At 43.4% G+C, this 65,566-nt stretch overlaps 2 protein-coding genes across 2 annotated transcripts; one reads left to right on the forward strand and one right to left on the reverse strand.

Moving 5' to 3' along the window:
- The first annotated feature begins 1,347 nt into the window (after positions 1 to 1,347).
- LOC139548595 (mitochondrial intermediate peptidase-like) lies at positions 1,348 to 34,834 on the forward strand. Its single transcript, XM_071358380.1, has 19 exons — positions 1,348 to 1,801; positions 2,069 to 2,242; positions 3,783 to 3,871; positions 3,960 to 4,046; positions 4,141 to 4,204; positions 4,309 to 4,491; positions 4,786 to 4,942; positions 5,310 to 5,358; positions 5,771 to 5,831; positions 5,997 to 6,049; positions 10,461 to 10,614; positions 10,750 to 10,827; positions 11,063 to 11,270; positions 11,926 to 12,035; positions 12,136 to 12,210; positions 12,671 to 12,787; positions 15,607 to 15,728; positions 16,559 to 16,632; positions 34,107 to 34,834. Exons 1-19 carry the CDS (start codon positions 1,652 to 1,654, stop codon positions 34,205 to 34,207), a joined length of 2,106 nt encoding a protein of 701 aa, XP_071214481.1. The 5' UTR covers positions 1,348 to 1,651; the 3' UTR covers positions 34,208 to 34,834.
- Positions 34,835 to 35,501: 667 nt separating this feature from the next.
- On the reverse strand, positions 35,502 to 58,597 carry LOC139548596 (tumor necrosis factor receptor superfamily member 19-like). Its single transcript, XM_071358381.1, has 10 exons — positions 58,043 to 58,597; positions 57,498 to 57,588; positions 57,038 to 57,151; positions 50,077 to 50,255; positions 49,823 to 49,908; positions 39,538 to 39,702; positions 39,286 to 39,396; positions 38,976 to 39,078; positions 38,168 to 38,475; positions 35,502 to 37,385 (listed from the first exon to the last, which is right to left on the reverse strand). The coding sequence occupies exons 2-10, from the start codon at positions 57,561 to 57,563 to the stop codon at positions 37,381 to 37,383; spliced, it is 1,137 nt and encodes a 378-aa protein (XP_071214482.1). The 5' UTR covers positions 57,564 to 57,588; positions 58,043 to 58,597; the 3' UTR covers positions 35,502 to 37,380.
- Positions 58,598 to 65,566: the final 6,969 nt, after the last annotated feature.

Below are 65,566 nucleotides of genomic sequence, written 5' to 3' on the forward strand. Positions count from 1 at the left end.
TGGTGCCACAAAAGAGAGAAGTTGATGATGTGCAGGTTGGCAGAAAAAAATGGGTGCTGTTTTTGGACAGGCCTATTGATTAGTGATTGTCAAGGATGCACAGAAATTCCTAAATATGAGTTTTTAGTTCAGATTATTTGTTTACAATATGTGATCTTTAGGCTAAGAAAGCTGCATAAACTGTTTATTCGATTGTAGGGTTTGAATAGTGTGAGAAGACACCAGCATATTTGGTGAGAATCACAACAGAGTACAAATCAATTATAGCTCTTAAAGAGGCAGTAGCCTACATGGAGTGTACAATTTTCAATGACAGCATTATTTATTTATTTATTTTACCCCCTTTTTCAATCTTGTCTCATCGCTGCAACCCTTTACAGCATTATTTAATCTGCAGTTATTCTTCTGTTATTTATTATTTTACCAATAATATTTAAATGTTAATAGTATCTTCTGATTACAATTATTTATCATATTTTAATTTATTTGCAATCTATTAGTTTCCAAAATGTAAGTAGTGGCCATGTACTCTTATAATCTCCACCAGACACAGCCAAAAGAGGACTGGCCACCCCTCAGAGCCTGGTTCCTCTCTAGGTTTCTTCCTAGGTTCCTGCCTTTCTAAGAAGTTGTTCCTAGCCACCGTGCTTCTACATCTGCATTGCTTGCTATTTTGGGGTTTTAGGCTGGGTTTCTGTATAAGCACTTTGTGACATCTGCTGATGTAAAAGGGGCTTTATAGATACATTTGATTTTATTTAGTTATATCTAGCTGTCCAATAACGCATTCTGATGGAATGGCTTGTCCTGCACTTTGACTGAATGTCCTTTCTTAACATACAGTACCAATGTGAATGCAAAGAGGACTCAGACCACAAAATAGGTGAAGTGAACTGGCAAAAGACTTGAGTCCTCATTCAAAGGCAAGGGCAGTGTGAATACAAAGATAACAGAGTTATTTTGCTTATTTTTTTACACCAGAATTCACAGTAAAGAGTACTGAGATCGTTTATTTTAAAGAGGACTATATGTGAAAACACCTTCAGAATTAACCAATAGGAAGCTCTACGCAAATAAACTACGTTCATTTTAACTCGGAGATCCCAAGTTTCCGACAGGACATGAACAAGGCATAACCCATTTTATAAATCTTTCAGCACTTTCGGTATAAATTATGCTATCTGTTACAGGGAAAACAATTATTTATAGTTATGCCTACCATTCCGCACCATTAAGACATATTTTGGAATATTAATGTAGTGCCAAGTTGATCAAGTAAATGTGGCAATATATATTTTGATCAATTTATAGTATTCTTTAGCACAAAAATGCATTTCCCAATCATTAGCTAACATGTGGAAGCTGTTCGCTTGACTGTCAAATTCTACCAAATGCTTGCTAAAAACATATCTTACGTTTATCACTGGACAGTTAGCTATCAACCCATCTGAAGATATCTGGATTTTTCGTGTACAATACTTAACTTTATTCTTCAACCTAATCACTGAAAGTGGATTGGTAGCTAAATTATTGGTTAACGTTAGCTAGCATGTCCTCGAAGTCTTTTCTCCATTGTTTACACTACTAGCCGAGTCAGTGGGTTAGTCAGTCAAGTCATCTGTAGATCGCTAATTAACGTAAGTGCATTATCATGTCAGCTTGCAAGCGTTTGCTTTACATTGTAAAACACAGAGGGATATGGCCATCGATATGGAGGAGAAATGTCACCACTTGGTCACCTGTAGGAGCTGCCTTCAATGCCAAACCTCACAGAAGACTTGAGTTGTTTGAAAAAAATGTGGTATGTTGATCAAGTCATGAAACTACAGTATCCCCAAATGTATCTTAGCCTATGTGATGTCGCTAGTTGTTGTTTTATCTAACACGACTGTATTTGATTTGCACTTGTCACTATACTGTTTTTACAAACACTGCTTTTTCCTTCAGTCAAGAAATGTAGCTAATAGTCAGAATTTTCTGTTCACATAGCTTTTGGTCGAGACTAGTAACAGTATTTTAAATTCCTACCCACATAATGTAGTCAAACGGTATCCTAAAACCTTCACAGGGCTTGTTTGGAGTCCCAGAGCTGAGCTCCCCTGCTGGCTTCGAGGTGACCACTAAAAGGGCTCTGAAGGACACACAGGAGCTGGTGGATAAAGTCTGCAGCAGCCCTCCTGGAGCTGTTACTGTGGAGACTTTTGACCAACTCTCAGACGGCTTGTGCAAAGTAGCAGACCTGGTAAGATGTATACAGTACCAGTCAAAAGTTTGGACACACCAACTCATTCAAGGGTTTTTCTTTATTTGATAAATTTTCTAAAGTGTAGAATAATAGTGAAGACATCAAAATGATGAAATAACGCATATGGAATCATGTAGTAACCAAAAGTGTTAAGCAAATATAAATATATTTTAGATTCTTCAATGGAGCCACCCTTTGCCTTGATGACAGCTTTGTACACTCTTGGCATTCTCTCAACCAGCTTCACCTGGAATGCTTTTCCAACAGTCTTGAAGGAGTTCCCACATATGCTGAGCACTTGTTGGCTGCTTTTCCTTCACTTTGCGGTCAGACTCATCCCAAACCATCTCAATTGGTTTGAGGTTGGGTGATTGTGGAGGCCAGGTCATCTGATGCAGTACTCCATCACTCTCCTTCTTGGTCAAATAGCCCTTACACAGCCTGAAGGTGTGTTGGGTCATTGCCCTGTTGAAAAACAAATAATAGTCCCACTAAGAGCAAACCAGATGGGGTGGGATATCGCTGCAGAATGCTGTGGTAGGCATGCTGGTTAAGTGTGCCTTGAATTCTAAAAAAAATCCCTGACAGTGTCACCAGCAAAGCACCATCACACCACCTCCTCCATACTTCACGGTGGGAACCACACATGTGGAGATCATCCGTTCACCTACTCTGCGACACAGCGGTTGGAACCAAAAATCTAAGGACAGCCCAAAGGACAGATTTACACTGGTCTAATGTCCGTTGCTTGTGTTTCTTGGCCCAAGCAAGTCTCTTCTGCTTATTGGTGTCCTTTAGTAGTGGTTTCTTTGCAGCAATTCGACCATGAAGGCCTGATTCACGCATTCTCTTCAGAACAGTTGATGTTGAAATGTGTCTGTCACTTGAACTGTGTGAAGCATTTATTTGGGCTGCAATTCTTCACCCCTTAGAGGCTAATGAATGTATCCTCTGCAGCAGAGGTAACTCTGGGTCTTCCTTTCCTGTGGCGGTCCTCATGATAGACAGTTTCATCATCAGGGATGCAAACTAGTCACCTTTCGGCAAAATCCGCAGTTTTTAATCCAAAATAGGTGACCTACGTGGTTCGTGTAGATCCGACAAGAAAAGTTTGGGAGTTTGGCCTGTGTTGGCTGTCATTTAAATAAGAATTTGTTCTTAACTGACTTGCCTAGTTAAATATATATTAAATACCTTATGAAGCTGCTTGAGAGAATGCCAAGAGTGTGCAAAGCTGTCATCAAGGCAAAGAGTGGTTACTTTGAAGAATCTCAAATATAAAATATATTTTGATTTGTTTAACACTTTTTTTTGTTTACTACCTGATTCCTTATGTGTTATTTCATTGTTTTGATGTCTTCACTATTATTCTATAATGTAGAATGTAAAAATAAAGAAAAACCCTGGAATGAGTAGGTGTGTCCAAACTTTTAAATGTACTGTATATATTTATTATTATTAATATAGAAAGCACAGGATAGAGTCAAAAAACAATCAATTTAAGTTGACAGGTACACTTATTTTCTCCTCAAACCAGGCTGATTTTGTGAAAGTGGCACACCCGGACCCGTCCTTCCGTGAGGCAGCAGAGAAGACATGTATAGAGATCGGCACAGTTGTAGAAAAGTAAGTGCCATTGAACTAGGTCTAGTAGAATATATGTTACTGAGTGGCATATTACATAATGATTATTCACTGTTTGTTTATCTCACAGACTCAACACCAATGTTGACCTTTGTAGAAGTTTAAAGAATTTGTTGGATAACAAAGAAGTTTTAGCTCAGTTGGACCCAGAAACAAGGTATGCTCTCCAACCTAAATCCTTTTACCGGTATTTAATTTGGCGTAGACTTGACAGTTTCATTCAGATAATGTAAATGTTTCTGTCTACCTAGGAAAGTGGCTGAGCTGTTCATGTTTGACTTTGCGATCAGTGGAATTCATCTGGATGAAAAACTGGTAAGGTACCCCTTTTAATTGGTTTTTAGTGTGTTGATAACCACCCCTGTCACATGTTTCTTTCATCTCCTTACTGTCTCTTTTCTGACTTTTACATTTTGCAGCGGAAAGAGGCTGTCAAGCTTCACGTCAAGCTCTTGGATCTAAACAATGAGTTTCTTATGGGCTCTCACCTCCCAAACAGAATAGCAAAGTCAGCTATACCTGAGCACATTCATTGCCACTTTGCAACGGAGGGCAGTTTCATTCAGATTGGGGGTCTACACGCTGAGTCCTCTAATGACCTGGTATGTTTTCATTTGCAAATGTTTCTCTCTTTCCCCACCTGGTAGCGCCAATCTCACATGATATCCAGTTGTACTGCTAGCGCTGCAGTCTATCTGGAGAAATGCCTACTTAATGCTGTGAGAGATTGCACATGTGAAATGCTATTGTTGAGTAATAGTCAGACTCTCTCTGTCCTGCATTTTCCTGATTTGTCCTGATTTTATTTGATGCTCCATGCCCGGGAGGGTTTCTCTGTGATAGGGATGGCTAAGGGGTGAAGAACCTGAAACACAGGCTTTTTACATTCTTTTCAGGTTCGGGAGGTTGCCTATAGGATTTTCCTCTACCCAAATGCAGATCTGATGGAGTGTCTGGAAGAGCTGTTGAAATGCAGGAACAAACTGGCCAAACTGGTGGGCTATGAGTCTTACGCACACAGAGCTTTACAGGGGACCATGGCCAAAACCCCAGGTAATATGCTTCCGCCCCTGTCCCCAACAATGACTTTCCCTTCAATTAGTAAACCTTTGGCCTTTTTTGGAATCATATGTAGAAGCATTGGTAGTGCTTCAGTGTATGATTAGGAGGGATATTTAGCAATGACTACCATTTCAGCCAGATACCGCCAAGTTAGTAAACATACTTGTTCAACCAGGTTTACCAGCAGTTTACATGAATGAATGATTCAACCAATTATATACAAAAAAATGACCCAGGCAAAAACTGTGTCACCCAGTTAGAATATTACACTACAACTGTGCTATACTGTTGATGTTGGGAATGATAAAGCCTTTGTGTGTGACTGATATAACATGGCCCTCCTTTCTTCTGCCCACAGAGACTGTGATGAACTTCCTACAGCTACTGACGGACAAACTCTCCGAAAGGTACAGCACTTAATACAAGTAAAATAAAAAATTAGCTATGCCAAAATCAACACAATTTGTTCACCTTATATACAGTATATAGCTATAAGGAAATATATAATCCACCTTGTCTTGAAAAGCTGACATGTATCCTCTCTACCACAAGGTGACGATATAACCTTGAAAGAGTGAAAGAGCTTTATAGGTTTAGTGAAGTGAAGGTTTGAAAAAAAGTATAATGTTTGAATTCCAATTTATATGCTGGAGCTTTCAGAGATCCAGTTATTTGGATACAGAATTGACTATAAAGCAGAAATAATAGTTTGTTAAATAGATGAATACACTTTTCACATATTTAGTTGAATTTGAATTAGGCCTGACAGTGAAGTCAGCAATCACATCAGCCACTCATTTTAAATCTCTTCCCATACAGAACCGCAATAGACTTTGAGATGATTAAAGACATGAAGACAAAACTCAACCCCCGTAATGCGGTAAATACTGCTTTGTTGTCGTTTATAAATATTTATATTCCAGCTGATGTAGCAATGTACATGTAAAGATATGAGTCCATAGTGAGATTAAAAAAGGTGAATACAAATGGTGGTGTGTTATTTATTCTTGTCACAAGCTATTAGTAATATGTTTCTCTTCCATAGGAGCTCATGCCATGGGATCCTCCATACTTCAGTGGTGTGTTGCGTGCTGAAAGGTGAGTATTACAGTCCTAGATCTATTATTCAAACAAAGCAACTGATCCAGTTATTCTCTGCCAACTGTCAATTAGATAAATCTGTTTGATTTCTATCTACCTGTCTGTATTTGGGGTGGGTGGCAACTTCATATTTCAGTGTAGCGCATCATTTTTTATTTTTTTTTACCTGGTCTTCCTCGGGTATCAATTGTTAGTGTTAGGAGAGGAGCATGGGAGCTCCCGAGTGGCGCAGCGGTCTAAGGCACTGCATCTTAGTGCTAGAGGCGTCACTACAGACACCCTGGTTCGAATCCAGGCTGTATCAGGCCGTGATTGGGAGTCCCATAGGGCGACGCACAATTGGCCCAACGTCGTCCGGGTTTGGCAAGTGTAGGCCGTCATTGTAAATAAGAATTTGTTCTTAACTACTTGCCTGGTTAAATAAATGGGAGCTACGTAGGTCTTTGTTTATTCTTTTCAATATAATCAAGCCGGATCAACTTCCTTTGCTAAGTTGCGCTGTCACCTCATTTTACCTGAAGATTTTCCCCTCTCCGTTTATATAATTTAACTAATTATCCTTGCGTAATACATGTTCCCTGTCATTTTTATTTATGTGATGGAAGATATCCAAAACAATGGATTAGAATATGCAACCTGAATCACTGTTGCCATGCTACAGTATAGAAAGACAGAGTTTGAATGTGTTAGGCAGATGAGAACCATCCAGAATACAGTGAGGACCCAGACAGCATTCAACTCAACCTGAACTCATTGCAGGAGTAAATCCCATTTTAGTCTGTCGGGAAAGGATATCTCCAATAGCATATACAATATTATGTATTATCTGTTGAGACCCTATACATTTGTTCTAGTGTGCGTAATATATTCTGCAGTTTTAATGCTGATTAATGGGCTTTGGGTGGTTAAGAAAGCGTATTATCTTTATTGTCAAGGGTAATTCATAAATGTCATGATTCACAGATGGAGAAGTGGAATGGCCTAATCTGCTGTGAACATTTGAGTGAATGGGAGATGTGGTTGGTCACATCTAGCATCTCCAGTTTTGCGCCGGTCTCACGTCGTCCTTTTATGGACATTATTAATGAACTGCTTTTCCACTCAGGCGCTCACCAGAGTCCAATAAGTCTAACGGTTTATTAAAGCTTTAATGCAGACATTCCAGGTCCTGGGGGATGGACTCAATGGCTGTTTCCACAATGGGGTTTGGCACAACCTCTGTCTGAGGGGGAGATATGTTGGAGAGTTGTTTTTTTTCTTCTTTTAACTGAGGAAAATCTGTTTCCGAATCACTTTACCCTCAGCCCTCTTCTTGGTGTGCTATGCTGTGCTGTGTTGGTTGTTAGGAGTTGGGTTTAGAATGCGGTCGGTTCCCAGGGATGGCTGGTTGCCCAGAGTTACCACCACCGCTAAGTGGCTCCTGTTGCCCTTTTCTCTTAGAGTCAGCAGCATTAGTGGTTTGCAGTTCCTACTGAAGTCAGTTGGAGAATGTTCATGTCCTACTGAAAGGAGTTTCAGATTATGTGTGGTAAATGAAGGCCCAGTAGCACATCATGTGCAAGATAGTATAAATTACTCCCTTTAGTAGTCTTTAGGAAAGATCATATGATTACTGCTATTATTCCATTAGCAGTCGGTGAAAAAGCTTATTGTTGCCAGACTTTGTCCCATATACAGTGCATTCGGAAAGTATTCAGACCCCTTGACTTTTTCCACATTTTGTTACGTTACAGCCTTATTCTAAAATTGATTACATATTTTATCCTCCCTCAACCTACACACAATACCCCATAATGAGAAAGCAAAAACAGGTTTTTAGAAATCTTTGCAAGTGTATTTTTTTTTAAATGAAATAGATTTACATAAGTATTCAGACCCTTTACTCAGTACTTTATTGAAGCACCTTTGGCAGTGATTACAGCCTGAGTGTTCTTGGGTATGACGCTACATGCCTGGCACACCTGTATTTGGGGAGTTTCTCCCACATTTCTCTGCAGATCTTCTCAAACTCTGTCAGGTTGGATGGGGAGCGTCGCTGCACAGCTATTTTCAGGTATCTCCAGAGATGTTCGATCGGGTTCAAGTCCAGGCTCTGGCTGGGCCACTCAAGGACATTCAGAGACTTGTCCTGAAGTCACTCCTGCATTGTCTTGGCTGTGTGGGTTGTTGGGGGTTGTTGTCCTGTTGGAAAGTGAACCTTATCCCCAGTCTGAGGTCCTGAGCGCTCTGGAGCAGGTTTTCATCAAGGATCTCTCTGACACTGTCTAGTATATAGGTTCTGGATGGCTGGAAGTTTGGCCCCAGTGATGTACTGGGCCGTACACACTACCATCTGTAGCGCCTTACGATCAGATGCCGAGCAGTTGCCATACCAGGCAGTGATGCAACTGGTCAGGATGCTCTCGATGGTGCAGGTGTATAACATTTTGAGGATCTGGGGACCCATGCCAAATCTTTTCATTCTCCTGAGGGGGAAAATGTGTTGTTGTGCCCTCTTCCAGACTGTCTTGGTGTGTTTTGACCATGATAGTTTGTTGGTGATGTGGACATCAAGGAACTTGAAACTCTCGACCCACTCCACTACAGCCCCGTTGATGTGAATGGGGGCGTGTTCGGCTCTCCTTTTCCTGTAGTCCACGATAAGCTCCTTTGTCTTGCTCACATATTTGCACATTTATTACAAGTAAAAAAAAAAATGGAAATATCACATTTACATATGTATTCAGACCCTTTACTCAGTACTTTGTTGAAGTACCATTGGCAGCAATTACAGCATCGAGTCTTCTTGGGTATGACTCTACAAGCTTGGCACACCTGTATTTGGGGAGTTTCTCCCATTCTTCTCTGCAGATCCTCTCAAGCTCTGTCAGGTTGGATGGGGAGCGTTGCTGCACAGCTATTTTCAGGTCTCTCCAGAGATATTTGATTGGGTTCAAGTCCGGGCTCTGGCTGGGCCACTCAAGGACATTCAGAGACTTGTCCCGAAGCCATTCCTGCGTTGTACCTTGTTCATTTCATCTTTGCCTCGATCCTGACAATTCTCCCAGTCCCTGCCGCTGAAAAACATCCCCACAGCATAATACTGCCACCACCATGCTTCACTGTAGGGATGGTGCCAGTTTTGCTCCAGACGTGACGCTTGGCATTCAGGCCAAAGAGTTCAATCTTGGTTTCATCAGACCAGAGAATATTGTTTCTTTTTGGCGAAGTTAGTTGCCTTTTGGCGAACTCCAAGCGGGCTGTCGTGTGCCTTTTACTGAGGAGTGGCTTCCGTCTGGCCAATATACCATAAAGGCCTGATTGGTGGAGTGCTGTAGAGATGGTTGGCCTTCTGGAAAGTTCTCCCATCTCCACAGATGAACTTTGGAGCTCTGCCAGAGTGACCATCAGGTTCTTGGTCACCTCCCTGACCAAGTCCCTTCTCCCCGATTGCTCAGCTTGGCCAGGCGGCCAGTTCTAGGAAGATTCTTAGTGGTTCCAAACTTCTTCAATACTGCAGAAATGTTTTGGTACCCATACCCAGATCTCTGCCTCGACACAATCCTGTCTCGGAGCGCTACGGACAATTCCTTCGACCTCATTGCTTGGTTTTTGCTCTGACATGCACTGTCAACTGTGGGACCTTATATAGACAGGTGTTTGCCTTTCCAAATCACGTCCAATCAAATAAATTTACCACAGGTGGATTCCAATCAAGTTTTCAAAACATCTCAAGGATGATCAATGGAAACAGGATGCACCTGAGCTCAATTTCGAGTCTCATAGCAAAGGGTCTAAATTCTTATGTAAATAAGGTATTTCAGTTTTTTATTAAAAAAAAATAAAAAAAATGTTTTCACTTTGTCATTATGGGGTATTGTGTGTAGATTGAGGATTGTTATTTATTTAATCCATTTTAGAATAAGGCTGTAACGTAACAAAATGTGGAAAATTCAAGGGGTCTGAATACTTTCCGAATGCACTGTACAACAAGCAAGGAGGCCACATCATGGTAATCATGTCTAAAGCTGGGCGTAGGAAATGGGCTTCTCACTGGTTTTAATTAAATCCAAATTACGTTTGGATATGCCTCCAGGGCAGGCATTGCTTGCTTCAAATGGCTTGCTTTGTCCACACAAGAAGTGAGTAATTGTGCATGCTCCCCAAGATTTCCCCTTTTATGTCTACTAGTCTGAGAGCGTTAGTCCAAAGAGTCTGCATGACAAGTGTTAATCAGAGCATCAAGTGGCTTTAGGGGAGAAATAAGAGGAATCTGTAAAACACCATAATTAACTACGGACCCTTGCTAATAGATGCCCATTTGGTTTTAGCATGAGATTCCTGCAATCGTCTACAGTAGCTTGTCACAGTCACACAACTGAGATTATGCTGAAGTGTTTGTCATATTGTGGTTGTGTTTTGGTTACAGGTACAACATTGAGCCCAGCCTCTACAGCCCCTACTTCTCCCTGGGGTCTTGTATGGAGGGACTGAACAGCCTCTTCACCCAGCTCTATGGAGTCTCTATCATGTCCGAACATCCAAGTGCAGGAGAGGTGTGGAATGATGATGTCCGCAAACTGGTAAAAAAAACTTGTATAACTATTCAAATGTTCCTAGTGTTGAAGCTTTAATTTGTTTGCTGTGATTACATAGTCTAAATTGTGTTTTCTATGGTGTGATTTCCTAAGTTTACTGTTTTGTCACTTCCTGTCCAGGCTGTAGTTCATGAGACAGAGGGGTTGCTGGGATACATCTACTGTGACTTCTTTCACAGAGCAAATAAACCTCACCAGGTAGACATCGCCTCACACGCCACGCCCGCAACGCAACCGGCTTTCTTTAAAGATGACATGAGTTTCAGTAGATCAAAAAAAGTTTCTGAATTTCAAAATGCCGTCATGGCTGCTGTTTCTAGCGTGTTCAAAAGAAAAAAGTCTCTGGCCCTGTGGCACTGATCTTGAAACCAGCAGTACATAGAATGTATTCAAGGCAGGGCCTCAATGTTCTCTTTGTCTCTCCCTTCCTCAGGACTGCCACTTCACCATCCGCGGTGGGCGGCAGTGCCAAGAGAGCGGACAGTACCAGCTGCCTGTAGTGGTGCTGATGCTGAGCCTGCCCCTCCCCACCAAGAGCGCCCCCACCCTGCTCACGCCGAGCATGATGGAGAACCTGTTCCACGAGATGGGTCATGCCATGCACTCCATGCTAGGGCGCACACGCTACCAACACATCACAGGTCAGCCATGCTCATCTGACATTCTCAGAGTTGAACCGTTAACTTTAGCAGCTTTAGCCTGGCATTGTGCTTATGGGTAATTCCGAAGTGATGCTGAAACATCCAAGTCGTCCTTGTCCATAGAGTTGTATGGTTTGTTTAACTTTGCAATCATTGGTTTTTGTTTGACATACATTTTAAAGTGAAAAATCGGATACTTAGCATCACTCTTACCGTGGTATTGTCCCTATGTATTTGTACTGTTAATGTGAATAATAATATGGGAATGACTGTATGTAAAGCTCTCTCAAGTCAATAGTCCTAATAGTGAGGAGGATTGATTTCAGTATCAATGGTTTCATCCTCTGCTAGTGTAGTGGGTGGTGTTGTGAATGACATCTTATAATGATGGTCACAGGTTAGAATGGCATGCGTAGAGGCTGTGTTCAGTCATGGTGTGGAGACTTGAAAAGGCCTGTTAAATACAATTCAGAATGATACGGCTTGGTGAGGAAATCCACACTGGTTATCATTGGATTGATTGCATGCTCCTTTACTTGTTAGATAAAGACTAAGGATACGCCTTAGCAAGTAACTCAAGATGCTATAAAATGTCATCCACTTAGATAACATAAATCAGTAATGGAGCAACTTGAGACTGCTTTTGTCTTCTCAGGAACCAGATGTGCCACTGACTTTGCTGAGGTCCCCTCTATTCTCATGGAGTACTTTGCCACTGATTATCGTGTAGTGAACCAATTTGCCCGCCATTATCAAACAGGACAGGTACACAAACTCACCATTTTTTTTGTGTTACTAGATGGGTGACTGTAAAGATATTGTGCTGTAGTCCTGCTGAGAAATGAATGTCTTTGTGTTTTTGCAGCCTCTGCCTCAGAGCATGGTGGCTCGTCTGTGTGAGTCCAAAAAGGTGTGTGGTGCGGCAGACACTCAACTACAGGTAAATCCCCCTGACATACAACAACAATGAACAAAATGGGTCACAGCTTTTCCTTGAATGGGATACATTAACACTCATGGGTTACGTTGACACTGAACTCTCATGCAAATGCACATTACAAGGGCAAAACATTTTGCTCTCAAACTGTTTAAAATGTACTGGCACGGCAGCAAACACTGACAACTGTTATCTGCTAATCTTTATAGTAGTTTTTTAACAAGGTATCCTATATTGTTAGCGTTGTTTTAAAAACTCACTTAAACACAATAGACATAACACATATCCTGTAGGTGCTTTGCCTGAGTGATTGATGGTAGATAAGTGTAGAGACATAACAGATATCAGCCTTTTTCAGGCAACAGACAATTACTTAACTCTAAGTGGGATATTTGGGAACGTTTCAAAGGTTTAACATGTAACTACATGAATGATTCAGCATGTTTATTTTTTATGTGGACAGATTTTCTACTCTGCTCTGGATCAAATGTATCATGGAAAACCCCAAAACCGATCAACGACTGATATCTTAAAGGACATGCAGCAGAAATTCTACGGCCTACCGTACACTCCAAACACGGTGGGTACCTCGGTGTCAAAATGCTCTTTGCCTTCACTGAGTTGGTCTATAGAACTTTGATTAAGAGCTCAATTACAGCCTTTACAGTTAATGAATGTTTGAGGGGACATTCTTTGCTTAATCCCCAAATCTTTACCACAGTGTCTGCCTTCTCCCGTGCAACAGAGGGACAAAAACAGAGCAGAGAGAGGGAGTTATTTTTTGGATATTCTTCTCTGGCTTTGTGGTTTTATATCTTTTACCCAGGCGCAGCACCGTTTAAGGGATTAAAGCTTTTTTGGAGGCCCTGCTCAAATAACAAAGCAGAGGTATACTTTGAATGAGCACTCCCTGGGGGAAATATTTGAAACTCTTCTTTCTGTGGTCCTTTTAATGAAAATAGTCAGGAGGGAATAGAGAATGTAAAACACAGCCATCATTTAACAGGAATGGTCATCATAAGGCATTTATCCTCATCTGTAATTATGTGGGCCATCAGGAATAGATGGCACTCAGTCAGAACTATATTCCACCTTCTTTAATTGAGCTTACAAGCCATAGTTGCTTTACCCTCGCTAAAAGTCCTACTTCCACTTTTATCCATGCAGCTAACGACCTCCCAGGGGAGTGTGGTTAATGTTATATACTTTCCTTTCTGTCTGAGTAATTTTTCTTTAACTATAGAACCATGCCGAAACTCAACATTTCACTCAAATTACATATGTTATGATGGGATGAGTAGTTTTCCTCCTTTTAGCCCCACTTACAAAATTCCTAATTGTTCTGTTAAAGGATCTGTCATGGGATTGGAGCAAGTGGAAACAGATTTGTTTATATTCTGCTAAAAGGACCATATTTTTTATTCTCTTCTCGCAAAAAAGCAGTGAAGCCAAACTTTCCACACTAAACTGAACATTTGAATGGCTAATAGGTTACAAGAGAGACCAAAATGATAAACACTGGGGTGATTGTGACATGTGTATGGTTTATAGACCAGGGGTATCAGTTCTGACTGGAGAGAAAGACTATCAGCTGTTGTTGAGTACATGGACCAAATGGTTATCCCATGCTGCTCTGACTTTCCGGGTCTTTGTCTGTGTGGATCAAAAGGGATCTTTCGCTGAGATGTTGACTGGACTATGACCTTCTCAAGTTGGACGGCTCAAAAATAAAGCAGAGCAATGGTGTCTGAACTGATTAGTTTGAATGTTCACTGTCCATCTCTAAGTTTCAGCCATTCTTTGTCATACCTGTAATTACGTTTCATGTTCTAAGGTCTTGTGCGGTTGGGGATATCTTGCCACAGCAAGATGAGGGTGAGTTCAAACCGGGTGACCTGATATATGCTATAGGCCTCTGGTACTGCCGTCCGGGCGGCTGGTGAACTCTCCTCATGATTTGTGCTCAGTTTCCCAATATTTTGGTTTCCCCAATGTACTGCCTCTGTCAGGAGTACTGTTTACCCTTATTAAAGTCATTAGGGCCCAGATGGGACCCGTCATGCAGACACTTTGCGGCTTAAGCCTGTTTCACGCTAGAGGATCATCCACCCAGCCTGGAGAACTCTTTCACACTGCCCGCTGTTTAAATAAGCAGCACCTCTCTCAAAGGCAGAGTACATTAGCCCCTTTAAACTCATCTATCGCACCTATCCAAGACGGTACTGTAAAGAGCACAGTCGGGGAAAAACCTTCTCCTAAGAGCTAAAGTCACTCATTAATTTATAAAGATCTGGGCCCACATTTTGATGTTAGTTAGGGCAACTTCATTTGGTGATATCTATGTGACTCTAGCAAGGTTCGTAAGGTTCCTAATGCATTACAGGCTCAATGCTCTGATACAATACTTACAGTACTTAGCTTTTCATTTGTGTTTTACAACCACCGTGGAGAATAGGGTATAATTTAGTTTTGTTCCACTGCTGCTTTCTGACTGAATGACTGAGTGTTTGCCAGGTGAATTTCCCCGGAGTCCAAAATCAGGCCTGATCATAGAGCATGTTGTCTTTACAGATAGGAAGTTGGACCCTCTAGGCAACAAGGGGAAAAGGAAATGTATGCACTCTGCCATTTAGGAATTTCCAAGTTTTGTTCCTTTTAAAAGCAAAGTAAAAGGTTTAAAGTAAAATGTATACAGTTAAATCAAAGTCCATATTTGACTTAATCATGGGCCAATTGAACTGTAGCATGAATTTTGAAGCAGAAAAAATCAGTGACCAGACAGTAACTAGAACAAACTGCAATAGACTTTCTTTAATGGCCCAAATAATATTGGGTATTTTCCTGAGGGGGAAGTAGATGATGACAGAAGAATGTCTCTGCTTGTCTTTTCCTTTAGCAACCTTTATGAGCGGGAACAGTTAAGTCTTCAAAGCTGAATTAGCCTTTCTCTCCAAACTACACTCTGCATTTAAAAAAATAAATAATGTTGTACCTTTATTTAACTAGGCAAGTCAGTTAAGAACACATTCTTATTTTCAATGACGGCCTAGGAACAGTGGGGTAACTGCCTTGTTCAGGGGCAGAACGACAGATTTTTACCTTGTCAGCTCGGGGGATTCGATCTTGCAACCTTCCGGTTACTAGTCCAACTCTCTAACCACTAGGCTACCTGCCGCCATGCGTAAGCTATTTTAATTGCATTCAATCTGTCTGTTTTTGTTATTGTTTTTTTATGTGAGATAAAAAAATTATTTGTCAGTATACATACAGTGGTGGTCTTTCTGAAATCATGGTATTCAGTGGAATCTGTTGAAAGCCAGTTTAATTTGGGTTATTTATTGGGTATGGTGTTGTTAATGATGTTGTGATCTTGTGAAATGCTTTTATTTTCTTTCGCAGGCATGGCAGCTGAGATTCAGCCACCTCATTGGCTACGGGGCCAAGTACTACTCCTATCTCATGTCCCGCGCTGTGGCCTCCATGGTGTGGAAACAGTGTTTTGTTCAGGATCCTTTAAACAGGTGAGCCTGTGAGCCATTCAGCGTGTCCTCACATAAACTCTTGATCAGGAAATACACACAATATCAAGGCATGGCTGTCTGCTGCACTTAACTTTTATAGGTGTGACTAAATGCAGGGTCCCTACGGAAGAAAAAAACTGTTTACTGTAGCAATACAATGAACTTCCTCCGAGGCAGTCATAAATCAGTGAAACATGACTTTATTAATAATGTAAAAATATATCAGGACCATTTGGTGATGTATTTTTGTGTGTCCCTTAAGATTTTTTGCCATGTGTAATCACACACCGGGAACTTGTTATGCTACATTCAATGATAGTACAGTGTGTCTGTTGTTATATCACTGAAAGTTACAGTACATTTGACTGCAAGGTATAAACTTGTTTGCATTTCCAAGAAGACCGAGACAAATGCTCTCTGACAAGCAACCTTCCCTGAGTAGTGTTAAGTCTCTCAGCTTGACATTGAACATGACATTAATATGAAATCCACACCAGCAGGTGTGGTACTGTAATCCAGTTAGAGCCACCAGCGTCCACATTACACAGCCCCACAGTCCTCCCTATCAGCTCTGCTCTGACTTTGACTTCACAGAGGCTTTGTTTAGAGATTCACCTCAGAGATTCGAGCCCCGCAGCCCTTTTTTCTCCGTCTTACTTTCTCTCCTTTCCCTTTGACATTTTTTATGTTCCACCTGTGGTTGTCGAACCTCTGTTTCCTATCATCAGCCCTGTGAGGAGAGAGCTGAGACTTTGCTCAGGGAAGGGAAGAGGAGCCGCTGGAGGAGAATGCATGTGGCTGTAATCTTATCTTTCCTCTCTCTCCCCCAGGGACATGGGAGAGCGCTACCGTAGGGAGATGCTGGCCCATGGGGGAGGGAAGGAGCCCATGCTCATGGTGGAAGGTATGTCATGGTCTTGACCAATGTGCCCTCTAAGCTGCGCACTTGCGTGGCCGAGCACCTCCTCCAGGAATGCCGCGAAGAAGAAATGCCAGGCCTCGCAGAGACACAAGAGATTGAACTACACCGAGTTTGCCCCATTAGTTTGCGCTATATAGATTAATGTTTTTTCTGTGGTCAAATCAACATTATATTAGCCCCTTTTCAATGCAACAAAACAAATCTAACTTTGCAAGATTGAGTCTGTGATTTTGTTGTAGGCAGAGCCAGAGCGCAAAGGAGTAGAATTCTATTGGTGGGGGTAGCTGACGAGCATTCTTTCAATCACCCATGAGTAAATCCGCTTTTCAGATCAAAGCGCATAGCTGTGCGTGTGCACATTTGTTTATATTCTTTGCTAGTTAGCAAGTTGTTAGCGAGTTATTAGCTCAGTTACAAAGAAGTATAACTTCAGCAATGGGGAGTTACTGCTTCCTACAAGAGCACAATACGTGTAGGCTTAGGCTATATTTCAAGCTGTCTTTGAAAAGCCAGTAAGGTAAAAAGCTTTGTCTTAATTAAAGGGGCAGTGTTATATTTTGAGACAGGCTTGAATATGCAAATAAGCCAAAAGGCAGAGGGGTAGCCTACATTGTCTAATTCTCTGTATGGTAGTAATAATTAATTGTATTTTATAAAGTGGTTTCTTGCATCATAAAACACCTTAGCAATTTACAGTCACCTATTTGGCCCATGGTGTTACAGACTAAGTAAAAAATCATAAATTAATGTCTGGCCCTTCATAATGTAAAAACGTTTTTAAAAGTCTTGTGCAATGTTGGCCTGCATTGAACACCACAGCTATATCATAGAAATCAAAAGCTTTTTTCATGTTAAAATAATATGGGATTTGGTCCATTGATTTTGTTGGTATGGTCAAATAGCCACAATAGCCTATTGGCCACTGTTTAAAACTGTAAGGGTACAAACGTGCCCCGGAAGTTGCAAAAAGTTGTCACAACGTACATGTTTCCGCACACAAGACCTAAAATTTGCTCAGTGCCCCAAAACATTTGAGGGAATATTGGACTTGACCTGAGCCTCTGGACAGGTCATGTAGTGGCCCACTTCAGGCTGATTTACTTTATACAAATATTTTATTGAAATTAGACCCCCTGTTTCTTGCCAATTTCGTGATATCCAATTGCGATCCAATTACGATCTTGTCTCATCGCTGCAACTCCACAACTGGCTCGGGAGAGGCAACGGTCGAGTCATACGTCCTCCGAAACATGACCTGCCAAACCGCGCTTCTTAACACCCGCTTGCCTTACCCAGAAGCCAGTTGCATCAATGTGTTGGAGGAAACACCGTTAAACTGACGACTGGAGTCAGCCTGCAGGTGCCCGGCCCGCCACAAGGAGTCGCTAGAGCCCGATGAGCCAAGTAAAGCCCCCCGGCCAAACCCTCCCCTAACACGGATGATGCTGGGCCAATTGTGCGCCGCTCTATTGGACTCCCGGTCACGGCTGGTTGTGGCACAGCCTGGGATCGAACCTGTAGTGATGCCGCAACACTGCAATGCAGTGCCTTAGACCCCTGCACCACTCAGGAGGCCCCCTGATTTACCTTTTTAGTGTCCATTTAGACTAGGAAGGAAGGTGTCAACCAACTTCTAACTATATTTCAATGAATTGTGTTCAGAAGAGACTAGGTATGTCTGCTCTAGGTGATCCTTGATAACCCGGTGGAACTAGAAAGAGCCAGCAGTAGCCCACCAGAGTTGGATCATAATTAATTCACCCAGGTATACACACCTGCTGCTGTTGTGGTTAGCCTGGTCTGCGATAGGGGCCTCAGAATGGAGGATATTTAGCTCTCCAGCATGTTTTACTGCCTCTCTTACCTTGTGTTTTATAGGGGCTCTGTCATTATAGAGCTATATAGCCCCTTGTTTGGTGGTGGTTAGTCTTGTATGGTGGTAACTGGTAAGCTATAACAGAACACAAGCATTTTTACATGGTGGCAGTGCCACGAGTGGAGGTCATCCTCCTGCCATTCGATGCAAACTTAATGATGGTTTTGGAGTCGTGCCTGGCTTTGCAGTCATGAGTGAACAGAGAGTACAGGAGGGGACTGAGCACGCAACCCTGAGAGGCCCCTGTGTTGAGGATCAGCATGGCGGATGTGTTGTTACCTACCCTTACCACCTGGGGGCGGCCCGTCAGGAAGTCCAGGATCTAGTTGCAGAGGGAGATGTTTAGTCCCAGGGTCCTTAGCTTATTGATGAGCTTTGAGGGCACTATGGTGCTGAACGCTGAGCTGTAGTCAATGAATAGCATTCTCACGTAGGTGTTCCGTTTGTTCAGGTGGGAAAGGGCAGTGTGGAGTGCATTAGAGATTGCATCATCTGTGGATCTGTTAGGGCGGTATGCAAATTGGAGTGGGTCTAGGGTTTCTGGAATAATGCTGTTGATGTGAGCCATGACCAGCCCTTCAAAGCACTTCATGGCTACAGACGTGAGTGCTATGGGTCGGTAGTCATTTAGGCAGGTTACCTTAGTGTTCTTGGGCACAGGCACTATGGTGGTCTGCTTAAAACATGTTGGTATTACAGACTCGGACAGGGAGAGGTTGAAAATGTCAGTGAAGACACTTGCCAGTTGGTCAGCGCATGCTGGCAGTACACGTCCTGGTTATCCATCTGGCCCTGCGGCCTTGTAAATGTTGACATGTTTAAAGGTCTTGCTCACATAGACTGCGGAGAGCGTGAACACGCAGTCTTCCGGAACAGCTGGTGCTCTCATGCATGTTTCAGTGTTATTTGCCTCGAAGTGAGCATAGAAGTAGTTTAGCTCGTTTGGTAGGCTTGTGTCACTGGGCAGCTCTCGGCTGTGCTTCCCTTTGTAGTCTGTAATGGTTTGCAAGCCCTGCCATATCCAACAAGCGTCAGAGCCGGTGTAGTACGATTAGAGATTAGTCCTGTATTGACGCTTTGCCTGTTTGATGGTTCGTCGGAGGGCATAGCGGGATTTCTGATAAGCTTCCGGGTTAGAGTCCCGCTCCTTGAAAGCGGCAGCTCTAGCCTTTTGTGAGGATGTTGCCTGTAATCCATGGCTTCTGGTTGGGGTATGTACGTACAGTCACTGTGGGGACGACGTCAACGATGGACTCATTGACGAAGCCAATGACTGAGGTGGTGTGCTCCTCAATGCCATCGGAAGAATCCCGGAACATATTCCAGTCTGTGGTAGCAAAACAGTCCTGTAGCTTAGCATCTGCTTGATCTGACCACTTTTTATTGATCTAGTCACTGGTGCTTCCTGCTTGAATTTTTGCTTGTAAGCAGGAATCAGGAGGCTAGAATTATGGTCAGATTTGACAAATGGAGGGCAAGGGAGAGCTTTGTATTTGTTTCTTTGTGAGGAGTAAAGGTGGTCCAGAGTTTTTATTTTTTTAATATTTTTTTTCTCTGGTTGCACATTTAACATGCTGGTAGGAATTTGGTAAAAGATTTAAGTTTCCTTGCATTAGAGTCCCCGGCTGCTAGGAGAGCCGCCTCTGGGTGAGCGTTTTCTTATGGCTGAATAGAGCTCATTCAGTGCTGTCTTAGTGCCAGCCTCAGTCTGTGGTGGTATGTAAACAGCTACAAACAATACAGATGAAAACTCTCTAGGTAGATGGAGTATCTCATGATAAGCTGTAGACTACACTATCAGACGAGCAATAGCTCGAGACTTCCTTAGATTTCGTGCACCAACTGTTATTTACAAAAATACATAGTCCGCCACCCCTTGTCTTACCAGATGCCGCTGTTCTATCCTGCCAGTACAGCGTATAACCAGCCAGCTGTATTTAATAGTGTCGGTGTTCAGCCACGACTCCGTGAAGCATAAGATATTACCGTTTTGAATGTCCTGTTGGTAGTTTAATCTTCCGCGTAGGTCATCGATTTTATTTTCCAAAGATTGCACGTTTGTTAGCAGAATGGAAGGAAGTGGGGGTTTAGAACGTCGGACTAGTAACCGAAAGGTTGCAAGATCGAATTCCAGAGCTGACAAGGTGAAAAATCTGTCGTTCTGCCCCTGAACAAGGCAGTTAACCCACTGTTCCTAGGCCGTCATTGAAAATAAGAATTTGTTCTTAACTGACTTGCCTAGTTAAATAACGGTACAAACAAATATATAATTTCATCGCCTACGAATTCTCAGAAGGCAGCCCACCCTCTGGGCCCTTTTTCTCAACCTCGTCTTCACGCAAATCACGGGGATCTTTTCCTGTTCTCGAGAAAGCAGTATATCATTCGCTTCGGGCGAAAAGATTCTGCCAGTGGTAAGTAATCGCAGTCCTGATGTCCAGAAGTTATTTTCGGTCATAAGAGATGGTAGCGGCAACATTATGTACAAATAAGTTTTTAAAAATACGTTACAAACAACGCAAATAAACGAACGAAAAACACAATCGGTTGGGGACATGTAAAATGTCAGCCTTCTTCTCCGGTGCCAGTTGAGGTAATTGATGTAATATATACATGTAGGTAGGGGTAAAAGTGACTAGGCAATCAGGATAGATAATAAACAGAGTAGCCGCAGTGTATGTGAACAGTTTAAAAGTGTCTATGTGAGGGTGTGTGTAGCGTCAATATGTGTGTGTGTGTTGGAGTGTCAGTGTAGTATGTGTGAGTGTCTGGGTAGAGTCCAGTGAGTGTGCATAGAGCCGGTGCAAGAGAGTCAGTGCAAATAAAAAGGGTGTCAATGCAAATAGTCAGGGTAGCCATTTGATTAACTGTTAAACAGTCTTACTGCTTGGGGGTAGAACCTGTTCAGGAGCCTTTTTGTCCCAGACTTGACGCTCCGGTACCGCTTCGGTATCTTTTCAGCCTCCTGAGAGTGAAAAGGCGTTGTCCTGCCCTCTTCACGACTGTGTTGGTATGTTTGGACCATGTTAGGTCCATAGTGATGTGGACACAGAGGAACTTGAAGCTGTTGACCCGCTCCACTACAGTCCCATTGATGTGAATGGGTGCGTGTTCGGCCCTCCGTTTCCTACAGTCTACGGTCAACTCCTTTTGTCTTGCTAACGTTCAGGGAAAGGTTGTTGTCCTGCCACCAAACTCCCACGTATCTAACCTCCTCCCTATAGGCTGTCTCATTGTCGTCGGTGATCAGGCCTACCACCGTTGTGTTGTTGACGAACTTAAGATGGTGTTGGAGTCGTGCACGACCTAAGCAGTCGCGGTAAACAGGGAGTACAGGAGGGAACTAAGCACGCACCCCTGAGGGGCCCCTGTGTTAAAGGTCAGCATGGCGGATGTGTTGTGGGAACTAAGCACGCACCCCTGAGGGGCCCCTGTGTTAAAGGTCAGCATGGCGGATGTGTTGTTGCCTGCTCTCACCACCTGGGGGCGGCCCATCGGGAAGTCCAGGATCCAGTTGGAGAGGGAGGTGTTCAGTCCCAGTGTCCTTAGCTTAATGAAGAGCTTAGTGGGCACTATGATGTTGAACGCTAAACTGTAGTCAATGAACAGCATTCTCACATACAGTTGAAGTCGGAAGTTTACATACACTTAGGTTGGAGTCATTAAAACTTGTTTTTCAACCACTCCACAAATTTCTTGTTAACAAACTATAGTTGGCAAGTCGGTTAGGACATCTACTTTGTGCATGACACAAGTAATTTTTTCAACAATTGTTTACAGAGATTTCTGCACTTATAATTCACTGTATCCCAATTCCAGTGGGTCAGAAGTTGACTGTGCGTTTAAACAGCTTGGAAAATTCTAGAAAATTGTCATGGCTTTTGATAGGCTAATTGACATAATTTGAGTCAATTGGAGGTATACCTGTGGATGTATTTCAAGGCCTACCTTCAAACTCAGTGCCTCTTTGCTTGACATCATGGGGAAGTCAAAAGAAATTAGCCAAGTCCTCAGAAAAAAAATTGTAGACCTTCACAAGTCTGGTTCAGCCTTGGGAGCAATTTCCAAACGCCTGAAGGTACCATGTGCATCTGTACAAACAATAGTACGCAAGTATAAACACCATGGGACCACGCAGCCGTCATACCGCTCAGGAAGGAGACGCATTCTGTCTCCTAGAGATGGATGTACTTTGGTGCGAAAAGTGCAAATCAATCCCAGAACAACAGCAAAGGACCTTGTGAAGATGCTGGAGGAAACAGGTACAAAAGTATCTATATCCACAGTAAAACGAGTCCTATATCGACATAACCTGAAAGGCCGCTCAGCAACGAAGAAGCCACTGCTCCAAAACCGCCATAAAAAAGCCAGACTACGGTTTGCAACTGCACATGGGGACAAAGATCGTACTTTTTGGAGAAATGTCTTCTGGTCTGATGAAACAAAAATAGAACTGTTTGGCCATAATGACCATCGTTATGTTTGGAGGAAAAGGGGGAGGCTTGCAAGCCGAAGAACACCATACCAACCGTGAAGCACGGGGGTGGAGCATCATGTTGTGGGGGTGCTTTGCTGCAGGAGGGACTGGTGCACTTCACAAAATAGATGGCATCATGAGTCAGGAAAATTATGTGGATATATTGAAGCAACATCTCAAGACATCAGTCAGGAAGTTAAAGCTTGGTCGCAAATGGGTCTTCCAAATGGACAATGACCCCAAGCATACTTCCAAAGCTGAGGCAAAATGGCTCAAGGACAACAAAGTCAAGGTATTGAAGTGGCTATCGCAAAGCCCTGACCTCAATCCTATAGAAAATTTGTGGGCAGAACTGAAAAAGCGTGTGGGAGCAAGGAGGCCTACAAACCTGACTCAGTTACACCAGCTCTGTCAGGAGGAATGGGCCATAATTCTCCAAACTTATTGTGGGAAGCTTGTGGAAGGGTACCCAAAACATTTGACCCAAGCTAAACAATTTAAAGGCAATGCTACCAAATACTAATTGAGTGTATGTAGATTTCTGATCCACTGGGAATGTGATTTATTTCAGCTTTTATTTCTTTCATCATTCTCTCTACTATTATTCTGACATTTCACATTCTTAAAATAAAGTGGTGATCCTAACTGACCAAAGACAGGGAATTTTTACTAGGATTAAATGTCAGGAATTGTGAAAAACTGAGTTTAAATGTATTTGGCTAAAGTGTATGTAGACTTCAACTGTAGGTGTTCATTTGTCCAGGTGGGAAATGTGTGGAGTGCAATAAAGTTTGCGTCGTCTGATCTGTTGGTGCGTTCATGGCTACAGATGTGAGTGTTACTGGGCGGTAGTCATTTAGACATGTTACCTTGTCGTTCTTGGGCACAGGGAATATGGCGGTCTGCTTGAAACATGTAGGTATTACAGACTGGGTTAGGGAGAGGTTGAAAATGTCAGCTGGTCAGCGAATGCTCTGAGTATCCGTCTGGCCCTGCAGCCTTGTGAACGTTAACCTGTTTACTCACATTGGCTACAGAGAGCGTTATCACAAAGTCGTCTGGAACAGCTGGTGCTCTCATGCATGGTTCAGCGTTGCTAGCCTCGAAGTGAGCATAGAAGGCATTTAGCTCATCTGATAGGCTTGTGTCACGTCACTGGGTAGTTCACGGCTGGGTTTCCCTTTGTAATCCGTGATTGTTTGTAAGCCCTGTCACATCTGACGACCATCAGAGCCAGTGTAGTAGGCTTCGATCTTAGTCCTCTTTTGATGCTTTGCTTGTTTGATGGTTTGTCGGAGGGCGTAGCGCAGGGGTGGGCAACTCCAGTCCTCGAGGACCTGATTGGTGTCACACTTTTTTTCCTTCCCTAGCAAACACAGCGGGGATAATCAAATTGCATTCTAAACTAAAGATCATGATTAGGTGATTATTGGAATCAGGTGTGTTAGCTAGGGCTGGGGAAAAGTTGTGACACCAATCAGGCCTTCGAGGACTGGAATTGCCCACCCCTGGCATAGTGGGATATCTTAAGCGTCCGGATTAGTGTCCCACTCTTTGAAAGCGGTAGCTCTGTCCTTTAGCTCAGTATGGATGTTTCCTGTATGTAATCCATGGCTTCCTGTTGAGATATGTACATACAGTCACTGTGGGGATGACGTCGTTGATGATCTTATTAATGAAACCGGTGACTGATGTGGTAAACTCCTCAATGCTTCCAGTCTGGGCTAGCGAAACAGTCCTGTCGCTTTAATTAACTGTTAAGATACACTACATGTGGACACCCCTTCAAATTAGTGGATTGGGCTATTTCAGTCACACCCGATCCTGAAGTGTGTATACAATCGATCACACAGCCATGCAATCTCCATAGACAAACATTAGCAGTAGAATGGCCTGTACTGAAGAGCTCATTGATTTTCAACGTGGCACCGTCATAGGAGGCCACCTTTCCAAAAGTCAGTTTGGCAAGATTATGCCCTGCTTGAGCTGCCCCGGTCAACGGTAAGTGCTGTTGTTGTGAAGTGGAAACGTCTAGAAGCAACAACGGCTCAGCCGCGAAGTGGTAGGCCACACAAGCTCACCGAATTGGACCGCTGAGTGCTGTAGTGCATAAACATCTTTTGTCCTCGGTTGCAACACTCGCTACCGTGTTCCAAACTGCCTCTGGAAGCAACGTCAGCACAATAACTGTTCGTCGGGAACTTCATGAAATGGGTTTCCATGGCCGAGCAGCCGCGCACAAGCCTAAGATCACCATGCACAATGCAAAGCGGCGGCTGGAGTGGTGTAAAGCTCACCGCCATTGGACTCTGGAGCAGTGGTAACGCGTTCTCTGGAGTGATGAATCATGCTTCACCATCTGGCACTCCGATAGATGAATCTGGGTTTGGTCGATGCCAGGAGAATGCTACCTGCCCTAATGCATAGTGCCAACTGTAAAGTTTGGTGAAGGAGTAATAATGGTCAGGGGCTGTTGTTCATGCTTCGGGCTACAGTAGGCCCCTTAGTTCCAGTGAAGGGAAATCTTAACACTACAGCTTACAATGACATTCTAGATATTCTGTGTGGAACAACTTGACTGGCCTGCACATTGCCCTGACCTCAACCCTATTGAACACCTTTGGGATGAAATGGAATGCCTACTGCGAGCCAGGTGTAATCGCCCAAACCCAGTGCCCGACCTCACTAATGCTCTTGTGGCTGAATTGATGCAAGTCCCCGCAGCAATGTTCCAACATCTAATGGAAAGCCTTCCCAGAAGAGTGGAGGCTGTTATAGAAGCAAAGGGGGATCAACTCCATATTACTGTACAGTAGGTCGTTATGGCAGTGCGTGCACATCATCTTGTCTACATGATTTACTATATCATCATGACCACTTCAATTACTGTAATAAAGTAAGGATTGTTTACATGTGTCTGTTCAAGCCTTTAGAAATGGTGTACTGGTTTTGAGAAACTAACAAAAAATCGGGGAACATTTTGAGTGAGTACAGTAATTAGTCATTGGAAGTGACATGTTTACTATGAAGATTTTTGTATTTGCACAGCCTCAAGGCAATATCATTTTAGAAACACTTACATAAACCAACACTGAGCAAACCGAACCCCGTTACAGAAGTTTGCAGATAAAGTGGTCTGTTTCCCTGCTGTTCCCTGCAGTAAGGGTCCGGGGTCTGGGGGTGGAGGATCTTGGTTGAAAGGTGAAGGGGCAGGTTGGGGGAACCCGGAGCAAGCCCAGAGAGGTTCCTCAGAGGCAGGCCTGGTCTCTTTATCTGGGTGGCTCCCTGCCCGCTCCATGCTGCGCCTGGACGTTTCCCAGGCAGCCAGCATGTGGTGAAAAGTAGCCCCGGGATTAAATGGCAGCAGAGAGCATGAAAGGTGATCGACTGACGGCCCATGCTGACTGAAGCCCTCTGTTCAAGGGCCCAGGCCGCCACAGAGGGGGCTTTCATGGGCCTGCTGTTTCCCATAGCCTCCTCTGCCCACCACGGATCAGAAGGGGCACATGGGACAATGGAGCTACCTAAGCAATGGAGCAGGTCCCAGGACCTGGCCTCTCAGCTCAGCCTGGCCCAGTTGGCCTAATCAGGTGTGGATATAATGACCCTGTTCTGAAGTTAATAAACCTTCTGAGCCTGGTTCTATTGGCCTTGGTTCTAGTCTGCTACTCCTTTGTCTCCCTCTGGTTTAATCAGAGGATCACTGTATGCGTAGTATGAGTCTTTAATCACCATAGTACAGTATGAATGAGTCCTTATGAACTTAGGAGGGTTTAATTTATAGTCACATTGATGTAGTCATTCTAAGTTACCAGAGGTTCAATCAATGCTCTAAATGTATTTTCCTCCTCAAATAGTTAGACATCCTCCTCCAAACTGCTCTTTGCAATGTTTGTCATCACTCTTGTCATGGTTGTTTTTTTTTACTGTTTTTAAAAGCTGTTTCAAGAAAGAACGAGTTTCCTTAACTTCAAAGACATAATTATAGTGGCAATAAGAAGATAGTTTGCCGCCAGGTTAGACAGAGGTAATTACTTAAACACCTTGACATGTTTTAAATGGTTATGATCAAAACGTAAAGTGCTAGAGAAACCAGAAATCTGTTATGAACTGTATGATTATGAGAATGATTGTTGCTCAACCCTGTTTGTTCAAAGAGCTTGTCGTACTCAGCATTATGTTATTGAGTAGGAGGGGCAATATGGTATATGCAAATATGTAATAGTGATCTATTACTTTCTACTGGTGAAAGTGACATTAACACATGCAACAATAACTTCAACACATAAAAAAACACTATCTCAGCGATGCCAAGGCAGTTCCTAATGTCTGTCTCTGCTCTAATCTTCTGTGGTCAGTCAGTCAGTCTGGGACAAGCCTAAATCCCAAGGTGTGGCCAGGCTGGGCTGCCCCAGCACCAGATGACACAGCAGAGCAGCACTCTAGAAGTAGTGGGATTAATGGCTGATCAACAAATGTGGCTCAGCCTGGCACTTTGATGCAGGCAGCTTCTACTGAGACGGAGTCCGTTTCCCTTCCGTCCATCCCCGAGTCCTCATTACCCTTTTGTTACTCTGCTGTTAGCCAGCCACAGAGATACACATCACCACCCTCTGTAAATAAATAGTGCTGCACTGCACATACTACCTAAACGCAGCCTTTATTTCAGTAATTTTAATGTTTTTAATGGACCTTAGTTCTTCCGTATGTACCTGTATTTTAAGCACAGGTTAGTTACGCAGCTGTTCAACAAAAGTTCACTGTACAACAAATCGTGCATACAGACTCTCAGCTGGAATACTGTAACATTTTCTTCTGTAGAAAGCTCAGACTGACAAATAATTGTTCTTTCCATGGATAAAAGACTTTTGAAACAATACTTCTGCTGTCCCAGCAAATTGCTCTTTTTCAGAATACAGAACTAATGGATTACACATTTAATGCCATATAGACCCATTGATGTATGAGTCTGGTTTGCTTTAAAGTCCTCAGGGCACAGTGGTCATTTTGGAGTGTCTTGGGAGCCTTTTAAACAGGTTGTGCAATAACCTTCATCAAGGGACATCTTGGTTAAACTTAACCTAATAGCCTGTTTACCTAACCCTGTTTAGTGTTAGATCTTGGCGTTTGTGTAAAATAATAAAAGCCCCACCCTGTGGTAATTTGATTTTGGAAATACTTTTATTTACTAGCCACTTTTGTTAACATTATTGGCATATATAATGACATGTAATGGGCATAGCCTCATACCTCAGAGCAGTGCCATTGTGAATGGAGAATGCCAATATCTAAAGGCAATATGACTAATTTGACAAATCCATCATTCTCGGTTGCCAGACTGGGCAGAAGCAGAACATAGCTTACAGGCCTGTCCCAGGGTTTGACAGGGTTGTCTCTTTTTGTGTAAACAAGAATGATTATTCTACGGCTATGATTTCACTTATGTTTTTCCTTTGCCGATGTTTTCCAACAGGATCCGGCACCTCTGTTTTGGACTGTTTAGTTCCAGAACCATTTGCCAGGGTCCGGTACCTCTCGTGGCATGAAGAATCATTTCAGACACACCTACTCATTCCAGGGTTTTTCTTAATTTTTTTAATTTTCTACATTGTAGAATAAGTGAAGACATCACAACTATGAAATAACACACATGGAATCATGTAGAAGCCCAAAAAAGTGTTAAACAAATCAAAATATATTTTATATTTGAGATTCTTCAAAGTAGCCACCCTTTGCCTTCATGACAGCTTTGCACACTCATGGCATTCTCTCATCCAGCTTCATGAGGAAGTCACCTGGAATGCATTTCAATTAACAGGTGGGCCTTGTTAAAAGTACATTTGTGGAATTTCTTTCCTTAATGCTTTGAGCCAATCAGTTGTGTTATGACAAGGTAGGGGTGCTATACAGAAGATAGCCCTATTTGGTAAAAGACCATGTCCATATTATGGCAAGAACAGCTCAAATAAGCAAAGAGAAACAAAAGTCCATCATTACTTTAAGACATGAGGGTCAGTCAATGTGGAACATTAAAAGAGCTTTGAATGTTATTTCAAGTGCAGTCACAAAAACCATCAAGCGCTTTGATGAAACTGGCTCTCATGAGGACCGCCACAGGAAAGGAAGACCCAGAGTTACTTCTGCTGCAGAGAATAAGTTCATTAGAGTTCACTGCACCTCAGATTGCAGCCCAAATAAATGCTTTACGGAGTTCAAGTAACAGACACATCTCAACATCAACTGTTCACAGGAGACTACGTCAGTCAGGCCTTTATGGTTGAATTGCTGCAAAGAAACTAGTACTAAAGGACACCAATAAGAAGAGACTTGCTTTGGCCAAGATATACGAGCATTAGACCGGTGTAAATCTGTTCTTTTGAGTCCAAATGTGAGATTTTTGGTTCCAACCACCGTGTCTTTGTTAGACGCAGAGTAGGTGAACGGATGATATCCGAATGTGTGGTTCCCACTGTGAAGCATGGAGAAGGTGTGATGGTGAGGGGGTGCTTCGCTACTGACACCGTCAGTGATTTTTTTTAGAATTCAAGACACACTTCACCAGCATGGCTACCACAGCATTCTGCAGTGATACGCCATCCCATCTGGTTTGCGCTTAGTGGCACTCATTTCTTTTTCAACAGGATAATGACCCAACACACCGCCAGGCTGTGTAAGGGCTATTTGACCAAGGAGAGTGATGGAGTGCTGCAGCAGATGACCTGGCCTCCACAATTACCCAACCTCAAACCAATTGAGATGGTTTGGGATGACTTAGACCGCAAGTGCTCAGCATATGTGGGAACTCCTTCGAGACTATTGGTAAAGCATTCGAGGTGAAGCTGGTTGAGAGAATGCCGAGAGTGTGCAAAGCTGTCATCAAGGCAAAGGGTGGCTACTTTGAAGAATCTCAAATATAAAATATATTTAGCATTGTTTAACACTTTTTTGGTTACTACATGATGTGTTTTTTCATAGTTTTGATATCTTCACTATTATTCTTCAATGTAGAAAATAGTACAAATAAAGAAAAACCCTTGAATGAGTAGCTATGTCCAAACTTTTGACTGGTACTGTGTGTCTGTGTGTCTGTGTGTGTGTGTGTGTGTGTGTGTGTGTGTGTGTGTGTATTAGTGTTAATGTCACTGTCCCCACTACAACAACTAAAAATACTTGTAATTTTGTCCTTGAAACAATTAAAATACTGTAGAAATTAATTCATTCCTAAGGAGGACTACTCCTTCTGAGGAGTACCAATATGGCCAACTGGTGGCTTCAAAGCCTCTCATTGCCCAATACATAGAATTTGCATTCTGGTGTTTATATACATCATTGGCGTTTACCTGCTGGTTGCTCTTTTGTCACATTGTGACTGGTTATGCAGATTAGTCTCCATGCTTATTTAACACACTAACCTGCAGCACGGCAGGCTGCAGGCTCCCGGCCAGTCCACTGCAAATCCCCTTGTGGAGAGGTGTCTGGAAATAGCTGTCATTAGAGAAAGTGCTAGTGATGCTGCAGACAGCCTTGTGGATCCAGATTAGTGACTGCAGAGTGAGATCTATGGTGAGATACTTAGATGAGCTCACCATTCCCAGCCCAATGATGTCATGTTTTTGTGAAAATCCATTTGAGTTAAACCGTGCATGCATAGCATTTAGTGGTTAGCCCTCTAAGGTTCATATATGCAATATTATATTACTGCCCTATAATGTCATAGTTTTGTGAGGAAAGAAAAACATGTAGATTTGAATAGTCCATAGATTTCTGCAATTGAAAATAGCAGGTTTAGCCAAATATTGTACTACTGCAGTATCATCCTCTAGGTCAGTGGCTTTTTATAGTCCTGTATCCCTTCAAACATTCAACCTCCAGCTGCGTACCCCCTCTAGCACCAGGGTCAGCACACTCTCAAATGTTGTTTTTTGCCATCATTGTAAGCCTGCCACACACACACTATACGATACATTTATTAAACATAAGAATGAGTGTGAGTTTTTGTCACAACCTGGCTCATGGGAAGTGACAAAGAGCTCTTATAGGACCAAGGCTGAAATAATAATAATAATCAATAATTTAGCTCTTTTATTTAACCATCTTACATATAAAACCTTTTGTTCATCGAAAATTGTGAGTAACTCACCACAGGTTAATGAGAAGGGTGTGCTCAGTCTTATATAATTTTCCACACACAGTCTGTCTGTATTTAGTTTTCATGTTAGTGAGGGCCAAGAATCCACTTTCACATAGGTACGTGGTTGCAAAGGGCATCCGTGTCTTAACAGCGCGATTTGCCAAGGCAGGATACAGTACTCTGAGCGCAGCCCTATCCAAAAATCTGGCAGTGGCTTCTGATTTAAATTCAATTTTCACAGAACCGCTTGTTGCAATTTCAATGATCCTCTCTTGTTCAGATATCGGTAAGTGGACTAGAGGCAGGGCATGAAAGGGGTAACAAATCCAGTTGTTTGTGTCATCCGTTTCGGGAAAGTACCTGCGTAATTGCGCACCCAACTCACTCAGGTGCTTCGCTATATCACAATTGACATTGTCCGTAAACTTGAGTTCATTTACACACAAAAAATCATACGATGATGGAAAGACCTGTGTGTTGTCCTTGTTAATGCAAACAGAGAAGAGCTCCAACTTCTTAATCATAGCCTCAATTTTGTCCAGCACATTGAATATAGTTGCAGAGAGCCCTGTAATCCTAGATTCAGATCATTCAGGCGAGAATTAACATCACCCAGATAGGCCAGTCGTGTGAGAAACTCGTCATCGTGCAAGCGGTCAGACAAGTGAAAATGATGGTAAGTGAAGAAAACTTTAAGCTCGTCTCTCAATTTAAAAAAAATGTCAGTACTTTGCCCCTTGATAACCAGCGCACTTCTGTATGTTGTAAAAGCGTTACATGGTCGCTGTCCATATCATCGCATTGTGCAGAAAATACACGGAGTTCAGGGGCCTTGCTTTAACAAAGTTAACCATTTTCACTGTAGTGTCCAAAATGTCTTTCAAGCTGTCAGGCATTCCCTTGGCAGCAAGAGCCTCTCGGTGGATGGTGCAGTGTACCCAAGTAGCATTGGGAGCAATGCGCGTTACCACTCCACTATGTCTACCTGTCATTTCTTTTGCGCCATCAGTACAGATACCAACATGAGCAGCAGCTACGTTTGGCTACATACGGACCGTTAGTGGAATTCCTACGAGAGAGTAATGGTTAATGTGATTGGATGTTAATTATTTGACATTGTGTTGTTATTTCGCTGAACACTAGATGGTTTAATTTTATTTTTGGCAGTGAAATGAGGCTACTCAGGCGAGAAAACAACCTCACCCAAATGTATAGCCCCATTGGAAAATATAAATGGACTGTTTAAAAATGTGAAGGATTTTTTTGCTCTCATATACTACCCACCACTGCGACCTGTAGGCTACAGAAGAGACTACGCTCGTTTGGAGGTTAGATAGCACAGTGTCCAAAGTAGAACACAGATATAAAGTAGAACACAGATGTAGAACACAGATATAAAGTAGAACACAGATATAAAGTAGAACACAGATGCAGAACACAGATGTAGAACACAGATATAAAGTAGTGTCAACAACGCAGCCACTGCCAGCTAGCCTACAAAGTCAACAACGCAGCCACTGCCAGCTAGCCTACTTCAGCAGTACTGTATCATCTTAATCTTTTTAGTCTATAAGATTCTTGCTACGTAAGCTTAACTTTCTGAACATTCGAGACGCGTAGTCCACTTGTCATTCCAATCTCCTTTGCATTAGCGTAGTCTGCTCTCGGTGATTCAGTGGATGTTTTTCTACCAGAGAACATGTGTTATTAACATGTTAACATGTGTTATGCCACTATCGGCAAACCACAATGCTTACAAGCTGAACATCAAGTATGATCTAGTTTTTAATAAACCCCTATCATACGAGTACCTGAAAACCACCACCTTCATGTGGGTTTAGAACCTTGGTTCGGAGGCCTTGTGACTGTGCTCTGGTTTATACCCCTATCTAGCTGTTGGGAGAGAGGGCGGGAGGGCGGGCAGCGTGAAACCTGCTTCTGACTGGTGGCTAAAGGGGAAGATGAACCCTGGTCTGTTTCTCACAAGGCTCCAGTGTGGGAGGCAGCCAGTTTAATGCAGGCCAGGGCCAAGCTCATTCAGGGCTCATTTTCCAACTGCTCAGCCAGTTTTAGGAAGGGAACTTCTCAGAGCCTCCCTGCTCCCTGAGGACTCCCTGCTGTGTGTGTGTGGTGGGGGGGATACATGCATGAATGAGTCTCTGTGTGTGTGTGTGTGTTTTATTATTGGAACCCTTTGCATGTGGTTATAAATGCAAGTGTGTTGTTCCTGAATTTTGATAAAAATTTGTATCTACATTTTCTTTTTAGTGCCTGTCTACTGCGTGTGTGTGTGTGTGTGTGTGTGTGTGTGTGTGTGTGTGTGTGTGTGTGTGTGTGTGTGTGTGTGTGTGTGTGTGTGTGTGTGTGTGTGTGTGTGTGTGTGTGTGTGTGTTGGAGGTGACCCATGCAGGAAAGAGGGAGAGAGGGGAGTGCCTATTTACATTGGCAGCAACACAAGGGGGAAATGAACTGACTTCAAAGCGAGAGTGCAGCGGAATTGTGAAGAGAGTGTGCGCTCCGTGCATGAGCTACCAGACACTCTCATAACACAGACACATATTCCCAGAGCTGCTCCGAATGGCCTGTTAGAAACATACTGGAGCAGGCTAGCAAGGAGATTATATGTGTATAGAGACACTCTACCCCCTCAATATCACACCTTTTGACGTTTGTACTGTTGCAGTGTTGAAACAACAAATGAGAACTTAGGAGTGTTTACTCTTGAGGACAACTTTAAAGGTACATTAATACACTTCTCTATGTACTCTTGCATTTAATGAATTGGCTCCGTGTTACCTGATATCCACTACAGGCCATAAGCTATATCTTATTTAACTGAAAGTTCTGCTTTTATATTTTAACTAAGGTGTTTCACTTCAATTCATTGGAGGAGTTTTACTTCAGTGACAGCATATAAACCTTTTTTAAAGGGCAATATGCTCAATCCCTGTCCGTGTATCTGTGTGACACAGGGATGCTGCAGAGACAGCCCACCATTGAGGACTTTGTGGACGCCCTGGTGACTGACCTGAACCCAGACTTTGAGACCTTCATCATGGACTCTACAAGCTGATTATCTTGATCGATCTTCAACTCTTCAATTCAGTTTGAGCCACGACTTGAATTGTGTTGCTGGGGAATGGACTCACGTGATCAGAAAATGCTATTAATTATTAATCCTTTCAAAAGGCAGATAACTGTAGCTGTATGCAGTCACTGTAAACATGTGTATTTGTATGCAATTTTTGTATACGAGCTAGCTATTTAGTGGTTTAACTCAACCATAGGTTCTGTGTGGTTCATGAAAGTCTGTGCAGATCTGTGCATATACCACATGTAATATACCATACTGTCTTACACATATTTTTGTCATTGATGCATATCAATTATGGAAAGCACAAAAAGTACATCATTTAATTCAGAATATTGCAATATTGAGCTATGTAATCTTCAGCACGTTGAGAATGTATGTTTGAAATATCTGTTCCAATATCCATGAAATAGATAAGTTGAAGTATGTAGACATTATTTGTATAATCTGCCCAAGAGAAAATACTCATATCTGTGAGTGTTGAATATCATTTTCTGCAAAAGTATGAGCAGTTCATTGTTATTTCCTGTTCAGATCAGACAGGACAAATACAACACCTGCTATTCCTGACATAGTGTTTTGACTTAAATGCAAATCTGCTCCCTCTGATTTGTCTGTGTTTCTGTTAAGGAGGGAGGGGAGGGGGTGGGATGGGAGGTTATGGGCTGAGAAGGAAGGATAGAGTCTCTTAGGTGTTGTGAATTGGAGATTTAAGGGATTTCTGGTTAATTCACACAGAACGTGATCCAGACTGTGACGACTAGCTAAATCAAGTACCTCCGGCTGTTGCATCTGCTTCAACAGATTCTGCCTCTAATTACCAGGGGCTGAGGCTACAGCTGCTCCCCATACAATGTCCTTACTTGCCTAGCACTGATATCAGACCTGGGGAATCACCCATCAAGGTGGGATTTACTTCAGATGGTTAATCAAGGTGTGAACATGCTATCAAAGGGAGTGAGCTGGGTAGCTGTAACCACATGTAGGCCTACTGTACATCGCACAGAGCCATGAATAAATTCCTAAATATGAAATCACTAATGGAAGCTTTATTTTCATTACTCGTATCTAGTTTTGAACCAAATTCAATCATAATATTTTGTGGCAAGTAATATCTTTGAGTTTCAGAGAGACGCCACTGTATACTGAAGTGAATGTAGTGCGTGTGATGTAGTGATGATTGCAGGTTGTCTGTTGCAATTGGTGTAGGATTAAAGATGGGCCATTTCAATGTTAGTCACTAGAGACATTTGAACAACAATCAAAATCACATAGGTTGTCTTGTTGAAGTGGTTTATTTACAAATATATCAAATGAAAGTGTATATGCACAACCACCAATACTACAACTGAAAAAAGCAGGCATATTTGTCACTATTCGGTCATGTCTACATTACAAAAATATTAACCTATTTTCTATTTTACAATATCTACAACAAATTTGATATCACACACAAACATTCCTCATTGTCTTAACTTGTTCAGTATTATCTAGATTGTCTTCCATGTGCACCAGAAATCACAGATGTACGTTTTGACATGCTTCTCTTACGCCCTTTAAGGAGATGTTGCCAGTTATTAACTTGTAACAGCGACTTCATGACAAAACACATCAATAGTCACAGTCACACTGTGGTACCGTTGCTGCTAGTCACCTACTTAAGCAGACATCAGAAACAAAGGGGAAGGCATCTATTTACTTTGTACCAGTCAACAATCATTTTGCATGCTTTCAACTTCATTACATCAGCCTCTGGCCCGGCAACCTCGCGTTGTGCATAGATTTCTTTTCAGTCTCTGCTCTTGTGCTTTATTTTGCCGTGAAGTCATTTGTTAGCATTTATTTGCAGTGCTGTGAAAAGGTATTTGCCCCCTTTCTGATTTTCTACATTTGTGCATATTTTCTGTACTGAATATTATGAGATCTTCAACCAAAACCCAATATTAGATAAAGGGAACCTGAATTTACAAATAACAAAAAAAATGATATTTATTTATTTAATTAACAAAGTTATGCAACACCCAATTCCCCTGTGTGAAAAAGTAGTTGCCCCCTTACACTCAATAACTGGTTGTGCCACCTTTAGCTGCAAGGACTGCAACCAAATGCTTCCTTTATTTGTTGATCAGTCTCTCACAACGCTGTGGAGGAATTTTGGCCCACTCCTGCATGGAGAACTGCTTTAACTCGGCGACATTTGTGGGTTTTCAAGCATGAACTGCTCGTTTCAAGTCCTGCCACAACATCTCAATTGGGATTAGGTCTGGACTTTGACTAGGCCATTCCAAAACTTCAAATGTGTTGCTTTCTAACCATTTTCATGTGGACTTGATTGTGTGTCTTGGATCGTTGTCTTGCTGCATGACCCAGCTGCAGCTTCAGCTCACAGACGGATGGCCTGACATTCTCCTGTAGAATTTTCTGATACAGAACAGAATTCATGGTTCCTTCTATTAAGGCAAGTCGTCCAGGTCCTGAGGCAGCAAAGCATCCCCAAACCATCAAACTACCAACACCGTTGGTATGAGGTTCTTACTGTGGAATGCAGTGTTTGGTTTTCGCCAGACATAATGGAACCCATCTTGTCCAAAAAGTTGACTCAAGTTTGCTAAGAAGCACCTGGATGATCATCAAGACTCTTGTTCTCTGGACAGATGAGTCAAAAGTATAACTTTTTAGACAACATCGGTCCCATTATGCCTGGCAAAAACCAAACACTGCATTTCACAGTAAGAACCTTATACCAACGGTCAAGCATGGTGGTGGTAGTGTGATGGTTTGGGGATGCTTTACTGTACACAGGGGCAGTGGGTGTTGCATAACTTTATTTATGAAATAAGTATGTGATTGCTGTGTTATTTGTTCACTTAGGTTCCCTTTATCTAATATTAGGTTTTGGTTGAAGATCTGATAACATTTAGTATAAAAAATATGCAAAATTAGAAAGGGGGCAAATACTTTTTCACAGCACTGTACATAGTCCCTTCAGATGTGTGACGGAAGGTTGTGGGTCACAAACCGCTTGAAAGAGATTGTGTACCACACACTTTTTGGGAATTGGTCTGTGGGCTAGTGTAATCTGAAACGGGATCTTTCTGGACTGTTTTCAGGTCCAGGGCGGTTCAAGGGTGGAACACGAGCCAAATAAATCCATGTCATCCTGGAAAAAGAGAGAGGAGAAAAGCACACACGGTCATTAGTAATCTATCTACCTAACATAGGTCAGGCAGGGACCGAGTCCCAACATCAGAAAGCTCAGCTGGGATCGCTGCCTGGCCCTTTCTTTGCTTCTGACTAGTTCCAGTTTCCATGGACACAACACTGTCCCTGCCAATCAAAGGGAGTGCAACAGTTGTGGTAAAATAAGTGTATGCGTGTGTGTGTTTGAACTATGCTGTTAGGACACAGAATGTCTCCTCTGTCCTGATGCTTCTGTGTTGTAGCTTTCTACTTGACTGTGTTTTGCTGTGGCTTCTACTGCTCTACTCTGAGCTCACTCACTGGATTCCATCAGTTCAGACAATCTGTATTGACTTTGAAGCTCCATTTGACAGATACACTGAAGCTTTTTCCATAAATAATGTGTATCTGTTTTAATGGACTAAACCATTTCTTATCGTTCCAATTTCATATTAAACAGGTATGCTATGCAGAAGAATTCTAAATCGTTTTTGAGGGGAAGGAGAAGCAGTGATTCTTCTTTACTTAATAGTGTTTGCACTCGTATACTTTCCTCTTTTCTTGACAAAGTGAAGAATAGTGTGTTACTGTGTTTGTTAATCGCTCATTGGCTTTGGTTCATGTATAACTACTGGGAAAGCTTACCCTAAGTGAGCATCTGAAGTATGTTATACACCAAGCATCGCTCAATTTCAAACTGTAGAGGATCATTCTGTGTGTGTCTGCATTAAAGTTCATACAGTACAGCAAGACACCACTGACCTTCCAGTGTAGATGGCTGCTGCTTTGGAAGGAGGACCTCTGTCAGGGCACCAGTCTTCTCCTGGCTCTGTCTAGCCTGTTCAGTTGATTTCTCCTGTGTGTCCTCACTTGACCTGCACCCTTCCTCTTCTTCTTCCTCGTCTTCCTCACCCTCTTCCTCTCGGTTGCAGCAGGGTGATCCCAAGCTTTCGACACAGCCGGGGTTCTGCATGAGCGGCCATGTCTCGTCGGCCTCTCTGGAGATGCAGGGCTCTGTATAGGCTTTCAGATAGGCCAGAACATTCTCCTCACAGGGGTTCACGCCACATCTGTAGGGCAAAATGGAGGCCGTGTCAGCATCATAAATCTCTCCCAGTCCCAGCTGTAATGATCCAACCACAGTCCCAGGGAGGCACTTCTCTGACAGTAATCTCCCAAACAGACCCAAAGTTAACACCATAACAAGATTGTTTTTGGCCTTGTCCGTCTTTCTCTTCCTGTTCTGAACCAGAGGTGTGTAAAGGAATGTTGTTTGGTTTCGCAAACATTATCCACCACAGAAATGGTTTACTGTATATGTCTGTCTACACTTCTAGGTCTTTCTGGGAATCCAGGAGACATGATGTCAAGCAATATCAGTTGCTGTACTTGTTACTGGTTCTTTTGACTGTCATATTTGGGCACCCATGTACTAGAATATATGTTGATTGGTGTTGATGAAATATGGTGGTGTATGGTGTTGAACAATGTTAAATGATGTAGATCGGTGGTTAATTAATGGTGGTTTTGAGTGGAGGTGAGGTGAGTGGTGTTGTGTCATGCTCCTCACCCCTCGTTGAGGCTGATCTGGGACTGGAAGGGGCTGGTGTCTCTGCTTCGGCCCAAACTGCAGATTTCATCACAGCACAGGGAGGGGATCAGGTGCACTGGGCCTGGAGATCACACAGGAAAAAACGTGTACCGACCACCAACCATCAGAAAGCATGGATGACCTTGCCAAGAAGCCTCAGCATATAGCGATGCCAGTACCATAGTGATACAGTCAAAGACTCCACACAACTTGACAGAGTGACCGGCTTGAGAACCAAGGCTCATAAAGAGTGATGTGAATGTAGAAGCCCACCAGTAATAGGACCTACCACAGGTGTGGCCTGGCCCGTGGTGACATTGGCAGCATGGGCGCTGAGGGAAATCGTCCAGCCAGGACAACTCTGCTCCACTGTATGGACTGTCCTGGGACCTTAGAGATGCTGAGGCAAAAATACACTTTCATAATGGAGACCCTAAACAAGTATATATTTCAATAGCAAAGCCACCTGTTGGTCCCAATGCTGCACTGAGATTTCCACAACATTGTAATAACTTCTTTCAAGCTCAAGTTGGTCACTCACCGCTGGGCTTCTTCTCCAGCAGCTGTCTCTTGAAGTAGATGACACAGAGGATGAGTAGGGCCAGCAGCACGGTGGCCAGAGCGCTGCAGATGACTGCTGCCAGGGCCATGTCCCGAGGGCTGGTCACCACCGGGGGGATGGGGACCAGGTTCACCCGCCCGCTGCCTGCAGGGGCAGAGATGGAGACGGTCAATATGATCAACAAACGTCCCCACTGTAGTTCTTCTGACATAATAACATGGGAATTTTCAAGCGAAGTTGTAAAAAGGAAAATAAAATATGTTTTTTGAACTGTCTAGTTTGAGAACGACTACATTTTAGAGTCGACTGTGTCATAACCTTGCTAGTACAATCTGGCCATAATTGAAAACAAGTATTTTTCTACACCTGAATTATGTCTCCTTTCTAGGTCTATGTTTATTATTGGCATGTAGTAGCTGTCTTTGACCCACTGAGTCCTCCAAGGAGACAGAGGCTCAAAGAAGAAAGCCTGGAGTAGATTCTCTCTCTCGCTCGTTCTCCCTCCAGAGGATGAGTTCTCCTCCAGAGGATGAGTTATTACAGTCATTCTTCCCCCTACCCCAAGGCCCTCTCATGCCAGTCAGACAGCCCATCATTAAGTCTGTACAGTCTGGCCAGACGTTTGAAACAAGCCTGGTGTGTATGTGTGTGCTTACATTTGTGCATGTGTGTTTATCCCATTACTGCAACTGCTGCCGCTGTCCTAGGCTAGCCCCCAGGGAAATCTGATGTCACTGTCTAGGCTCCCCACCCCAAACTGTTCACACACTCTCACATCAAGGAACCTGGCCTTGAGGACAGCTTCTCATTAAACACTTTCCCACAAATATGGAACATCAGGGCTTAATGTGCCAGATGTCATAACAAATTAGATACAATCTCCTTATGCTAAATTATGATTCAATGACTAAAATGTAATGATTCTTTATCGGATATAACTATCTGCTTAATTCCTCAACAAAGCAAACAAACTTTGTTGAGGAATAATTTGGTACATGACGAATGTCTAGTCATAAGGTAAACACGTCCAATAAGGCCACTGATATTATTTCAACAAGCAACAGAAGTATGATTGTATTATCTGTGATTGTGATTTTTGGTCAATTTTACTCTCCCTCATCACAACAATGACATTCTTATAGAATTTAAAGTGAGTTGTGACCTGTGCATAGTTGGAGTGCAGGTTTACATAGAGAACAAACAAAATACCTAAAGTAATAATTTTCCTACTATGAGAAAGTGACTGGCTACTCGCTAGAGAAACTAGTTATTGTGTGAGATCTGTTTAACATCTTTTTAATTTGAAAAATCTTTTTCAATAGGCCCCTTCAATCGCTGATAGCTTTTTAGTACATAAATCATAAAGCAAAGTGAGTTTGGCCTTTTCAAATTCAAGAGCCCTTTGTTATGCAATGTAAACATTACTTTAGCATTGGCCAATCGTTTTATATTCCAGCGGGATAGAGGATAGGGGATAAGGGTATTTGTACATTCCATCTGAGGAAGAAAAAAATCCCAAACTGCCAGCGAAGCTTAAAATTTCAGTTTGACCCGGGGAGCTAAATAAATAAGCATTTAAATATTTCATTGTAAACAAACAGGTGATAACGGCTTATTAAAACAAGATTAGGACGTTTCAGAGGAGATACTGTAGGTCTTCAAAACTGTTATGACAGAAAACAAGTGCCGTTTTCTAACAGTTTTGACAATTGACTCAACAGGAGTGCACTGCTCACATCAAGGAAAATACATAAATTACACGAGGCAGTTTATATAGCGGAATATAACTTGATATAGGTTGACATTATTTTGTGAGGATACAGTAACATTCTCCACTAAATCAAACAACTTGAAAAAACATCTTTGGAATGTGCTTCCTATCAACATTTTGGAACGTCGTCTATCAAAATAATCCAAAATGACTTGCTGAAAGATTTGACTGAACACCTAAACCCATGCTTACACCTACACCCATGCTTACACAAGCAAGGCACATCATTTTCTCACCATGGTGCAGACACCCTCTCAGACTTTTTCTTCCACTGTACAGTTGTTGAGACCCAATGTCAAAGCCGTCCCGCCTCTGATCCAGTCAGCCCTCCTCACTCCCCTCTGCAACCAGCTGTGTCTTCCCCACACCCCAGCCCAGTGGCAGCCCTTATCACTCCCAGACAGCTGCAGAAAACACAGATTAAGGCTGGCCCATTGAGGAGACCTCACTTGCTGATCGTATCAACCCACCGCACTCTGCCAATAAACTGCTTGTTTTGATATATGCTCTCCTCTCTCCCTGTTGACTTTTAGGAATGCCAAACTTAAAGCCATGGCCTTATGTATGACAGGCCACAAAGAGACAGGGAACCACCAACCCACTGGGCACATACGTCAGTTCAACATCTAGTTTTGAAATCAACAAAAAATGGTAAGGTAAGGTGAAAGAAATATAAATTCTCTTACATTGATAACTTTTTTCAAATCAGTTTTCCACATTGATTCAACATCATCACATTCCTTTTTTGGGTTGAAATGATGTGGAAACAATGTTGATTCCACCAGTTTTTGCCAAGTGGGAAGTATGAATGGCCCCTTCTGAAAACTATCTGCATACATCACTTGTGAAACTTTGGAGATTTTGACTGGAATGACTTCCCATTGCCAAAGAGGTATGAGCCCTCCACAACCAAGAGTTTGTCTTAGGCTAAACAGATCTTCCTATCATAAATACAGCCAACACCCCTTTTAGTGTTGCAAGAAAAGCAAACTAGCATTGCTATGCAGTTGTGGTTTTATACATTTGCAAGGATACATGATTACGGCAGTGGTGAGGAGTTTTGTTGCTCTGAGCGTAAACACGTCACATGTCAAGTCTTGATTGGCTCTTGAGTGACTTTGTTTTGGTGGAGTTGATTTTAAGGATTGACCGCTCTCATTTGGCATGCGTTGGTTTGCAAATCAATCTAGATAATTTCCTGCATGCTGCTAACGCTGTACTTTTTTACAGTCAGTGGTTAGGAGACATGGCATGGACCTTTGAAGTGAGGAAAGTAGAAGAAATGAAAGGTTGAGATAAAGAGAAATTAGATAAACAAATTGAGAGAAATGAGGATGGATATCAGTCGGGTCATGAGTTTTAGGGTCTTGAGTAGCCCTGGCCACAGGCCCTATCTCTAGGAAAAGTGTTACAGTTGTATGAAGAGATGAAAAGAGTCTGCATTGTCTTTCAACAGGCTGACCTGCACGCTTGTGGAATTTGCATCGGATTGCTTCAAACAAAATTGAACTGACTTCCTTTTGTGTATGCTGTGAAATCCTGGTTTGAGATATGGCCAAGTACGGCTCCAACACCATCATTAAGTTTGCAGACGACACAACACTGGTATCCCTGATCACCGACAACGATGAGACAGCCTATAGGTCGGAGGTCAGAGACCTGGCCATGTGGTGCCAAGATAACAACCTCTCCCTCAATGTGATCAAGACAAAGGAGATGATTGTGGACTACAGAAAAAAGAGGACCGATCACGCCCCCATTCTCATCAACGGGGCTGTATTGGAGCAGGTTGGGAGCTTCAAGTTCCTTGGTGCCTACATCACCAACAAACTATCATGGTCCAAACACAGCAAGACAGTCGTGAAGAGGGCACGACAACGCCTATTCCCCCTCAGGAGACTGAATCGATTTGGCATGGGTCCTCAGATCCTCAAAAAGTTCTACAGCTGACCTCCCGGGTGGCGCAGTGGTCTAGGGCACTGCGCCACCCGGTCGCGGCCGGCTGCGACAGAGCCTGGGCGCGAACCCAGAGTTCGCGCCCAGGCTCTGTCGCAGCCGGCCGCGACCGGGAGGTCCGTGGGGCGACGCACAATTGGCCTAGCGCCGTCCGGGTTAGGGAGGGTTTGGCCGGTAGGGATATCCTTGTCTCATCGCACACCAGCGACTCCTGTGGCGGGCCGGGCGCAATGCGCGCTAACCAAGGGAGCCAGGTGCACGGTGTTTCCTCCGACACATTGGTGCGGCTGGCTTCCGGGTTGGAGGCGCGCTGTGTTAAGAAGCAGTGCGGCTTGGTTGGGTTGTGTTTCGGAGGACACATGGCTTTCGACCTTCGTCTCTCCCGAGCCCGTACGGGAGTTGTAGCGATGAGACAAGATAGTAATTACTAGCAATTGGATACCACGAAAATTGGGGAGAAAAGGGGGTAAAATTAAATTTTAAAAAAATAAATAATTCTACAGCTGCACCAACGAGAGCATCCTGACTGATTGCATCATCGCCTGGTATGGCAACTGCTCGGCCTCCGACTTCAAGGCACTACAGAGGGTAGTGCGTACGGCCCAGTACATCACTGGGGCCAAGCTTCCTGCCATCCAGGACCTCTATACCAGGCAGTGTCAGAGGAAGCCCCAAAAAATTGCCAAAGACTCCAGCCTCCCCAGTCATAGAATGTTCTCTCTGCTACCGCACGGCAAGCGGTACGGGTGCGCCAAGTCTAGGTCCAAATGTTCTCTCTGCTACCGCATGACAAGCGGTACCGGTGTTTAGGTCCAAAAAGGCTTCTTAGCAGCTTCTACCCCCAAGCCATAAGACTCCTGAACAGCTAATCAAATGGCTACCCGAACTATTTGCATTGTCCCACCCTCCCCCATTTTTACGCTGCTGCTACTCTCTGTTTATTATCCATGCATAGTCACTTTACATCTACCTACATGTACATATTACCTCAATTACCTTGACTAACCGGTGCCCCCGCACATTGACTCTGTACCGGTACCCTCTGTATATAGCCTCGCTACTGTTATTTTATTGTTGATCCTTAATTAGTAGCAAAAAAATTTACTTCAGTTTATTTTAGTAAATACTTAACCAACAATGCAGTTTTAAGAAAAAAAGTGTTAAGGGCTTGTAAGTAAGCATTTCACTGTAAGGTCTACACCTGTTGTATTTGGCACATGTGACAAATACATTTTGAATTGATTTGATGTGCCAAAAAATATTTCTCTGACAGTTAAGCTTCCAACTTATATAGAAGGAATGTCAGGGGGTAGAACAAAAAACAGCTTATAGCCAAAGCAATGATTGTTTTTTCTATTACCAAACCAACAGACTAAATTCCCATTTGACTTTGGCGTAAATCTGTTTGGAATGAGTAAAAATGGCGAAACGTTTCTGGAGCTGGGGAGTGGGGGGATTTGGGGGAATATGGTCGGCCTCTCGCCAGACAACTAATACAACTCTACCATGACACAGATAAAAACAACAGCAGAGGAAATACATTAAAGCGACTGAAGGAGTCCATTAAACACAATCTCATTTTTACTTTGCTCCAGAAACTGAAGTGCCATCCTGCACAGCTGCAGCTTAGCCCAGAGCCAGTATGGCTGGAATGATCTGCCCTTTAAGTTTTCACCACCGTCCACAAGATAAAACCGGAGGAAGAGATATGAAGACTTTCAAACATTTGGAAGCATTCCACTGAGACTCCCTGTAGTAACTACCAGCTTTGCTCTCTCTGGGACACAATGGCCATTTTGTTTCATGGGCCTCTGCAATCAAAATGGTAAGCCAGACAGCCAGGCAGCCAAACAGACAGACAGACAGACAGACAGACAGACAGACATGCATAGCTTAGATGTCCCAAGGCCCATGTTCAGGGTGATTACATATGGTTTAGTCATATGTAGACTCTCTTACTAATACTGCATGCTTTATAGTTATTGCTTGAAAATCAATATTTTGGTAGTAATGGTAGTAATAAAACTACCTCATATTGAGGGTGGGACACAGCTTTACATACTACATTTGAGCAAACAATTTTACATCTCCAGGAAGAGCAAATGTAAACTGAGTTTGTGAGTTCAAGTTGTCTGATATCCTGGAGACGTCTTCATTTATCTAACAGAGGGGTGCTAGACCTGGCTGGACGGCTCATACACACAGGCTGCCAAACCTTCTCAAGGAACAGCTGTGGCCTCCACAAGCATCAGGAAGTCACACTCAATTACCAAAGGTATAAGTTAGCTAGCCCACTCTCTCTGTGTGAGTGCCCGAAAATCATAAGGCTATACCTAACCACTGGTAATGGCCGGAAAAAGGTGGCTAATGAGATGTAGTAGTGGCCTACTGGAATTAAATACACTGCTTTATGAACAAAACCCCCTTTAAGAAATGCTTAATAGACCTCCGTGGATACATAGAAAGTGCTAGCAAATTGCACTACATAGTTTAAGAACGTCCTCTCTGAATATACAGTTGAAGTCAGAAGTTTACATACACTTAGGTTGGAGTCATTAAAACTAGTTTTTCAACCACTCCACAAATTTCTTGTTAACAAACTATAGTTTTGGCAAGTCGGTTAGGACATCTACTTTGTGCATGACACAAGTCTTTTTTCCAACAGTTGTTTACAGACAGATTATTTCACTTATAATTCACTGTATCACAATTCCATTGGGTCAGAAGTTTACATACACTAAGTTGACTGTGCCTTTAAACAGCTTGGGAAATTCCAGAAAATGATGTCTGAATCCTGGTTTAGGATTACATTTCCATCCCTAACTATAACATTTTCCGACGAGATAGAACTGCCGAAGGGGGCGGAGTTGCAATCTACTACAGAGATAGCCTGCAGAGTTCTGTCATACTATCCAGGTCTGTGCCCAAACAATTTGAGCTTCTACTTTTAAAAATCCACCTTTCCAGAAACAAGTCTCTCACCATTTCCGCTTGTTATAAACCCCCCTCGCCCCCCAGTTGTGCCCTGGACACCATATGTGAATTGATCGCCCCCCATCTATCTTCAGAGTTCGTACTGCTAGGTGACCTAAACTGGGACATGCTTAAACACCCCGGCCGTACTACAATCTAAGCTAGATGCCCTCAATCTCACACAAATCATCAAGGAACCTACCAGGTACAACCCTAAATCCGTAACCATGGGCACCCTCTTAGATATCATCCTGACGACCCTGCACTCTAAATACACCTCTGCTGTCTTCAACCAGGATCTCAGCGATCACTGCCTCATTGCCTGCGTGCATACTGGGTCCGCGGTCAAATGACCACCCCTCATCACTGTCAAACGCTCCCTAAAACACCAGCGAGCAGGCCTTTCTAATTGACCTGGCCCGGGTATCCTGGAAGGATATTGACCTTATCCCGTCAGTAGCAGATGCCTGGTTGCTCTTCAAAAGTGCTTTCCTCTCCATCTTAAATAAGCATGCCACATTCAAAAAATGTAGAACTAAGAACAGATATAGCCCTTGGTTCACCCCAGACTTGACTGCCCTTGACCAGCACAAAAACATCCTGTGGCGTTCTGCATTAGCATCGAATAGCCCCCACGATATGCAACTTTTCAGGGAAGTCAGGAACCAATATATTCAGTCAGTTAGGAAAGCTAAGGCTATCTTTTTCAAACAGAAATTTGCTTCCTGTAGCACTAATTCCAAAAAGTTTTGGGACACTGTAAAGTCCATGGAGAATAAGAGCACCTCCTCCCAGCTGCCCACTGCACTGAGGATAGGAAACACTCTCACCACTGATAAATCTACGATAATTTCAATAAGCATTTTTCAACGGCTGGCATCCCCTGCAGAAACTTGCCCCCCCACCGCTTCTCCTTCACCCAAATCCAGACAGCTGAGGTTCTGAGAGAACTGCAAAATCTGGAACCCTACAAATCACCTGGGCTAGACAATCTGGACCCTCTCTTTCTAAAATTATCCGCCGAAATTGTTGCAACCCCTATTACTAGTCTATTCAATCTCTCTTTCGTATCGTCTGAGATCCCCAAAGATTGAAAAGCTGCCGTGGTCATCCCCCTCTTCAAAGGGGGAGACACTCTAGACCCAAACTGTTATAGATCTATATCCAACCTGCCCTGCCTTTCTAAAATCTTCGAAAGCCAAGTTAATAAACAGATCACCGACCATTTCGAATCCCACCGTACCTTCTCCACTATGCAATCTGGTTTCTGAGCTGGTCATGGGTGCACCTCAGCCATGCTCAATGTCCTAAACTATATCATAACCGCAATCGATAAAAAACAGTACTGTGCAGCCGTCTTCATCGACCTGGCCAAGGCTTTCGATTCTGTCAATCACCGTATTCTTATTGGCAGACTCAACAGCCTTGGCTTCTCAAATGACTGCCGCGCCTGGTTCACCAACTACTTCTCAGATAGAGTTCAGTGTGTCAAATCGCAGGGCCTGTTGTCCGGACCTCTGGCAGTCTCTACGGGGTTGCCACAGGATTCAATTCTCGGGCCGACTCTTTTCTCTGTATATATCAATGATGCCGCTCTTGCTGCTGGTGATTCTCTGATCCACCTCTACGCAGACGACACCATTCTGTATACATCTGGCCTTTCTTTGGACACTGTGCTAACAAACCTCCAAACGAGCTTCAACGCCATACAACACTCCTTCCGTGGCCTCCAACTGCTTTTAAATGCAAGTAAAACTAAGTGCATGCTCTTCAACCGATTGCTGCCCGCACCCTCCCGCCTGACTAACATCACTACTCTGGACGGTTCTGACCTAGTATATGTGGACATCTACAAATACCTAGGTGTCTGGTTAGACTGTAAACTCTCCTTCCACTCACATGAAGTATCTCCAATCCAAAATAAAATCTAGAATCGGCTTCCTATTTCGCAACAAAGCCTCCTTCACTTATGCAGCCAAACATACCCTCGTAAAACTGACTATCCTACCGATCCTTGACTTCGGCGATGTCATTTACTAAATAGCTCCCAACACTCTACTCAGCAAACTGGATGTAGTCTATCACAGTGCCATCCGTTTTATCACCAAAGCCCCATATACTACCCACCACTGCGACCTGTATGCTCTCGTTGGCTGGCCCTCACTACAAATCTGTCGCCAAACCCACTGGCTCCTGGTCATCTGTAAGTCTTTGCAAGGTAAAGCCCCGCCTTATCTCAGCTCACTGGTCACCATAGCAGCACCCACCCGTAGCACGCGCTCCAGCAGGTATATTGCACTGGTCATCCCCAAAGCCAACACTTACTTTGGCCGCCTTTCCTTCCAGTTCTCTGCTGCCAATGACTGGAATGAATTGCAAAAATCTATGAAGCTGGAGTCTTATATCTCCCTCCCTAACTTTAAGCATCAGCTGTCTGAGCAGCTTACCGATCACTGTACCTGTACACAGCCAATCTGTAAATAGCACACCCGACTGACTACCTCATCCCCATATTATTACTTACCTTCTTACTCTTTTGCACCCCAGTATCTCTACTTGCACATTCATCATCTGCACATCTATCACTCCAGTATTAATGCTAAATTGTAATTATTTTGCCTCTAGGGCCTATTTATTACCTCCCTACTCTTCTACATTTGCACACACTGTACATAGATTTTTCTATTTTTATTTTATTTAGTGTTATTGACTGTACGTTTGTTTATGTGTAACTTTGTGTTGTTGTTTTTGTCGCACTGCTTTGCTTTATCTTGGCCAGGTCGCAGTTGTAAATGATAACTTGTTCTTAACTGGCCTACCTGATTAAATAAAGGTGAAATAAAAATAAATTTAAAAAAGGCCATTCTACTGCCAATGTTTGTCTATGGAGATTGCATGGCTGTGTGCTCGATTTTATACACCTGTCAGCAACGGGTGTGACTGAAATAGCCAAATCCACTCATTTGAAGGGGTGTCCACATACTTTTGTATATATAGTGTATTTCGAAACATTGCAGGTCCTTTTTGTCTTGAAATATGTGGATGGAGACGTTAACTTAAGAGGTTTTCAGCAGTCCATGAGAATGGAGCGATGATGATGGGTCGTATTGTATGGTCCCAGCTAAAATAATCCAGTTCTGGCAAGACCGACTATTATGCTAGCAGTATCCATGTCAACATTTATGGGCCTGGTTGTAAAACTAAGCATTTATTTGAGCAATAAACATAGTTGGCTGGCTCAATGAGACTTTACTGTATGAGCTATGATTTTCTACACCCATTGGGGTTGTGGTTCTGATTACTCTAAGGGCCTTGTGATGGCATGTTTTAGATGAAGGTACAGTATGTGAATTTGTTCTTAACTGACTTTGCTAGTTAAATAAAGGCAAAAAAATATAATTGTGTTTTGTTATGGCTTTATGGCCTGACATGTTCTTGGGGTCTTGGCTGTACTTTTGGCATGGAGTTCAATAGTTTTCTCAATTAATGATGTTCTCAACTTCTCATTCAAGCTACAGATAGTACTCATAAACTGATGTTACACAAGAGAGTGTGAGTGCTCACAGTGTGGCTCATATGGAGGTGGAGGGTCCCCACATGGTATGCACTCCATATCTTGGAATCCGCTCAGCTTAGTTTTCCTGTAAAACCTGTTAAACACAACATAGCATTGAATTATTATGAAAGTTCTCATAAATCTGCTTAATTGATTGTATGAGGTAATGAACCAATACTTTGACCATTATCTGTAGTAACAGAGCAGTAGTTCACTAGTAGTAGAAGTAGAGTAGTTGTAAGAGATTAAGCCCGTCCCTCACCCGGGCAGACAGTCTCCGCACTCAGCATTGCTGGTGGTGGAACAGTTGGCCTTCTGGAAGCGGTTGTTCAGGCCACAGTCCAGGCAGGGCTTGCACTTCTGCAGGCTCCGGTCCTCTTTGTAGCGGTTGCTTCTGCAGGACACGCACCTGGCATCCTCTCCGTAACCAAAGCCACATTCCTGGAGGGATTAACAGGAGAAATCCCCCGGGTGAGAGGTGGGGCTGGGGGCAGCTGGAGAAAGGCTCTGAATGTGGGATACCAGGGTGTCTAGAATTAAAGAATGATCTTGGCTTCCAAGATCGTAAGGGAACAATGGTCCGAATCTTTTGAGAGTCCATCTTACACTGGCAATAATCCCTCTGACTCTCTCAGAATCAATGAGGGGCCTTCCGCTGCAGGCCCCAGAATGGCCAAGTATTTGAATGATAAAAGGCCCTCGGGGACACCCACTGTTGTATTATTGCAAGTTTATTGCTGGGTTTTTGTGTGATTGGTTCTTTCTGGAACAACTCAGTGAGTGTCCTGGTGATTGAGAGGCCAGTGTATGTAGGCAACGCTTCAGTTAGCTGGGGGCAGGGATTATGGAGAGGTGCACAAGCGTAAGAAGTTGAAAACCTCTCCTGGTCTCTACAATGGGACCTGCACTTAAAAAGCACAGCATCTCATTACTGAATGAGTGATCTAATATGGAACCAGCCTAGTTGTCAGGCTTTAACCCCTATAGCGAATCCAAAATGGCAATATTACTAGACCCATATTGGATATATTATCACCCTGAATATATTATCTATATAACCTGCGTGTATCTGTTTACTATTGGATTCATGGGTACACCTCAATAAATGGGGACACGAGAATATATATATATATATATATATATATATATTATATCATTATATTGTTTTTGCCAATCAGCCTGAGTACCAGTAGTTCTATTTTCTCTCCCATGCACAGGTTACCTTTCATTCTAGCCTGTGCACAAACTCTCATGGCTTTCCTCTAGACACGAGAATATAGCCTTTTCTGTTCTGTCTAAAAATATATAATGAGGTGTATGTAGTAGGTCTAGTGTTAATGTGATTCCTATTTGGTACTATATAGCATTTATTTGGCACGCAGAGGCTGGCAACCTTGATTTCCTATGGTAATAGCAACATTTACATTCCTGCTGATCATCGCATCCCACGCCAAGTAAAAGGACCCTGCTGGAATGACATCAGTCATTTTATTGTCTGCAGCAGCTGCCCCCATCCACTGTTAAACCACTGTTACCACACTGCATTCCCAGGCGGGGCGGGGGGGGGGGGGGGTCTCCTAGACCGTGTCCCGTTTCACCGCCTGGGCATGCAGTAGCACGGGAATGTGGGCACAGGAGCCCGGGGGTTAGGCAGACTGGCAAAGAAAGGGAAAAAAAGGGAGGCAAAGAGGGGATTGCATTATGGCCCTACAGACTCAGGGCAGAAGATAGAGGAATTTGGCCATTTCAGCCAAACAAATGAGACGACATTGGACCTGGGCTCTGGCCAGAGGGCTAGGGCAGGGCTGCAGCTGTTGTTGTGTGCTCTCCATATAAGGACCTTCACACCAGCAGAGCAGGGAACAGTGGAAAGGCGAGAGAGAGAGGGGGGGAGGGAGGGGGGTGATGACAACAGAGAGAAGGAAATACGGTTTGAATTTAGATTTGTGGATGATGTTGAACCCTGGAGCCTGAGTTTCTCCTAGTGCACGCCACAGAAGGCTATCCGCTGCAAAGCAGTCAGAGCAGAGCTGTTTAGAGTGGTTTTAGATGGAGGATCATCGTCCCACTTCCAGATGAAGGGGCCCTAGGAGGATTGATCCCCACAAAGCTGTGCGCTGGCAAAGACGCTGTCCATGTGGCAATGCATGGCAGGAGAGGGGCTGCCACGTACACAGGCCAGGGTAGGGCACAGAACAAAAGTAGCACTCAGCCAACTTGTCCCCTCTCCACCCAGGCAGTGCTGTAACATCCAGAAATGATCTGGATTTCAGTCTTTTTGCATTAATAACAAAGGATCAAAACAAGGTCTAACACCCTGACCTGATCAGGTGTCTAATGTGAGAAAACATCTCAGATAATTGCATGGAAACACATTTTGTTTTTACAATAAAGATGCTGTCGGGCCTCCCGGGTGGCGCAGTGGTCTAGAGCACTGCATCGCAGTGCTAGCTGCGCCACCAGAGTCTCTGGGTTCGCGCCCAGGCTCTGTCGCAGCCGGCCGCGACCGGGAGGTCCGTGGGGCGACGCACAATTGGCATAGCGTCGTCCGGGTTAGGGAGGGTTTGGCCGGTAGGGATATCCTTGTCTCATCGCGCTCCAGCGACTCCTGTGGCGGGCCGGGCGCAGTGCGCGCTAACCGAGGGGGGCGGGTGCACGGTGTTTCCTCCGACACATTGGTGCGGCTGGCTTCCGGGTTGGAGGCGCGCTGTGTTAAGAAGCAGTGCGGCTTGGTTGGGTTGTGCTTCGGAGGACGCATGGCTTTCGACCTTCGTCTCTCCCGAGCCCGTACGGGAGTTGTAGCGATGAGACAAGATAGTAATTACTAGCGATTGGATACCACGGAAATTGGGGAGAAAAGGGGATAAAAAATAAAATAAATAAAAATAAATAAAGATGCTGTCAAGGTATCCCATCTTGGGATGCAGCCAGGAATCACATAATACTACAGTCTCATTTAAATGGAGCTAATGGGTATAGGCAAATTAGCTTTCAAGTGTGTCATTACTTCCATGGGCTTAGGATGATCTAGCCTCAAAGTGAGCACAAAAGCCAGTGCTTACTCGTCTCATTTTACTCCTATCTCCAGATCTAGTTTTTGGTGAGAATGCCAAGCAAAACAGCACAGATGTAGAGCTGTGTGGAGGGAAAAGAGAGAGCTGGTTGGCTGGGGTTAAAGCATGTTCAGACAGGGAGAGATCAGCAGGGAATCACAAGAGTCTCCAGGGGGGCCAGTCATCTGATCCAGTAATGAACAAGCTCGGAAAACAATGTGAGTTTGTTAATGCAGTGTGCCATCTAACGTTACCCACACACTGCCACACTCTTTCAATGTCTAGTGTCTACAAATCAAAGACATGTTGCCTCTTTGCCAATGGCAAAGTTGCCAGTATGCATGCACTATATGTGGGACAGTCACTCCTGTATGTATGTATGTACTGTATGTACGTATGTATGTACAGTTGAAGTCGGAAGTTTACATACACCTTAGCCAAATACATTTAAACTCAGTTTTTCACAATTCCTGACATTTAATCCTAGTAAAAATTCCCTGTCTTAGGTCAGTTAGGATCACCACTTTATTCTAAGAATGTGAAATGTCAGAATAATAGTAGAGATAATGATTTATTTCAGCTTTTATTTCTTTCATCACATTCCCAATGGGTCAGAAGTTCACATACACCCAATTACTATTTGGTAGCATTGCCTTTAAATTGTTTAACTTGGGTCAAACGTTTTGGGTAGCCTATGTAAACTTCCGACTTCAACTGTACTTATTTTCCACCATTATTTTTCCACCATAATTTGCAAATAAATTCATTAAAAATCCTACAATGTGATTTTCTGGATTTCTTTTCTCATTTTGTCTGTCATAGTTGAAGTGTACCTATGATGAAAATTACAGGCCTCTCTCATCTTTTTAAGTGGGAGAACTTGCACAATTGGTGGCTGACTAAATACTTTTTTGCCCCACTGTATGTACAGTTGAAGTCGGAAGTTTACATACACTTAGGTTGGAGTCATTAAAACTAGTTTTTCAACCACTCCACAAATTTCTTAACAAACTATAGTTTTGGCAAGTCGGTTAGGACATCTACTTTGTGCATGACAAAAGTAATTTTTCCAACAATTGTTTACAGACAGATTATTTCACTTATAATTCACTGTATCACAATTCCAATGGGTCAGAAGTTTACATACACTAAGTTGACTGTGCCTTTAAGCAGCTTGGAAAATTCCAGAAAATTATGTCATGGCTTTCGAAGCTTCTGATAGGCTAATTGACATAATTTGAGTCAATTGGAGGTGTACCTGTGGATGTATTTCAAGGTCTACCTTCAAACTCAGTGCCTCTTTGCTTGACATCATGGGAAAATCAAAAGAAATCAGCCAAGACCTTGTAGACATCCACAAGTCTGGTTCATCCTTGTACCACGTTCATCTGTACAAACAATAGTACGCAAGTATAAACACCATGGGACCACGCAGCCGTCATACCGCTCAGGAAGGAGACACATTCTGTCTCCTAGAGATGAACGTACTTTGGTGCGAAAAGTGCAAATCAATCCCAGAACAACAGCAAAGGACCTTGTGAAGATGCTGGAGGAAACAGGTACAAAGTATCTATATCCACAGTAAAACAAGTCCTATATCGACATAACCTGAAAGGCCGCTCAGCACTGCTCCAAAACCGCCATAAAAAAGCCAGACTACGGTTTGCAACTGCACATGGGGACAAAGATCGTACTTTTTGGAGAAATGTCCTCTGGTCTGATGAAACAAAAATAGAACTGTTTGGCCATAATGACCATCGTTATGTTAGGAGGAAAAAGGGGGAGGCTTGCAAGCCGAAGAACACCATCCCGACCGTTAAGGACGGGGGTGGCAGCATCATGTTGTGGGGGTGCTTTGCTGCAGGAGGGTCTGGTGCACTTCACAAAATAGATGGCATCATGAGGCAGAAAAATGATGTGGATATATTGAAGCAACATCTCAAGACATCAGTCAGGAAGTTAAAGCTTGGTCGCAAATGGGTCTTCCAAATGGACAATGACCTCAAGCATACTTCCAAAGCTGAGGCAAAATGGCTTAAGAACAACAAAGTCAAGGTATTAGAGTGGCCATCACAAAGCCCTGACCTCAATCCTATAGAAAATTTGTGGGCAGAACTGAAAAGTGTGTGCGAGCAAGGAGGCCTACAAACCTGACTCAGTTACACCAGCTATGGCAGGAAGAATGGGCCAAAATTCACCCAACTTATTGTGGGAAGCTCGTGGAAGGCTACCCGAAACGTTTGACCCAAGTTAAACAATTTAAAGGCAATGCTACCAAATACTAATTGAGTGTATGTGAATTTCTGACCCACTGGGAATGTGATGAAAGAAATAAAAGCTGAATTAAATCATTATCTCTACTATTATTCCGACATTTCACATTCTTAAAATAAAGTGGTGATCCTAACTGACCTAAGACAGGGAATTTTTACTCTGATTAAATGTCAGGAATTGTGAAAAACTGAGTTTAAATGTATTTGGCTAAGGTGTATGTAAACTTCCGACTTCAACTGTATGCATGTACTGTAAATATGTATGTACTGTACGTATGTACGTATGTACTGTATGTATGTATGTATGTATGTATGTATGTATGTATGTATGTATGTATTGTTAGGAATTGTAGATTTGCTCAAGTGTGAAGAAATGCTGGATGAAAGACAAGGTGAAGACTTCTGTAACTTTCGTTCGAGGATTTAATAGACAGAAGAAACCAGTGCACCAGTGAGAGCTGTGGGCTCGTAAGTAAGCATTTCACTGTAAGGTCTACACCTGTTGTATTCAGCGCATGTGACTAATAAAATGTTATTTGATTTGATTTGTGTGATACTCAGAAGAGCTCGCAACAATCTGACTCTCAAGGCCAGGAAGCTTGTTAAATACCATCCTCTGTTCATTCTCCAAGTTCCTGGTCCCTGGTCAAAACTTTAATGACGGTTGTTGTCGAGACCACTTGGGTCAGAGTGAATCGTATATTAGCTATATCTGTCACTTGAAACCACCGGTGGCCCGGGGGTTCTACTTTTTAATAAAGGACTTCCCTGATGCTTGGGTGGTTCCCTGAACGAAGAGCTAATAGGTTTGTGAAGTTGGTATAATTACATTCCATATTAGAAAAGTCTCCCCACTGAGGTGCACCATTTACCTGCTCGGAGCTTCCCTACACTGTGAGATGGCTTCCCGCAACCACTTAGAATGAATGAGGCAGCCAATTATTAACCAGGACCCCAGGGCACACAGTATTCATGACTGTTGAACTGGCAGAGGAACATGAGGCCCACTGAAGCGTACCACCACTGACTGCATGTCTGTGTGTACCAAGATAAAAGGCAAACTGGTAGACAAGTATGTGTGCAACAGATGTTTACGAGAGGGAAATTTAGTATAAGATGGAAGGTTTTTTACCTGTTCTTAGTTGAGCATATGATTAAGTGGTAGGAGGGAAAGCATTGCTAAACTAATGTTGCTCAGGGCCTTCCAACCCATTTCTACACAGCCCACACAGAGCACCATGTCTTTGGCAAGAATAGTGGTAAAAGGCATACCCCTCTCACTGTACAGCACGTTTATGCATGGTTTCCATCAAACAATGGAGACAATAACTTGGACAGGGAACTTGGGAAAAACAATGGAATCCATTCAACAACAGAGGGTCGAAGTATGGGTGTGACTGATTAAAGAGCGGTCTGTGTTCTACAAAAGCCATTTGGCCCTTTTCTCCATTAAACAGAGGAAGTCATAAATAACCTCAGTCCCCTGGATAAGATACACTATTCTAAACACTGAAATCCATTCTATTCATGAACGGTTGTCTTTCAGAATAAAGCTGTGTTTTTTTACCAAGGGTATATTTTATCCAGAGGTTATTCAGGTTTAGGAAGTTACAACATGATTTAAGTAGTCTGGTTGTATCTAGTATTATCATGGTTTTAGTCTCTTTCCTTTTTATAGATCAAGGGAAACAGTGATAAATGTTTTCCTTTCAACTGTGATGAAGCATCCTAAAAACTCGTTCAACTGAGATGGAATCATTGGGCCAACTACATTTTCCACAGATTTTTAAAGTCTGTATGTAAAGTGCAGTACATTTAAGGGCACTCATAAGGAGGTCATCATTTATTGATGTCTGAGTTTTACTGTCTATATAGCATACATTATTAGGCTCCAAACCTTTGACAGCTCCTGCCCGGCGTCGCACTGCTTGCAGGGTTTACAGTTCCCAAGCTGATCCTTGTACTCCTGTTCCCTGCATTCTCTGGTCTCCTCCTCCGCTGTTACAGGAACCTGGGAGGGAATAATCATTTGATACTGAACAGCTAGTGATTCCTGCGTTTCATCAGGCCTTTCATCAGTAAGAGATCATGTGGACTGAGTCCAGAGCAAGCGTAATCCCCCTACAATAGTGCCACTATTCTACCCACTGGCTTTTACTCTTCAAACTATGTAGACTACTATATCTGTCCGTCCACACATTGATGTCCATGCCAGATCTGACAACAGTCATTTAAAATGGAGACTATTACAGAGTCTATTATACGTGGGCATTACAGATCGCAGATCGGACTATAAATGGCCTGTCAAAAGCTTGGAATCACACTAGTTGGGTAAATTCAAAGCAGAAATAACTCACCAGAGATGAGTATATTACATGTAACGTCAGTAGAAATAACCAGGTGTGCCCAGGTATCAAGGCCATTTTTAGGGGCTACTGCAGAATGACTCTGGAAAAGAGAAAGATATAGAATGAAGATGTGAATTTCTTCTCTGTTCAACAACAAAAAACAAACATAAAGGAATACTGTGGAACCTCGGATTGCTGTCAAAAAGCCCAATGTATGGCCAGTGAAAATTACCACAATACTCATGAGCAGGTAAATTATATTTGTTCTCAGCCACTTTCCTCCAAACAGGTTGACATAGTGACCAATCACAACATAGACACAACATACCAGCTTTGCAACATATTCAACTATGTTGTAACATTGTAACAATGTTTTTTATGAGCTAGTTGATATTTTCAGCGAGGACAATGATGCTTCATCCTTCCTCAAACCAGCCAGGGCTATGACAGAATGATCTTGTCAAAAGTCAAAATATGTGTTAATGGTTTCAGTTTTTTGAATGTCTCAAAATCATATTGGTTACAAAACAACTGCAGCCCTCTGCACGTTTTACCTGGTATGTGCTGCTGTAGTCTGATGGGTTCTTTAGTTGTCCTTTCCCTGCCTGAATGAGTGTAGTTTCAGACAGATATCCACTCCTGTGCGTTCTGCATAGGTCTCCAGACCATTCCAGCCATGCGATGTGCTCTTTGCTCAACTGCGCTACTCCAGTCCAGGCGAATCCCCGGATTGAAGACAAAATCAGAGCGGAGATCAAAGGCAGGGATAGCTGCGATCTAAAGCATGTAATCTGATCTCTGATCGGCCACTAGGCCTACATCAAAGCGCAACCACAGGGTGGACACTACTGCTACAAACAGGTCATTATGATCATATGACAATAACCTTACATGTCGATACAATTGCATACAAGATAGAGGGCTCATTAAAATGTGGAAATGCAAAGAGTTTGCAAAGTGCAAGGCGTCGAGATCTGGTTGTGTTGTTATTCTCCTTTGAAATGGGCTTCCAGCGCCGCCTCCCTCTATGCGATCCCTGGTCTGTTTGTTTGGTTTATCTGAGGGTTCGCTGTTTGATGCCAGGCTTGGGTTTGAAGTTGAGCACAGCCCTCAACATTCCCTTTCATCTCAATGCACTGCAGATGCTATGACGCCACTCCGCTGTTCTGGGATTGGTCGGGCAGATAGTCTGCAGTTTTTTGAGAGAAAGCCAGTGCCAGAAAGTTAACAATCTGAAAGAGGCTGAGAGCAAACTGTCTCTACTTTATAGTGGACAGTTTGGATAAGATAGGCTGCAGTAGCTACCCTTTACGTTGAGAGTTTATGCAGGGTTCATAACCAGTTTATAAAGCGCTCATAAGATGTTTATAGACGTTTGTAAATTGTTACAATAAAGGTCAAATCATTAATGTTGTGGATTAGGCCTAAATTGTTAAGGCAACAACATTGACCTGACCAATAATACCATATAAACATTTACAAATTACCTGTAAATAATGTATGAGATTATTAACAACCTATGAACTCTTACAATATAGTACATGTAGGTCTAATGCTAATTTTAACAAATAGCGCCCCTTCTCACGTAGGCCTAGCCTTCAGTGTTTCCCAAAAATCATAATTCTACTTCAGTCCTAACTAGGCCTACTAACATTTCTGCTTTCAAAGCTATTTAAATAGGAAGAACTCAAACACAGAGTGAGAGAAAGAGAGGGAGGGGAGAGAGGGAGGGAGGGGGCAGAGTGAGCGAAAAGTTCAATTTTGCAGTCAGAGTAGCCAATTTGTGGACATGTCAGGGCGTGTTGTAAATAAATTCTAGAGATTTGTGTCATGATTGTACAAACTTGAGGTAGGCGCTGCATATTTTCATTATTGCCCCACATTTCAAATAATGGATCTACAGTATTTCTACAGTGGAATGTTGCTTCGCTTACTATTTCTCTAATAATGCACCTGGCAAATATCTCTGGTTTGAATGCATTATAATAAAGTTGAATGGGGACATATTTCAGAAATGCAAAGTTCTATATGTCTGTGTTTCTAATATTTAATTTGTTGTATATATTTGTGTGTATTATAGGGTTGCAGTCCTTTACTTTTTAATGAATGGCACACATCTATAAGGCACACATCTATAATGGAGCCAGTCATAAATAGAAAAACAACACTCTTCTGCTCTTTGTGCATGTACATAAAACCTGCTTCCAATACACAAGTATAGCAACCAGGGAAAACTGTAGGTGCTTTCACCTCTACAAGTATGTGTTAATCTCAGCCTGGTGGGCACACTGTTATGGAGCTGTAGTTATAAAAATGTCCATCGAGTTGTTTCAATGCATCATTCAATACTTTTCCATATTATCTCTTTGTGGGACTGTTGATTGGAGTTTATACATTGTCTCCATCTAGTGCATATAAAATGTCATGATAATTTCATCCATGGGGATTCCTCAGCTGTAGGCTAGTTTATTTTGGCACACCATTCTCTTCTTCATGACCTAAAGAGGTTTGCAACTTAAATCATATTTTCAAAAATCTCTGCTCCCTAAAGTGAATACATGCAGGTATATGCCTGGGCCTATATTTGTCTCAGGTGTGAGGGACCACTTTGAATAAACTTATTTGTTGATATCCATAGAAATGTGTGCTAAAATAAGATGGATGTTTTTAACACAATGTCAAATGTTTTGATAAATCCGTTGTGGTTTGAACCACCATGGTGCAACTTGATTTGAACCACAAATTATAACCCCATGTATCTTCACTTTTGGACAATTACATTTTTTTTTAAATTGCATCTGGTGATTGGTTAATTAAGGTGTAATAACACACAGGCCTATTGGCCTATTCAAACAGGAAGTACCAGTGACGTGCTCAATACGGAACTGGTCCGATGAAGCGTTTGCTAAGCTACAGGTCTGTTTCGCTAGCACAGCCTGGAATATGTTCCAGAATTCATCTGATAACATTGAGGAGTTTACCACATTAGTCTCCGACTTCATTAATAAGTGCATCAACTACGTCATCCCCACAGTGACCATACTTACATACCCCAACCAGAAGCCATAGATTACAGGCAACATCCATACTGAGCTAAAGACAAGAGCTGCCGCTCTCAAGGAGCGGGACACTAATCCAGACGCTTATAAGAAATCCCACTATACGACCTCCGACGAGCGTACTCAGAGCATGCCCTGACCAGTTGCCAAGTTTCTTCACTGACATTTCCAACCTATCCCTGACCCGGTCTGTAATACCAACTTGTTTCAAGCAGAACACCATAGTCCCCATACTCAAAGACACCAAGATAACCTGCCTAAATGACTATCGCCCCATAGTACTCACATCTATAGCCATAAAATGCTTTGAAAGGTTGGCTCACATCAACACCATCATCCCAGACAAACTGGACCGACTCCAATTCACATACTTCCCCAACAGATCCACAGATGACACAATCTCTATTGCATTCCACACAGCCCTCACCTTCCTGGACTAAAGGAATAGCTATGTAAGAATGCTGTTCATTGACTACAGCTTAGCATTCAATACTATAGTCTCCTCCAAGCTCATCACCAAGATCAGGACACTGGGACTGAACACCTCATAGTGAGGGTAGGCAACAACATATCTACGAACGCTGACCATCAACACGGGAGCCCCTCAGGGGTGTGTGCTTAGTCTCCTCCTGTACTCCCTGTTCACCCACAACTTTGTGGCCGCACACGACTCCAACACCATCATCAAGTTTGCTGATGACACGACGGTGGTAGGACTGAACACCGATGACAGTGAAGCAGCCTAAGGAGGAGGTCAGAGACCTGGCAGTGTGGTGCAAGGACAACAACTTCTCCCTCAATGTCAGCAAGACAAAGGAGCTGATCATGGACTACAGGAAACGGAGGAGCGAGCATGCCCCCATCCACATCGATGGGGCTGTAGTGGAGCGGGTCAAGAGCTTCAAATTCCTTGGTGCCCACATCACTAAGGAATTAACATGGTCCACACAAACCAGCACAGTTTGGAAGAGGGCACGACAGTGCCTCATCCCCCTCAAGAGGCTGAAAAGATTTGGCATGAGCCCTCAGATCCTCAAAAAGTTCTACAGCTGCACCATTGAGAGCATCTTGACTGGCTGCATCACCGCTTGGTAAGGCAACTGCAAGGCACCCAAATGCAAGACGCTACAGAGGGTGATGAATATGACCCAGTACATTACTGTGGGTGAGCTCCCTACCATCCAGGACCTCTATACCAGACTGTTCTCTCTGCTATCACGTGGCAGGCATGCCTGGAGGAATGGGCCCACTCCAAGACCGCAGAGCGGACAGTGTCAGGCACAAACATCCGGTTATCTGGGCCCCCCAGGGTTCGGCTGGGACCGCTGCGCCAGGCACGAAGTGGGAAGGATGGTCTCGGGCTCCGGAGTGGTAACCGTGGGGCTATAGACGCAAGACAGGGCATCCGGCTCGACGTTCTTGGACTCCGGTTGGTAAGACAGGGAAAGTTCAACCGGGTTAACAGCAGAGCCCATCTCGCTTGCCTGGAGTTGAGGTGCTTGGCGGTGCAGAGATACTCCAGGTGTTTGTGGTAGGTCCACACAATGAACGGATGTTCCGACCCCTTCCAGCCAGTGCCTCCATTCCTCCAACGCCATCTTCACTGCGAGAAGCTCTCGATTCCCCACATCGTAGTTCCTCTCCGTGGCGTTGAGGCGGTGGGAGAAGGCGCACGGATGCAGCTTAAGGTTCAGGGCAGAACGTTGGGACAGGACAGACAGCCCCCACTCCGACATCCGAAGCATCGGCCTCCACCACAGAAGGGTCAGGATGAACCAAGATAGGAGCACTGGTGAAGAGGTGTTTGAGGTCCTAGAATTCCCGGTCAGCGGCAGAGGACCACGTGAACGGAACCTTGGTAGAGGTGAGTGCAAACAAGGAGGAAGCCAAGGTAGCATCCAAAAAGCTCTCATCGACCACAGAGTCAATGAGGACCCTGAGAGATTTAGACTTGTTTCCCCACAGCAGAATAGCATAAAAAGGGGTGCGAGCAAGGGAAGCAGAAAAGTTCTCCAAATGGCCCACCAGGGTACTCGCTCCTACCGGTGAGCCTGGTCTTTTAGGACAAGAGGACACAAAATTACCAAGAGTCCCGCAATATAGACAACTCTTTGTGTTGATCCTGTATTTCCGTTCCGCTGCCTAGTTGCATAGGCTCGGGCAGCGGTGATTTGTCCGTCTTCGGTGACTCTCGGCAACGGGACCGTTGGGGACTTCCGGGATGACTCGGAGGTGGAATCCCTGGACGTGCGAGCGAAATCGAATTCCCCTACCAGCCGTCGTTCCCATAATTGCCAAACGATACGGATGATCAATGCAATGAGGGAATCGAGATCCGTAGGTAACTCCTGAGCAGTAAGCTCATCCTTGACCTCCTCAGAGACGCAGTGCAGGAACATATCGATCAGCGCTGCCTGGTTCCAAGCACTCTCCGCTGCAAACGTGCGGAAATCCACTGCATAGTCTGCCACACTGCGGGGTTCCTGCCGAAGGATTAGTCTCCGGACATCTTCTCTCCCGGAGAATGGGGCATCAAAAACCTTCTTCACCTCTCCCACGAACCCCTCCAGACTAACGCATATGGCCGGCTGTTGTTCCCATACAGCAGTAGCCCAGGTGAGAGCCCTCCCGGACATCAGCATGATGAGGTAGGCTAACTTGGAGTGATCCGAGGGGAAGGAGGATGGCTGAAGCTCGAAGACGAGGGCACACTGAGCTAGAAACGCCCGACAGGTGCGCGGCTCTCCATTGAAGCGTTCCCGGGGGAGGTAAGCAGGGCTCCGGAGAAGGTGGAGTGACCGATGAGACAGCTCTGCTCACAGTTGAGTTACTGAGGTGCTGTGAGGTTACCACCGTGGTAGGCTGCCTCCCAGACAACCCGCAGAATTGCTCCAGCAAAAGATGTCCAATGCCCGGTCATGGCGTTCAGCCAACATTTGGACCCCCTCCTTAAGGTCACGAAGCAATTCTTTGTACCTACCGATGGTGGCTCCTTGGGAAGAGATGGCGTTGCGCAGCGGGCCCGGGTCTGCTGGGTCAGTCATGGCCAGTTTGTACTATCACGTTTCAGGTAAAACCCAGATGCAGACAATGTCGAATTAACAACAGTTTATTAATCCAACAGGGGCAGGCAAAAGACAGGTCAAGGATAGGCAGGGGTCAGTAATCCAGATAGGTGGGGCAAAGATACAGGACAGCAGGCAGGCTCAGGGTCAGGGTAGGCAGAGGTCAGTAATCCAGATAGGCGGGGCAAAGGTACAGGACGGCAGGCAGGCTCAGGGTCAGGGCAGGCAGAAAAGGTCAAAACCGGGAAAACTAGAAAACAGGAACAATCACGAGACAGGAACAGAGGGAAAACCACTGGTAGGCTTGATGAAACAAAACAAACTAGCAACAGACAAACAGAGAACACAGGTATAAATACACAGTGGATAATTGGGAGGATGGGCGACACCTGGAGGGGGGTGGAGACAATCACAAAGACAGGTGAAACAGATCAGGATGTGACATACACATAGTTACACTGACACCCCAACACACACATACACACCCCAACGCACACATACACTTTTTTGCACTAACTTTCCTGCACTGACTCTATGCACACACACTGGACTCTACCTACACACACACACACACACACACACACACACACACACACACACACACACACACACACACACACACACACACACACACACACACACACACACACACACACACACACACACACACACACACACACACACACACACACACACACACACACACACTACATACTGTATGCGCACACACTTTCACACTCACCACATATGCTGCTGCTACTGACTATTCGGTACTGGTATTCCCTCTATATAGGCATGTTATTTGTACTTATTGTTATTCGTTATTCACTGTGTATTTGTTCCTCATGTCAGTATTTCTGTTTTTAATATATAAACTGCTGTTCAAAAGTTTGGGGTCACTTAAAAATGTCCTTGTTTTTGAAAGAAAATCAATTTTTTGTCCATTAAAATAACATACAATTGATCAGAAATACAGTGTTGACATTGTTAATGTTGTAAATGACTATTGTAGCTGGAAATGGCAGATTTTTTATGGAATATCTACATAGGCGTACAGAGGCCCATTATCAGCAAACATCACTCCTGTGTTCCAATGGCACGTTGTGTTAGCTAATCCAAGTTTATAATTTAAAATTGATCATTAGAAAACCCTTTTGAAATTATGTTAGCACAGCTGAAAACTGTTGTGCTGATTACAGAAGCAATAAAACTGGCCTTCTTTAGACTAGTTGAGTATCTGGAGCATCAGCATTTGTGGGTTAAGTTACAGGCTCAAAATGGCCAGAAACAAAGAACTTTCTTCTGAAACTCGTCAGTCTATTCTTGTTTTGAGAAATGACATCTATTCCATGTGAGAAATTGCCAAGAAACTGAAGATCTCGTACAATACTGTGCACTACTCCCTTCACAGAACAGCGCAAACTGGCTCTAACCAGAATAGAAAGAGGAGTGGGAGGCCCCGGTGCACAACTGAGCAAGAGGACAAGTACATTAGAGTGTCTAGTTTGAGAAACAGATGCCTCACAAGTCCTCAACTGGCAGCTTCATTAAATAGTACCCGCAAAACATCAGTCTCAGCGTCAACAGTGAAGAGGCGACTCCGGGATGCTAGCCTTCTAGGCAGAGTTGCAAAGAAAAAGCCATATCTCAGACTGGCCAATAAAAAGAAAAGATTAAGATGGGCAAAATAATAGAGACTGGACAGAGGAATTCTGCCTAGAAGGCCAGCATCCCGGAGTCGCCTCTTCACTGTTGACGTTGAGTGGTGTTTTGCGGGTACTATTTAATGAAGCTGCCAGTTGAGGACTTGTGAGGCATCTGTTTCTCAAACTAGACACTCTAATGTACTTGTCCTCTTGCTCAGTTGTGCACCGGGGCCTCCCACTCCTCTTTCTATTCTGGTTAGAGCCAGTTTGCGCTGTTCTGTGAAGGGAGTAGTGCACAGTATTGTACG

Source organism: Salvelinus alpinus, chromosome 21 (assembly GCF_045679555.1).
Source record: "Salvelinus alpinus chromosome 21, SLU_Salpinus.1, whole genome shotgun sequence".
NCBI lineage: Eukaryota > Metazoa > Chordata > Actinopteri > Salmoniformes > Salmonidae > Salvelinus > Salvelinus alpinus.

Excerpts from the sequence above, each read along its gene's own strand:
- LOC139548595 (XM_071358380.1), top strand. The coding sequence starts at position 1,652 with ATGTCAGCTTGCAAGCGTTTGCTTTACATTGTAAAACACAGAGGGATA. Across the intron at positions 1,802-2,068 it reads AGTTGTTTGAAAAAAATGTG|GGCTTGTTTGGAGTCCCAGA; the intron begins GTATGTTGATCA and ends AAACCTTCACAG. Across the intron at positions 2,243-3,782 it reads TGTGCAAAGTAGCAGACCTG|GCTGATTTTGTGAAAGTGGC; the intron begins GTAAGATGTATA and ends TCCTCAAACCAG.
- LOC139548596 (XM_071358381.1), bottom strand. The coding sequence starts at position 57,563 with ATGGCCTTGATACCTGGGCACACCTGGTTATTTCTACTGACGTTACAT. Across the intron at positions 49,909-50,076 it reads TGCGGAGACTGTCTGCCCGG|GTTTTACAGGAAAACTAAGC; the intron begins GTGAGGGACGGG and ends TGTGTTTAACAG. Across the intron at positions 39,703-49,822 it reads ACCTCCATATGAGCCACACT|GCAGCGGGCGGGTGAACCTG; the intron begins GTGAGCACTCAC and ends CTGCCCCTGCAG.